At 43.6% G+C, this 72089-nt stretch overlaps 2 protein-coding genes across 3 annotated transcripts; both read left to right on the forward strand.

Moving 5' to 3' along the window:
• Positions 1–1656: 1656 nt before the first annotated feature.
• Positions 1657–50035, forward strand: abcc3 (ATP-binding cassette, sub-family C (CFTR/MRP), member 3). The gene is made up of 31 exons (XM_080470511.1): positions 1657–2059; positions 16902–17078; positions 17858–17983; positions 21135–21272; positions 24578–24703; positions 24941–25002; positions 26635–26772; positions 29586–29840; positions 33032–33209; positions 33301–33462; positions 34705–34797; positions 35705–35908; positions 35986–36132; positions 36607–36694; positions 36943–37009; positions 37103–37229; positions 37689–37865; positions 37936–38103; positions 38717–38900; positions 38991–39108; positions 39302–39458; positions 39755–39962; positions 41010–41320; positions 46334–46533; positions 47408–47534; positions 47711–47812; positions 48262–48408; positions 48492–48650; positions 49352–49518; positions 49598–49792; positions 49873–50035. Exons 1-31 carry the CDS (start codon positions 2024–2026, stop codon positions 49982–49984), a joined length of 4656 nt encoding a protein of 1551 aa, XP_080326637.1. The 5' UTR covers positions 1657–2023; the 3' UTR covers positions 49985–50035.
• Positions 50036–55237: 5202 nt separating this feature from the next.
• On the forward strand, positions 55238–58844 carry wfikkn2b (WAP, follistatin/kazal, immunoglobulin, kunitz and netrin domain containing 2b). 2 transcript variants are annotated; one of them, XR_013936222.1, is made up of 3 exons: positions 55434–55794; positions 56749–58356; positions 58447–58844. XR_013936222.1 is itself a non-coding variant. In XM_080486061.1 (2 exons), the coding sequence occupies exons 1-2, from the start codon at positions 55609–55611 to the stop codon at positions 58285–58287; spliced, it is 1725 nt and encodes a 574-aa protein (XP_080342187.1). In that variant the 5' UTR covers positions 55238–55608; the 3' UTR covers positions 58288–58844. The 2 variants fall into 2 exon arrangements, 1 of the variants encoding a protein (XP_080342187.1); XM_080486061.1 differs by having other exon boundaries at positions 55238–55794; positions 56749–58844.
• The last annotated feature ends 13245 nt before the right edge of the window (positions 58845–72089 follow it).

Genomic DNA, 72089 nt, shown 5'->3' on the forward strand with positions numbered 1-72089 from the left:
GCAAAGACATTCCAGTTACCGTTTCCTGTGGGGAACATCTGGCCCGTTCGTGTGATTGGATGGAGACCGTCAGAGTCACACTCCAATTGTGAGGCTGTTTTCTTCAGCAATGTATGTGCTGCTTTATGGAGCAAACTAAAAGCCCCAGACATGCTAAAAAAGAAGAAAAAACAACAACAAAAGAAGCACCACTGCAGAACTGCAGTTAAGGCATCTAAAAGCAAAAGTAAGCACTGCAGGGTTTATAAGAGCAATGAGTCTGTAGACACACTGGATAAATGTGACTGAACATGATATATTTAATGAAAACTTTACATATAGTATAGAAACGGTGTTCAAGTGTTGTTCTTCTAAAAGCTCTTCGAAAGCAACTCTGTTCGCTGCAGGCTATTTGTAGTAGCTACGCCTCTATTTTTTCTTTTTCTTTACTTTACTCTTTCACAATGAGCATTATGAGCTGACACACGAGTGCACAGATGTGGTGTGATATGGCAATAAATGTGAGTATTGTTAAAAAAAAAAAAAAAAGACCCTTTAGCGTGTAGCAGCATTATGGAGGTTTTAATAAAAATGAATAAAGTAGGTTTTAGGAGCCACCTATGATTATTTGAAGTAAAAACATAACCAGATCTGCAGGTAGAGCGATTCTACTGGCGGGTATCAAATTGCATTCAGAAAGACACTGCAGTAATTTGCCATGCGCTGGAGAAGGCGTGACGTCACGGTATAAAGTGATAATGAAGATGAATGGATGGATGGACCTATAGTCGTTTTTTTCCACTGAGGAATACAACCATTTCAATCCAGGCTCAACAACATTCTCATATTTGCATGGCCAAACATTAAGCCAAGAATTGATTCATTTATCAGGTCATTTAACAAAATTTCCCGCGTTCTCACCACCTGCAGGAAGGTTCTTAATCGGTGCAATGTGATGTGGGTGACAGTGCTCAGACTGACACCCCCGCGACCCGGAAACAGATAAACTGGAGAAAATGGATGGATGGATGGATTTAACAAAATCCAGGGTTTGAATACCCCTCTCCCCACCCCCCACTCGAACCAGGGTTTGAATCCCTCCCCACAATCTGTCTGTCCAATCCTTCTCTCTGCCGAGGGATGTCTAGAGCCTCGAGTTCCCAGAAATGACTGTTGCACTAAAATAATAAATAAAGTTGAATTGAAAATCCTCTTCGGAGTGGCTGCGGCTTTGTTGGTAAAATGGTCTTCTCTTGGTCACATTGGTGCTGGTTTGATTCCCCCTGTCCACATGTTGAAGTGTTCTTGAGCAAGACACTGAACCCCAAATTGCTCCTAATGGCTGGATTAGGTGCTTTGCATGGCACACGCCTCCATTGTGGGTGTATTTGTGCGTTATAACGGGTGAATGTAATAAAATGTGAGAAACACTTTGGGCGGTAAGTGAAATCTAGTCACCATTAAAAAAAAACATTTTAGCTGTGTCACTCACTTGTGTAAATTCTGTTTTTCCCCCTAAACTCTGCAAACGTGACTCAGCAAAAACAAAGCCCGACGCGGAGCTGCTGAGTCATTGTGTGTGTGCGTGTGTGTGTGCGTGTGCGTGTGCGTGTGCGTGTGTGTGTAAAGGAGGGGCCTGCTGAGCTTCATCAGCCTCCTTCCGAAACAATTCGCTCCGACTTGCGGATGACTTTTCCGCGTCGTGTCTCCCGGGGCGGAAGAAGCGGCGCGCGGCGGTTCTCCTCCTGACTCACGCCTCGTCTGCCTACGCCGCCAGGAGGAGCCGGGGGTTGGCCAGGCCGGTGGGAGGAGCGGGGGTCCCGGTCGACACCGTACCTGTCCGTGTGCGGCATGTGACACTGTTACGGGAAGGACAGAGAACGGGCTCGACCTGTTGGAGAGAGAGAGAGAGAAGAGAGAGAGAGAGAGAGAAGAGAGAGAAGGAGGGAGGGAGTGAAGAGAGAGACAGAGAGAAGGAGGGAGGGAGTGAAGAGAGAGAAGGGAGTTTGAAAAAGAGCTCTCTCTCCCGGCGTGGTCGACCGAGATGGAGCGGCTGTGCGGACCGGAGCTCCCGTTCTGGGTGAGTTTACGTTCCCCGGAGGTGTCCGCGAGCTCGGCTCGGTCAGAGCGCGGGCTCGAACCCGCGCGCCTGTCGCGGCGGTTCGTGCGCGGTTCCGACGCGGGCCGGCAGAAGCGCCGCTATCGGTCGGAGTTAACTATAAATACCCGCGGAGCTAAGAGCATTTACGGCGCTAAACAGCTCCCAATTAAATGACTTGTTGAATGACGGACTCCGGGCTGCTTTTCGGCCCCGCGAGAAAACCGCTTGTTCGGCTTGACGTTCGCTAAACGTCGCTGTTGGTTTATAAAATCTTGCGCAAACTCCTCCAAACTTCCCTGGAGTGTGAACACAGCAGCTCCACATCTCCCCTAGCAGCCCAGGAGAATAATCCACAAAACAACATGTAAAAACCCAGCATGGTTTTTTAAATCACGCTATATTGCGATTTTATTCATTTCGTTTAATCGTGATATCTACATGCTCAGTATACATATTAACTGCAATTAAATGACTTTGGATTTATGCTCAGCACATTTCAATTGATATAATTTTAAATACATAGTAATAGAGTTTTTAATCACGATTAATGCTCAAGTGGTTTCAATACTAATAATTCCTTATTAATTAAACATTAAAGCACAGTTTACAAACATGATCACAGATTGCAAGTTTGCCCAATATCCAGTATCATGGATCCCAGCAGACATGGTAGTATAATAGTAACAACAACAGCTATGGCGGACTACATGCTTCAGGTCCTGCTGCAGAAGCTACTGATACTATACTCGACAATGAATACAAGTGTATCCGCAAAACTTTCTTCACTGTTGGGGGGTCAGTTCACACGACACCAGTGTTATGGATCCACTGTATCCGCAAAGTTTTTATCCCGGCTCCCAGGGTGGAAAGATTCTTTCTTTCCTGCAGAGACTGCTGGAGGCTATGGAGCGCTGTTACTGAGCATGCGCACATCTCTCCCCCTCCCTCCCTTTCCTTCTGCTCATCCACTTGTAAACAAACATGGCGGACCCATAGTGGGGGAGTTGGTGATGACATCATTATTTTCCTTAAATGCAAAGTCAAGTTTTAAAATTTCCCCACTCTGGAACCCGAGCCCGTTTGACCAAGCTTCTCCAATGTCTTTGGTACTGGTTTTAAATCTAATGTAATATCCTTCAAGGTCTTATATCAGAAATTGAGGTACGTGAGAAAGTTCACAGATTGACTATCACATTGTTCATTCCAGTGTTCCAGTTTTGACTGTTTTCACTGGCAAGCCTTTTCCCTGAACATCAAGGCTACTAGAACAAAATTTATTCGTGAAGGAACCTGTGGTTTTTGTAGATTGTGCACAGATAACGCGTTGTTGCGTACTGAGGCAGGTTGCGGCGGTTGTCGCTTCCAATTCACAGGCAAGCGTCACTGCGTTATCAGTCTTACTGAGATACCCAAATTCAAGAAATCCATCTCGCATGGTGTAGCAAATAATCACCTCCTGAGAAAATCACACAGTTTGTATGAGTCTTTAGAAAGGGGCCTTACATTTATAGTGTTAGTTTTGTTTTTTTCCATAGATTTAATTGCCGAGCTTTGAATGAGGTTAGTTTCTGGGAAGAAATAGTTGCAGCGTTCCCGTTGGTTATGGCGTTGGGGATCGGGAAGCCACATGAAGTCAAAAGAGAAAGCTGTTCTTGTGCCAGCTCTTTTATTCGCTGTAATTTCATAACCATAGGCAATCTCAGTGTTTTAATGAGTCATTAAATGGTCAGAACATCCTTAAGTGCCATTAAAACCGTAAAACACTTCTTATAGTTACAGGTCTCACCTCATGAAGCTCATCATTTCAAGATTGTAATTCAAACCTCATGTTGTTGGTTTTTTTCACAATATTTGCTTGATAACCCTCAAACACCTTCAGTGTAGAGATTGCACAAGCTATATAACAACTGGATTGGTTGTTTTTACACAATTCTTGCAACCACATGTGTATATAATATGCCAACATCTGTATTTTCATTCACTTGCATCTCTTCCATTAAATAATCCACAGCTGTAAGTGTACTTGCTGTAATCTCTTGGTGCCCACCTATTGACTTCTGCCCTGGAGGCTGCTGATACTACTTGTCCATAATCCTGCCCAGGAGGTGCGAAGGTAGAGTAGGCAGTGACGGGATGCACGGCAGTAATACCCACTGGGGTTATTATCGTGGAAACTGTCTATTTCTTGCACTGCCTGCTTTCCCTCTGAGATCACGCTTACTGCTGTGGATCCTGTGACTTCCTGTCAGAGGTAGCCGGGGTCATGTTCTCCCCTCTTGACATACTAAGGCCGGCCTAATCCGCCACCAAGCACATGTCAAACAGAAGATCAGTCCATGCTTTAATTTGTGCCCTGCACTAACATTCATTAATACTACTTCAGTTTGATTTCTGTGTCAGAAGTGTCGTGTTGTTGAGCGGCCATTGTTTTAAATCATTGCTGCTCAGGGTTGGAGTGGGTGAAATGAAGTATAAATGTTGTGACCACTGTTGCTGTTGTCTTTATGATCAACATATTTTCTTTTTAAATCCAAAGATTTTAACTGGTGCAGATTTTACTACTACGTTATCAACATTGTACTTTACTTACTCATTAAGTTTAGCTGAATTAGTCAATTAGTGGGAGGAAGGAACTCTATAAACTCAATCTTCTTGAAAGGAACGAATGATGTTGCCAAGAAGCAACAAAACGGCTCAGATAAATTCCCAACATACAGATAGTTCTTGTGATCCCAATATAGACTGGTCAAACTTTATACCTACTATAGATACAGGCTAAAGCTATTGGTACTTACGATTTTTCAGGTATAGGCCAGTGTTCTCGCCAGCGCTTTTCAGCGTAACGGGCCGTGACGCTGTCACTTGTGAAGTTGAGGCTGTATTTAGGGCAGTAAAGGTAAATATGATCATGTGTTTATCAGTTTTAAAGCGTGCCAATAACAACAAACGCACGTGCTGTGTCACTGGAAGTGTGATCTATGATTGTGTTATTACTGAAGTTATATAATTGTTTCAAGGTCCTGCGAATTGACATCAACTCTGTGTAGTAGGTTAAATATCTTCCATGTTTTAGTTTCATACAGGTTGCAAAATAAACCTTCTTAGTAGCCTAAAACCTGAGAAATTTCAGGGGGCGTCCCCCCCCCCCCCCCCCCCCCGAGCTCTCCACAAAGGAGCTGCCGCTGATTCCCGTCGGGAGCCTGGGCAGCCCCTGAACCCCCGGTCTAACTTACTGTGGTCCCACCTCTACGCTGTCAGAATGCTGGTACTGCACATGCCCACGACTATTGCAGTAGATCATTCTGCGGTGCTCTTCACTTCTGAATTTAACAGAGCTTTTCTAATAAAGTGCACATTTACTACATCATCACCTGGACCACATGTGGAGACTTTTTTTCTTTTTTTTTGCCTCGATTATTCTTTAAAGGGGACATATCATGCTAAATCCACTTTTTTAGCCCTTAAATGCATTTTGGTGTATATTTAGAGTGTTTAGAAGTACAGAAAAGTTCAAAGTAGTCTCTTCAGGTGCTCCGTTGATATCTTTATATTCTGTTTTGGTCATATTTTGCGATCGGTTTCGATTTTTCTGTTCTCTATTACGTTTTTTGAACAATGACGTCACAGTATTCTCAGCGGAACTGCCAAATTAGGACATCGACGTTTCGAGCAATCCGCCATTTTTGTTTCTCGCTGCGATTTTGTAGTCCAACCGAAGTTACGAGAGGATAAGTCGAAATGTTCGGTTGTTGGATGTAGTAACCCACAAGCTTCGTTACACCGTCTCCCAGCATCAGAACCTTTTCCAAGTGCCTGGTTGAGTTTTATTTTTCACAGAAATGTACCCACATCTGTGGGTAAGGTCATTTTTGTGTGCGCGAAGCACTTTAAGGACGACTGCTTCAGCAACCTCCGCCAGTATAAAGAAGGATTTGCCGAAAGACTTGGTCTGATTGAGCGGTCAGTTCCTTCTATCTATGGAGACGACGAACAGAGCACTTCGGTAAGCTGTATATAACGCTAAAAAGTGTGATGATAAGACGTCCCTGTCATTGTTTTGTTAGCATTAGCAGTTGCACCGTCTTCATATGTTAGCGCTGTGTGCTCGTTTTAGATTAGAATGTAACTTCTGTGTTAAATAGTCGTTGTAATACAGGCAGTATTGTAGTAGTGGGCATGGATGGAGAAGTTAGTGTAAATATAGTAACACACCATTGCGTTACATCCATATGAAGACGTTGTTCTGAAGGTGCATCATCGTCATTTTCATCTCGCTCCGCCGGGTCCGACTCTGGCTCCAACATGTATGGCTGGATGGACAAATCTTCCGTTGTTGACATTTTGTAAATAATGTGTGAATATAAAGTTTCTGCGCCGCTAGATAATTGTATCTGTTCTATCAAACTACAAAGATGGCCGAACAGGGTGACGTTGAACCGAGTGTGACCTCTGCAACCTGGAGAGGAGGAGGGGTATGAAGTGTCTCATTTGCATTTGAAGAGACCGCCCCAAAACGAGTTGCTCTCAGAAGCGCATCAGAAAAGGGGTTGAAAAGGGGCCTGTGGAGCTCTAATAATGAGGAATTCAGACCCAAGCATTGCAGTTTCGCGTTGTATAGACCACAACTGTATGATTTATATGTAAAAAGGAAGGATTTAAAAGCATGATATGTCTCCTTTAATAGTGGCTAAAAGCAGAAGCACTAATAGATGGTGAATAAGCACAGGATGAGTGAAAACGGCGGCATAATTGTGCTTCATTTCAAGTTGTGTTTGGTTATATTTCGTGAATCTCCTTTTGCCTGTGAGTTCACCAATAATGGCCTCCATTCATCGCGAAGAAATTTCAAGTGGTTAAATACCATTACTGCTACCTTGTGTTTGTCGGCACACTGTGCTCTTCAATGTGATTTCAGAACAAACTGCAAGCCCTGTCACACTGGGGGTCACACTCTATGACAAATTACAAATATTTGGACATTTTAAGTAGGACTGCAAAATGTATTGTTCCAAAAATCAAATATTGCAAAAGACTAACTGAACTGCAATAAATTATGCTTCTAAAGCTTTTTTAAGTCTTGCACAAATAAAACACCTAAAACTAAACACAGCTTGTGCAAATAACAGGCAAGAGAAAGAAGACTTATTTGGGGGAGCACAAAGACATTTACATCATCTGGGTACATGTTTGTATTTGTCACAAATCATATAATTATTGCAATATTATACAAGTTTATCACATATCACCTGATATTGTGCATCACTGTTATTTAGGAAAATGTGTGTGTGGAGTAAACATTGTCGGCAGGAGTCTCACCTAGAAATATTATTTTCACGTATGATAGCAGTGACATTCTTTGTAATACACACCTAACAAAGTGGAACATTTAGGTAGAATAGCTGTAAAGGCTTGGGAGGATTTGTAAAAAAAAAAAAAAAAAAAAGGCTGCAGACGACTAGGAGTTTAAGATGCTTTCTAGTTTTTTATAAATACAAAACATTGTCATTTTCACAAATATCGTCCAAAGAATCTCTTCCACACAAGTCATAGCACAGCAATCTCAAATGAAATAGACACACTGGTGTAGCGACAGCCGGGGATTTCTCAAAATTTCTCCAGACACAACAAAGAACCAAGGAATAAATGATGACAAAGGACATTTTAATGCTTTAGGAGTTTGATAGTACACAGCATTTCTTATTCCTGGAGTCATGCTTTGATATTTTTTTGTACAGCAGAGGAAACATCAGAAAAAAAATCTATAAAATATGATTTCGAGGACATAAAACTTCTAAAAATGTGTGGTTAGCTTTTCATTACCATTTCTGGTAAAAGTGTATTCCTAGAAAGAAACTGTCTAAACAGAGAGCATTCCATATTTCTTTATTTTCTTTTTTTATACAACAGGGATGTATTCACCTTTATCTGCTTTACTGCTTTTAATTATTTTGGATTCCAACAGTTGCTGACAACAAAATGTTGGACTGTAAAATGCTGTAAAAATCAAATATCAATACATTTTTGCTCCATGGTTTCAAAGCAAGAATCAGCATTGTGAGTTTTGCTCTGGATGGCTGAGAGTTGGCAAGTTTGATTAACTTTAAAATACTACAAGTGGAAAGATCTCAGCAATCTTGTGTGGCACGTGCATCAGCATGCCGTCCGGCAGCTTGTTCATCAGCCGATTACAGTCGAAGGGCTGACGGGGGCGATGAAGCAGCCGGGCGGGAGAAGCAGGAAGTTGGCCTCAAATGTTTTGGAAGCCACAGTGTGAGAGACGGCACGTTGCTCAGAAATAGTGTGTGTTGAAGGCGTTGTTGCTTAAGCAAGCACGGAGAGGGCTGGAGGTTGAAATGAAACAAAAAAAAAAAGAGGAAGTCGAGGGAACAAGGTGGGAACTGTTTGCGGTATTTGGTGTTTGCTAACTCTTGAATGTGCATATATGAGGGCGGGGTCTTTAGAAACTGAATGATTGATACGTATCACAGGGAAATAGTAGTACTGATTTAAGTGTGCTTATGAGTCCATGCAGTGTTTGTCTATTTGTCTTGATCCACGGTATCTATAAGAGAAATAATCCTTCATTCATTTTATCTTTACATATTGATTAAACTTTTATAGACCAACTTTGCTCTGTTCTTAAAATAATTAATATGCCTGAGAATCTGGTTGCCTTCTTTTTGTGGTTATGAGCAAAAAATAATTCTTATTTACCAATTTCCCGAAAAGACAAGATGTTACTGGCAGCATCTTCATGTACCTTTTTGCCTCAAATTGTTAGAATTAGCTAAAATGACTAATTCAACCCTGTAATCGCTGCTTTAATTCGTGAACGCAGTTTTAGTTTTAGTACATTGACGGGTTAAGAAAATGGAGCATATCTCTTGCAGTACATTTCAGGGCCCGTTTACATGACAATGAATACGAGTGTATCCACAAAACTTTCTTGGGGAGTCCATTTACATGATTGTAGGACAACTCGTCCACAAAACTGCAACCCGTGGACGAGTTGTCCGTGCACCCATTTACATGACACCGGTGTGCGGATCCACTGCATCCGTGAAGTTTTTATGACGGTGGAACGTTTCTTTCACTGTCACGATTCTGTTCTGCAGAGACTGCCGGAGGTGACTTACTGCTGTTACTATGCATGCCCGTGATAAACAGTTCCTTCTGTTCATGCTCATGTAAACAAACATGGCAGCCCCCTTAGTGGTATGACTGGTGGTCCGTTTTCTAGTTTTCTAGTCCATATCTGTAGTTTACTAGTTGAGACTCTGCCCTGATAGCATCCGATTCGTCATCAGCCCATACAAATGTCGGGTTCTCTCCATTTTGTGCACGTTTATGGCATATTGTTCTCTGCACATGTCTGTGTGGTTTCATTACATAAACAAACAACAGCGCCCTCCCGTAGTCCGGCATACACACTAGATCATTGTCAGTGTGTCCGTTGCTGCAGTGACAATGCAACACTGTTTTAACGGATTCTGTGTTGTCAATTGAAACGTGCCTTAGTCTGAACTGATCCTTGGTTCCTAGATGCTGACAATGATTGACTGATAACTGCAGTTTTTGTGTCTTCTTTTCAGAAAAATTTCAAATGGCAATGCCAACTTGCGAATTTACTGCGATCGTAATGCACTTGTGCAATATTGGATGTTTCAGACAAGTAGTTTCTCCTGTTTACACTCTGGAAGTCATTTTAAAAAAGTCAGATTTTCAACTCCCCCTGCTCCTGTGCACAGCAGTTAAAAAGCAAATACAGGACTTAGTGCCACTGTGTTTTGTTACCAATAACGACAGTAACTACTGCGTCTCTGGCCTCACACTTGAATCTGCATTGATCCTGAACGACTGCAGCAATACATTCTACCCTGCTCTTGATGTCTGTCAGACAGCTGTATATGCTCAAATCACTCAAAACCTAAAGCCGTTCGGTGTAACGTTTAAGCTTTGTTTTGTTTTCTGCTTTTATGTGCAAGTTAAAGTAGAAAATATCTGTACTAATGACAATGACTTTATCTTTCAGTATGATAGGACACATTACCTATACAGCCAAGGGCTTCTTTAAATTTTTTTAAATCCATTTTCTGATGGCTTACTTGCATCACATAGCTATATTTAACAGCTATTCACAGTATCTGAATCTGTCTTCTGAGAGTGGAGCAACAATAATTCCCAACCTCAAGTGTTACTGGGTACTTTCCAAACCCCCTGCCTATTCACACAATCCAAGCACATTTGTGACGGTTCATTCTTTCTCAAGAAATAAAAGGAAACGTAAAGAGGGACTCTCGTTCCTGAAGCCAAAGAGTGCTGCTCACCCAGCAAATAAAATCAGGAATTGAGAGTTGTAAATGACTTGTTTTAACCTTCCAGCAACAAGGCTGCCTAAGGTCTTGTGCTTCTCAAAATATACAACTACACATGAATCCATGATGTCACAACAATTGACTTTCTTTTCAGGCCTTGGAAATTCCTTCTCTGGCGTTATCTGACTTCCAGCGGGCTGGTCTGTGACTTCTTTCTTCCACTGTCACGTTTGGTAATGAATGGGATTTCATTTTCAAGTGAAAATAGCACATCGCCCCTGAGTCATAACCCCTTTGTCCTCTCCTGACTGGAACGCCAGTCCCTTAATCTGCATCAAAGGAATTTGTTAGTGTTCAATACAGTCGAAGCACAGATCCATGAATCACGCGGCTGATGTTTCCCATGTTATCTGAGTGTTGGCGAACGTAGCCGACAGCGATTCCTGTCTCCCTGCAGTCTTTTTACGGCCATCAGCCTCCCATTCATACCAGCACACAGCTTTGCACTGTAACAGGGAACAGATGGAGGGCCTGCTGGAATGTCTTTCCTCAAACTTTTAAATATGTTAAAGAGTGTGCGGCTGTCACCCCCGCACCACCTGCACCACTCCCCAGTGGTAACTGCTTCATTAGCGTGTTCAGCATTTTACATTTTCCCACATAAACTGGGAGGAAAGATCCAATGCAAACACTGAGGCAGTAATTGTCCTTGATGGTCCATTGTGTGGCGTTCAGGGTTGTAATCTGTGGTAAGAAATCACCTTAAAGTGTTAAACTAGACCCACAAAATTATATTTACAGTAATTCAATGCGCTTTGAGACCTTGGCAAAACAAATTAAATGCTTACACTGAAGGTTGCGTTCAAGATTTTCTGTCATTTACCACAATTTGTGAACGATCCCAGCGAAAGCGGAAGGCCATCTTCCCATTTTGACAGATTAGATCACTGAGGGTGTCTCATTTTCAGTTTAAATAAATCACACTGATCACCTTCAACATTACCTCTGAGGTATCTTAAGAAGAGACGCTTGGTGGATTTAGTTATCAGACCTGTCTGGCAAATGCCTGATGTGATAGAGGTTTTGGGGTTTTGAGTTGGTAAGTCCCAAAACGTCCCCAAAAAAGAATGTTTTCAGCTAACATTCCTCAGTCTAGGGCCTGCATTCCTCTGAAGACATAATCCACTATAGGCTCGAAACAGCTAGTTTTCTTTACCATGCAATGCTGTCAGAAGTTATGGTAAATGCCTTGTTAACCCCTAATGTTTACCAGGTGCCTCTGCACTGCACCCAAATCGAATTGTGCACCATGATGCTCCGCTCTACGAACAATACAATAAAGTCCTTTTAACCAAAGCCACATTAAGCTGCACAAAGACAATTGAGCCAGAAAGGAACGTCCCACTAAAAAGACATAATGGAACCAATCCTTTAAAAACAGTAACGTCATATGGATGAAGGATTGTATGTTCATACCTCGCGGCATCATGTCAGACGTTGTACGCATGTTGAAAGTACCATCCATCCATTGTCTTCCGCTTATGCGTTTCTGGGTCGCGGGGGTGACAGTCTGAGCAAGTTTCAAGTTTTTTTTAATATTGATATTTTTCATAGCAGATATACGGGATGTTTCCCCTTTCAGGTTTATTCAACTTAGATTCATATAAATTTAAACCAAGATTTTTACCTGATGCCAGCTCTCCGGCCAAATCTTCACTCCTAATGCCATCTCAGGTGGTTGTTCTCTATAATCCCCAGGTACATTATAGGCCTTTGTCGCTCTTTGATGACATTCTTGATTCTGTGCAGATGCTTTGGCTGGTTTCCTAGATCCACAGCAGTGATTCACATTGACATAGAAATGGTGAATGCACTTAAAAATATCTATTCAGTCTCAAACTCTTCCTGCTGGGATCCTGAAATGGCGTGGATTTTTGTGGTAGTACTACACCTTCCAGTCAATCACTTTTTATTTTACTTGGATGTGTGAGGAAAGACATCCTGTCCTAAACATGTGTCACAACTCATTTATTGATGTCAAAGGGTCAGAGTCATCCTGAAAGCTCTGATCACAGAAGCACATGTTATTGCTTGTGCTTTATCTACAAACGGTGCTGTAATCTAGCCGAAACAATGCTTTTGATTTAGTCACACTGTAATTTGATGGATGATTACAGGAAAGCTGGAGCCTATTGTCTGCAGCTGTTTACTGTGAAGCTTGGCTACAGCAAACAGATTCAATAATTTACTTTTCCAGTAATCAGAGGACGGCTTCACAGTCTGAGCTGTTGTACCACTGTCCAAGAAAAATGAGCTTATAAAGAGAAATATGTTTCCCATAGAGGCCCTCAATATTGGCAAGAACAAAAAATGTCAAATATTGTTTGGGCTGACATAAATGCTCTTGTGACATACTAATGACATGTGGGTTTGTCAATTTTCTTGGGTTGTTTGACTTTCTGTGAAACATGAACTGTGTTTGTTTTCCGCTGTTTCCCCTGTGCTTTAGGATTTTTACTAAAGCCATGCTAAACAGACTGCTTGGCTTGTATTGGGTTATATTATTGGGTGTAATACGTCAGTAGTTGTCATTGGGAGACGCAAAAAACTGAGGGGTGACTATTGTTGGGATATTTCTGGATTATCATAGCACAGGTTTCCTGACCCTTGGTTTTATGGAGTCTGCTTCCCTGGTCCGACATTTGTGAATCCAGGTTCTGTTAGCCTTTAAGGGTTTTCTATGCTCACAAACAAACATGGTTGTTTAACTTACAGCAGGTTTTCTCGAGTACATCTTGGGGAAAAGTCAATGAATCCATCCACAAACTGGTGTAATTTTTTGTTTATTACGGTAGGATTTTATTAGATCCTCCGTGGCTTTGAAGATATCCCATGATAATAAAGAGCTGCCCCTCAACAATCCCATCAAGTGTGAAAAAAAACTTAAAGTTATATATTTTTTCAGTGGTATTTGCTCACCTCAGACTGTCCATGCTTTCCCTTGGCTAAGTGAAGTAATCTTGCAGCTCTACTGTTGCCTCGCCCTATTCATCCCCGCTTTTGTCCGAGTTTCGGGTTTCAAGTCACTAAGTGTACGGATAACTCCACTGAAAGTGAGTGAAACAGATGAGAAACCAAGACACCCTGCAGTGTGGTTAAAGGAGGGCTTTCTTTTTTACGATAAGCATCAGCCAAAACCGGTCTCACTGTGAAATTATATAGTTAAGATATAGTTAACTTATCTTCACTGCAACCTCTGCGGGGTTTGCTCTTGGCGATTAAACGTTGGATTTATTGATTTGTTGGTTTTAATCTACAATAAACTCCAACAACTCTAATGTTTCTTAGATTTTTAAAGTTATTGCAGGTAGGGATGCACCGATCCATGTTTTTTCGCTTCCGATCCGATCCTGATACCCGAATTAGGATATCTGCCGTTATTGATATTATTCCGATACCAGAGCAGAGCTGTTGGGTTAAATATTATTCTTATCATTATTGTTGATTTTATATGAGGCTGTAATAAACTCCTCTCTACAGACAAGTATGAAATGTACGAATGTATGCCTGTATGCTCCCAAAAGGCAACTTGAGGTTAGTATAAGGTCAGAAAAGGAAGCAGTACAAACATTTTTGGTTCAATTTGGACAATGTGGGGGTCTGCGTGACTTCTCGCACGCAGGCATGGGTGACGATTTTGTCGTCACAGTGACCAAAGCAGACTATGTGCACATGCGGATGCGGAAAGTATAGATTGGTAGTAGACAGGGTGACTCACAGATTCAAGTGTGGTGCAGGAGAGGCACAGTGGCGTTAAGTGTTGATTCGGATGCAGTTAGTTCCTGGCAAAGAAGATATTTATTTTGCTGAATAATGATGCTGAAGGACCCAGACTTGAAGGTATCATAGGGTTTGGATTGTATTGGATAAAAACGTCAACTGTATTGTGAATGTTTATTCATCAACTTCCCATTTCCTTTCCTTTGTTTTTATTGACTGAAGAGTGTTTTCAAGAGAAACGTGGGAGACTTTCCCCCTCACAAGGCCCAAAGCCAGTTAAGAAATGAAAGTGACTTCATTGTTTATCTGACCAGTTTTGGTAGTGGTGAAACATTCACTTCTTCACGTTGATCTTGTGTATGACTACTAAAAAGGAGATTATTTATGTCCTGTAACAACAAACCAGGTCCAGACTTGACTTCTCTTTAAAATCTGATTAAAAATACTTGTGACATAATGGTATATAGATTCAGTACATAGTTGTAGGTTCTTTCGTGCTTACAGTAACTACAGGACAGGTTAAAAAATGTCCATGATCTTCCTGCATAAACCTTTAGATCATCAATCTTCCAATGAACCACAAGTTCCCGAAAAGAAATATCAAGGTTGATCCTTTGATAAACACTCGTAAATAATATTTCAGAAAGGGAGTGTGTTTATTCAGATGCATTCTTTTATGGCAGCTGGAGCTCTTTGAGTTCAAGCTTTTAAATGATCTTTTGCTACATGGAAACCATTTCCATTTCGTCCATTTCAACCACTTCTGACTCTCAGTTCAGCTAACAAGTCTTGGTCATGTGTTCCTACGCTTTCCCTTTTGGGAAGGTTTGATGTTTTGGGAAATACCATCATGAATGCTATGATTGGCATGTTAAAAGAATTTTCATTGTTAGAACCTGACTGATAAAACCCTGGTTTTATTGATTTGTTGGCCTAAAGTATTGTGAAGTATTTTAAGTGTTCGCGAGTGCAAATAAGCACTGGGTTAATGAAATGATCAGAGTTCAGTGTGTAGCTGAAGAAGTATAGAGAGCATCCAGGTGTGAGCACAGACTAAAGTGGACTGAAAGCCGCAGTAAATGTTCAAGTTTAGCTGCAGTTATTGGCAAACAGAAGCAGCAGCACTTCAATTGTTTTCCTTTTTAAATGAGGTCATAAAGCTATAGGAGGTAGCGCTCAAGCTAGCACTATCATCTAAAATCTGAAAAAAATTGATTTAAGAAAGAGAAAACAAAGTGTATTGAAACATATTGTGACAATTCATTATATGATGTATTGAGAACCCCGGCCTCAGTGTTCCACTTAAAGTGAATACAACAAATGCTTAATGTCAAACAACTATTTTTGGAACTAGTGTTGGTGAGCTGTTGCGTCAAAACTTGGATCATCCGTGTGTTTATCTGGTCTTCTGTCGAGTCATTCTTCGAGCTCGAGAGAGAGAGTTTGGACTCGAGAGGAACAAACAAATCTCAGGCAAACTTTGGTACATTGTTACTGTCAAGAGAAGTAATGAAGGCCTGAGTCAGAAACTTCAACCATTTTCCAGCTGCCTTTCACACACAGAGAATAACTGGCTACCCATCAGCTCCTGCAGCCCTTCCTCTTTCACGTTCTCTGGCTGGCAGCTGTGTTTATCTTAGTTTGTGTCGATGGGTGGGCCTTCAACCCCTGTTTGTCCAGGAGAGGCTGATAACCGGAGCGGTGCGACTCTCAATGATTCATGTTTATTCTGCCGCTGTCCTCCGGATATCCTTTAGATGGGTTGGTCATTGTTCTTTGGTAGCAAAGAAATAATATATTCACCACATAGAGACAAAGATGGTTTTTATGCAAGCACACAGGTACATTTCATACAAGATCACAGTATTTTCTAGAGCAGGGATGTCCAACCTCGGTCCTCAAGATCTCCTGCATGTTTTAGCTCTCTCCCAGTTGCAGCACACCTGATTGAAACGAGGGGCTCGTTATTGGGCTTTTTCACAAGCTTGGTGATGACATCATTAGATTCAGATATACGCACCCTGATTTTAGTAAGTAGTTCTTCTGCACATGCGTGAGTAGATGGACAATAACAACAATGGCGGCCTCCAGGGTGTCATCACTCCCAGTACATATTCTCTGTGGACTTGGTAGTTTTATATTTCAGAGTCAAACGTAACGGCAATCCAAATTTGACAATTCAAATTTCCTCACCCCAGAGCAGACAAAAGCCCTGCATGATCTCTGGTTCTCTACTGAAGGACCCTCTGTTGAGAACCACTGATCTAGAAAGGAGAATCCAATTCAGAAATGTTATTCTCAAATTCTATCATCCCAAATTGCAGTTTTTGAAACTTGGGATTGGCAGTTTTTCCCCCATTTAAGATCCAGATTGTGAGGATAAAGCAACTTCTCATTTGTCACACCTTAGTTACTTACTGAAAATGATGTAAAATACACATTTTGAGAAGAAAGTCTGTTGACGCATACTCATATATTTTTACATAAGCATCATCATTCGGCCACTATGTGAGTCCAATACTTAGGCCACTGTAACTTCCCTCTTTGCTTGTGAGGCTAGTAATCTTTGACTGTGTTGGTGTTATTTTTTGTCCATTCAGAGCCTGGCAGACTTCTCAGTCCAAATTATGTTTCGGCAACGTGTCAGGAGGAGTCCACATCAGCGTAATTTTGAATTGCTGAGAGACTGACGTCCCGCTCTTTGTTTTCTTGTGTTTTCCCTGCAGATAGCCAATGAGACGCTCCACTCCGATCAGCCCGACCTCCCACTGTGTTTCCAGCTGACCGTCCTGTCATGGCTGCCGTGCATCTACCTGTGGGTGGTCAGCGCTGTTTACATCTTCTATCTCAAGAGGAACAACAAAGGCTACATCATGATGTCCAACATGAACAGGTTCAAAACGGTAATGCCTCTCCTTATCTGTGTTCATGAGAGAGTTCGGCTACACAGAGGTAGTTCGTGGCTACGCATAGCCTTTGTGGATGGAGTATAAATTAGGCTTTAAGTGTTCTGCACGAGATGCATTCCACCTCCTCTTGATCCCACCGTCAGTAAGCACCCAGCAAAGGGTCAGTGAGTATTTTCTGCAATCCTCAAGGACAGCCACATGTTGTCACATCAGTTTACAGCTGTGTTTTCAGGCCAAGGTGGTGCATATCAGTAACCAAACACCTTATATTACGTTTCTGAGGCACCTGCTGAGTTCAGGAACTCTTTCCCATCCAATCTGTGCATATTCGCTTCATTATCAGAAGCTGATATTAAAGACTGAAACTCTCCTGAAATGCACTTAAAATGACAAACCAATGTAAGTCCCATGAACCTGTTCACCCATGTCCATCTCCCCAAGGATTTTACCCTCACACAAAAAATGAGCTGCTTGAATAAAGACCGTTAGTGTTACACTAAGATCATTCGTGGGGTATTCATTGGAATTCTTGTAAATTAAGTGTTTGTTTGTTTTTTCACCCTTGGGTGCTGTTAAATACTATTGGTTGTCTTATTTTGGTTTTCTGTAACAGTATGAATAAACACCAAGACATGCCATTTATAGTCAGTTTGTAAGTGACTTAGTATTTCACAATATATATTATACATTTATTAAAAACCTCTAAAAGGGGTTAGAATTCTCTGAAAAACTTGATTGGTTGGTTGATCTCTGTGTTTTTGCCGCCTCCTCAGGCGTTCGGCCTTCTCCTGTGGATCGTCTGCTGGTCCGACCTCTTCTACACGTTCCATGAGCTGCGACATGGCCACACCCAGCCGCCCATCTTCTTCATCACCCCACTAGTGCTCGGAATGACCATGGTGAGAGAACTGTGGTGATGTAATAACTCTTCCTCCACCTCCTCTTCTTCCGCTTCCTCCTCTGATCCAAAGCATCTATTATAGAAATGCCCTTGTGTTTACATATACACATCCGGGCTAATGTTCTCTGTGAGTGCATGTAAAATCTTTTCCTGACGTTTGGGGTTTCCGTTTACATGACAATCGTGCAACTTTTTGAAAACGCTGACTCCATCTCCATGGACACAGGGGAAGACACAACTTTTAATAAACGCTGATAATGAACAGGTGTTATATTTTAACAGCCGACACATTCAGCAGTTTATTCATTCACTTTTCAGAGGCTCTTAGCTTTGACATAATTATGTGATGGGTCTCTACAAACCATCATTTATCAACTATTCTATTAACTCATCAGATTCTTACAACACTGCATCTGCAAGTACGTGTTCTGTTGGCCCTGTTTATACTGAAAAATGCCATTGTTTTTAGTTACAAATGGCAACGTTTTTAGAAAATGATGTAGTTTGCATGTCAGGCCACTAGTTGGTACTGTGTTTTTGTCATAGAACCATGCATATACGTAGGACGGAAACATTCAAACTCTTTTAAGCTCTTTCTTTTTGAGACATGTCCACTCAGTGTCATTATGCAAGAAATCACAGTGTATGCTGACGATAGTGTAGTAATTGTTAGTGAATGAATGTCATCTTTCAATGTTATTGGACATTTCCTTGCACAAAGTTGCATCTTGCCTGTCAAAACTGAATGAAACTTTACTGTTTCCACCTAAAGATTTGTCAACACGGCTCAGATCTACCTGGTGGGCGGTGCTCTGGGGCTCCAGGACTCCATCCGATTGGCCAAATATGTTGACATGTCTTGTATGATGCACAGTTATGTGGGCATTATTGTAGCAAAACTATGTCAGTGCGTATGGAAAGTTGTCTTGTCTGTATTTCAATCCGTCTGTCCAAAGTCGTCAACGTGTAAAAGAATTTGTCAATGTGAACCTGAATCTGCAAATGTCGTCTTGTAATTTGTCTGTCGGTAATTAGGTTTATAAATGTGTAAAGAATCTGCTCGTCTGTATTAGAAATTGTACACGTAATAGGATTTGTCAGTGCGTACAAATAGTTGTCAATACGTTGGCATTACAGCTTCGAATCCTGTCATTGCAGAATTGTAGATTTTTTACACATTTAAAAAGCTAATTACAGACAGACAAATTACGAGATGACCTTTGCAGATTCAGGTTCACAATGACAAATACCTTTACACATTGACAACTCTGACTTTGGACAGACGGATTGAAATACAGACAGACAACTCTCTATGTGCACTGACAAATAGTTTCACTACAATAATGCCCCTATCACTGTGCTTTGAAACACGATTCATCGCAGTTCGGCCAGTGTTTTTTTGCGATATGTGCATTTCACCTGTTCATATGAATCTTCATAGTACCCAAAGGTAATTACTGAGCGGTGTCACTGTGTCTAAAACATTCTTGACTTTTAGTAAAGGTTTATATCAAGCACAGCTGGTTTGTTCAACAACAAGCCAAGTCATAAGTATTTGTGGGTCTGTTTGACTAACAAATCTGTTCCTGAGGTTGATTTTGTAAGGAAAACCTCAGACTGTGTAAATACCGATACCGACAGGAAAGGAATATTTGTGCTCTCCCTCCACAGCAATGAGATGTTTCATGGCTTCTTGTTATTATTGGCTGCGATCACTGTTTGGAGAAAGGACTTTTTTTTTTTTTCAATTTACACCAGTCAGTAGAAATTAAATCCAGAAGGAGCTTGGATACACTGGTTCGGTTTGCACGTTCTTTGAACTTTACTTCCTCTCAGAGTCGAAGCATTGCAGACTTCAATAGAGGCTTTTTTTGTTTTTCAATAAGGAAAGAGGAAATGGAGCATGCTTCACTACCACCTCAGTCTAAATAGGTCTGCAGACTGGAAACAGCAGTGGAGTTAAACAAGGTCAGCGTCGTCTCAAAAAATTTCAGAGGTCTCCAAATAGATTGGAAACATTTTGAAGTTAGTGTTTTGAAAGCTTGATAAACTGAGATACTTTTTGAAATACAGTTTTTGAAGAGTCCTTTCGCCCAAAACTCAAAAATATCCAGTTAACCCCAGTGAGCGTCAGATACTGGCGCAGATTTTGTTTGAGCCGAACAGTCAGTAGAGTGTGCATGAACACATAAGGGATGTAAAATATATCACAAATGAATCTTGATCATGTCATCAACATTCAAAGATCATTTGCAATTAGTTTAAAAAAAAAACCCCGGCGTGATTAAGAAGTAGTAAGAAGCTCTAAGTATTTACTGTATGGTTGCACAGCGCTGAAGCCAGAAGCTTAAAAAACAAGGAGAAACGACCCAAAATATAAAAGTCAACAAAGTTCTCTGCTTCTGAGACGTCGCAGACGCACACGTGATTTAAAAAAAAAAGAAGAAAGAATAACAGGCCCCAGTGACTGCAAGAGAGAGAGGACGTTTATCTGAAAGAGGAGCTCTCAACAAAAACATCTTAAGGTTTTATCACAAATCAGATCATTATCGCAATATTTAAAATTGTTGAATGCTTCCTCAATATTGTTCATATAAAAAAGCCGACGACAACAAACCGTGACAACCTAGAGGCTACATATAAATAACCACAATGTTCTCACCACCAACTAAAAACAACTGTAAACATGTCAATCAAACCAAATATTCAGGTTGTTCTGGACACTCCTTAGCACTTTCATATTCATCATATTTTTTTTTCATCATGGATACTCTAAATCTAAAGGTTATTATGGCAATGTTTCACTGGTCCAGCCCCTTCAAGAGGAAAATGTGCTGTTTGTCGCCCCTGAATTACTTTTTGTTTCACACCCCTGCAGTAATAAAACCGCAATCAAGCCTTGTATAATCATGTAGTGTCATGATATTGGCGAGCCTCCAAGTGTCTGCTATCGGGTTTGTAGGGCAGTAAAAAATAAATCCAGAGAAGTCCTCGCTGCCGTGCGTCTAACTGGGGATTTGAGGGAGGAAAGAGTCGACACAGCGGCTCGATCCAGTCGGTTACCTTACATGACCTCGCTTCATTCCACTCTGGTTAATCTAACTCAGTCTCTCCTCTGTAATACCCCCCACCCCCCCCACCCTGCTCAGCTGCTGGCCACGTTTCTGATCCAGTTCGAGAGGTTACGCGGGGTGCAGTCCTCAGGGGTCCTCTTCATCTTCTGGTTCCTGTCTGTGCTGTGTGCCATCGTGCCTTTCCGCTCCAAGATCCTCCAGGCCTCCAGCCAGGTGAGATTGCGCCTCTGCCTCCATTCACCTCCCTTCAATCATCTCTCTTTCCCACCACTCTCACTATTCAGGTTTTTCTGTCTTTATATGCATGTACAGACACCTGATGAGCTAGCTCGGCCGACCCCTCCCCCCCTTGATGTTTTAGGAGCTCAGAGTGAGAGGATGACTTGGAGGGGTCAGCTCAGGACACGGCTAAGCAGAGAACAGAGAGGCAATAGTTGCACCGTTGTTCCTGTTTGCTTATCTCAACAAACCCCGCAGCCTGCAGGCAGGGAGAAAATCACATGCTGGCATGGGGGAAATGAAACGTACGCTCCCCCGACGACACGCGCAGTTATCGGTAAACACCGCTGACCCCTGGGTGCTTACGTATGTGAAGAATTCTAGCTATAATCTGTGGGAATTACCCCCAAATAAGTCCTCCTTTCTTTCTGGAGCGGAGATTAGTGACCTATTAAACCCCTTTCTACTACAAAGGCAGAGAAATGTTGTTTTCAAACAAAAGAATTACTAAACGTTCATCATCTCAACGTAAAGACGGAAACGCTGACGTATGAAGGATTTCACACAGAATTTGCGGCATCGAGTGCGGACAATATTGATATTTACTACAGTACACGTAGGGCAGAGCGTAGCGTCTATCTCCGTACTGCGTAATGTCGGCCGAGGGAGCGAGCTCGCTGTGTGTCAGTACTGGTATCAGTATTCGTACATCCCTCGACAAAATGCTATGTCAGCCTGTCTTCATCAACTGGAAGAAGATTTGACTGTAGCTTAATACAAACAAAGTAAATACACATGCATTGTGTGGAGAACGGTGTGAGCCGGCCCAACCTGCAGGTGTGTCAGAGTGTACAGGGCTATAGGGCGTGTTTGACTTTTCTTCCACATTAGTTGCTTTTGTGCCGTTTCGTCACCTCCGTGACACTTGATTGATGGAGCTGAGCTTTTTTCCTTTTTGTTCTCGACTCGCCTACTTGGTGCTGGAATCCATTAAAGTGAACGGCTCCAAGAAATCTGACGAATCTGAATTGAATGTCTGCTGCCCGGGTTGTCATCATCACCCCCCCCCCCCCCCACACACACACAGAAACGATTAAAAAAAAACAAAAAAAAACTGTTTACACTGTCAGAAGTGACTCACGTCTGCTCTGATCTTCACCTGATTACAGGAAATAAAGATGAGCCATTCCTCCTCATGTGGGCGGCTGGAGCTTAAATAGAAATGAATGAATGGAAGTTGATAGTTAGCAGATGGAACCACAGCATTAAAACTGTTTGGGGTAATCTGATAATCGAGGTGTTTCACTACCAAGGAAACTGCAAAAACACCAACATTACTACTAGGGATGCACCGATCCACATTTTTTCACTTCCAATCCGATCCCGATACCAGAATTTTGATATCTGCCGATACCGATACTATTCCGATACCAGAGCTCTGCTTGCTTTATTGTTATTATCATTATTGGTGATTTTATTTGAGGCTGTAATAAACTCCTCTCTACAGGCAAGTATGAAATGTACGAATGTATGCATGTATGCTCCCAAAAGGCAACTTGAGGTTAGTATACAGTCAGAAAAAGAAATCCATTGCACATTTTGCAGCCAGCGAGCAGAGCAGCCGCCAGGGAAACACTTGTAGAGTCATTTCAGCAGACAGTAAAGCTCAGACACGGCTCTGTGGATCGGAAATCTCTGCAGGTTGGATCGGAAATTTACGATCCATGAATTACGGAGCCCGATACCAATACGGGATCAGATCAGCCCCATCCCTAATTACTACAGTAAACTATTTCTATGAAGAAAAAAAACACAAAAAAAGATTTCCTACTTATTTTTGACAAATAATGGGAAAATTAAATGGTTAATGTTGAGCCACAACATCTGCCTCAGCAGTAATGATCACGTTCTACTGGGCAGTTCTCTTAATATCGTGCAGCCCCAGTATGAAAACGTACCATGTACAAAGATTTAGAAAAATACTGTCTTATGTGTTTACAACAGTGCATTTCAGGAGGACTGGCTGTTTCTAGAATGTTGGAAGACGTTGAAGAAGTCGATACAGTAAAGATTGTTTTGGAGTGTTGTTTGACTCGAGCTTTATAGAAGCTTTAGTTTCTGAACCAGCAATGTTGAGTAAATCTCCCAAGAATCAAAGTGAATTAGATTTTCAGAGGAGATTAAAGTAATTAGCCTGCTAATGTATTGAAAGCTCAGAGTGGAATCCTAACTCAACTGAATGGATCAGCCGATCGACCGGGAAATGAGTCTAAATGACTTTTTATGTGCGTTTCAAACGTTGTTATGCTTTCTTTCTGAGGGCGGCTGTGGCTCAGTCGGTAGAGCAGGTTCCCTCTCAATCAGGAGGTTGTAGTTCCATGTTAACGTGTACTTGAGCAAGACACTGGACCCCAAACTTCTCCCAATGTACGGACTGAGCGCCTTGCATGGCAGTCGTCTACATTGGTGAACTTTCCTCGCCTTGTGAAGCGCTTTGGGTATTACAAAATTCAATCAGTGTAAAGATGCACTATAACTGGACTCCATTTATCTTTTACCGTTCACGTTGGTGTGGTTGTTAATCAGTACATCCAGGAGAGGGCAGTGGACATTGTCGGTTTTTTTGTGGGACGACGTTTGAGTCCAAGCATCAATGAAACCGGTAAAAAACTGCTAAAATAAGTATTTGTACCCCTAACAGTATTCCGTCTGGATGGATTATTTGTTGCTTTATGTTTTGAATTTTGCTAGTTGAGACATCTGAACCCGTAGATGTTGTAGATATTGATAAGATAGATATACTTTATTGAGCCCATGTGGGAAACTATGCTGTAGCAGGAATAGTGCAATAAACATACATATTAGTATTTAATATTCTATGTTGTAACAGTTACTGGATAATATTCATAAGGGGAGAAATAACATAAGAATATATTAGAGATAATGTCTATGTCGAAACTACTGCACTGATTTTGGCAAAATGTTCACCACAGATGGATATTAGGCGATGGAAGATTCCAATAAATTTTGGAGGTGATCCGGAACCGGATTCTGTATCAGGAATTAATTTTTAAGGATTTAAGGATGACTTCAAAACTACATGAACCTTGTGGCAGGCGTCAGAAATCTGTGATTGCTCTCATTTTTATTGTCTTCTTTGTTTTCTCTGGTCATATCTGAGCTATACTTCTCAACACTGCCCCCAAAGGTCACCGGTGGTATTACTCTGTTAGCTACTGTAATCTCTCTGCACCAAATGACACAGTAATGGAGGCTCCGTCGTCCGTTTTCCTTTTCAGAATGAAGTCACAGACAAGCTGCGGTTGACCACCTTCTACTTGTACTTCGCCCTGGTGGTCTGCGAGCTGATCCTCTGCTGCTTCAGCGAGAAACCGCCTCTTTTCTCCAGCGTGGTCACCGACCCGGTAAGTCCCTCCTCACCTCACCTCACCTCACCTCACTGCTCCACTCGCTCTTCACGCTGTATTTCAGCTCCTCTGAGCGGCCGTTGCTCTCGGGCGGCTTCCCACTTGTGAAACCAGGTCACACACACTTCTTCACACACACTGGATTTCTTTGTCAGCAGTTCCTCTCAGGAGTTCGTCATCCATGTCCTCGTTTAACCTCCTTGACCCGTTTTACCTGCACGTTTTTCTTCTCAGAATCCCTGCCCCGAAGGAACGGCGGGTTTTCTCTCCACTATGACATTCTGGTGGTTCACCAGGTACGTTCACGCTCCTCCGCCTCTCCGTCAGTGATCACCAAATACAAACTAAAAACCTATTGTGATTAAATACATCCCAAGTTTATTAGTGCTGCATCAAAATTCTTCTCAGAATGACTTAAGAACTTATTTAAACTTTATTCAGTCATAACAACAAAAACCCAAATACACTCTGCAGTCTTGTATCTCTTATTTATGTTCATTTTAACAACTTCACCTGGATTTTGTGGCAAATAAATCACTATGAACACGGCTGAACACAAGGCTTCAGGGCATGTAGTGCACATGCCATGCCTTTAGTGGCGCTGTGACTCACCAAACACAACAGACCACATAGACATTTAGAAGTAGACTCCTGCACAAAAACACATAAACCATTATATATAACTCTAGTTTTATAGGTCTGTCGCCCCACTCCACTCTAGCTTCTGCAGCTCGACCGGAGCTTGTAGTCCATGATTGTTGTGGTTATTAGGTGACAAACGTCAGTTTACGGCAGGTTTACAGCAGCTGACGTGAAAAAGGTTTTTTTTGTTTGTTTTTTTTTGTTTGTTTTTTTAGAACGGTGGGGTTATCGGCTGGATTTGCCGATTCCCAATCACTCACAAATCACCAATATCGGCCCCGATGCGATATCTACCGATCTGATCGGGACATCCCTAATTGAGAGTATCTGTAACTGAGCCAGATAGAGTTTGATTCAATGTTTTTTGTCTGGTTTTTCTCTTGTAATACAGCCAATTGTGTTCTAATATGGCAGAAATCAAGGGTTTCTTTCATTATGGATGCTTCTTTCAAAACAAAAAAGCAAGGTGTTTCGTGCCCTGCATGGGGTAAAATGGTGAGAAATATGTGATCCATACAAAATCTGTTTCATGTTGTGGATTAGGACATATCGGGACAACGTTTCAAGTGAAAAGACTTCGATTTAGAATTTTCATTTCAGAAAAGTTTCACATTTACACGGCCACAGCAGAAACACTGAAAACAATGTAGTATTCATGTTAAGCCACTATATTTTTCCATGTGGGTTCATGTTAGCATGCTCTTGACTTTATTGTCATTCTGGCAAATTACATCAGAGATACGCTGCAGAACAAAAGAGCAGACTCCTCGTCCCCGATGGAAGAGGAGTGAGTCTTTCTTGGCAGACTCAGTCCAAACATTTAAAAAAGCTCTTGTGTAATGGTGCGTGTTTTATCTTGTTTAGCTCGATGATATTGAAACAGAATCCAGGGCAGTGCCTTTGTGTGTGTGTCACAGTAATTACTTACAGTGGGTGAAACTGTGTTGAAGGTGATTGACAGTTTTCTTATGATCTCATTTTATTATTTTTCAGCCCTGCAACACAGGAAATTGATTTTTTTTTTTTTTATGTCCTGATAATAGCAGTGCATCTATTTGTGCCAGCAAAACAGATTTGCAGATGATGATGATGATGATGATGAGTGAATCCAGGAAACTCAATTAGTTGTTTTTGTGGAGAACAAATCCAACTAGGACGACTCGGGCTGAAAGGGTTCTGAGTTTTATAATGACATTTTGATTGTGCGGAGCAGTTGCAATTGCTGGGGTTGGGTTTCTTCATCCAGCGGATGGATTTAAACTCGTCTTCCTTTCCGGTTCTCCCAGGATGGCCATTAAAGGCTACAAACAGCCCCTGGAGGCCAAAGACCTGTGGTCGCTGAACCAGCGCGACAGCTCCAAGGTGATGGTGCCCAAACTCTTGAGAGAGTGGGAGAAGGAGCAGGCCAAAGCCAAGGCCAAGAGGTAGGTTTGTTCAAGTGTTGAAGATGAAGTGCCGCCCCCGTGAAGAGCCCGCATGAAATCGAGCCGTGTTTACATACCGAGGCTAAAGCTGGGTTAAAGGTCAGGTTAAAGCTGGGAACCGGAGAATTGAAGTCAGTTATCACTTCTAGTCTGAAGCCACGTTTTTAAAACCCAGACAAGGTTCCCCCGCTGACGGAGTACAAAGCAGGACTGGACCATATCTTCTCCCTCAAGTTGAAGTTCTGTGATATACGATAGTATTTAGTATTGTGATAACGAATAAAACACTAAATTACATCATTTCCTCTGTGCCTTAAGATTTGTTCTTATTCAGTTCATTCAAAAATTCTTTTCTTTAAAACTGTTGAACACGCGCGGTGCGATCACGTTTCTGTCGCGTATTGAGATAGTGTCAAGTATTACGATAATATAAAGTATTGCGATAATGTCACTGATTGAGATAGTGTTGAGTACTGAGAGTGTTGCGTCTTCTGAGAGTGTTCAGTATTGCGATAGTGTTGAATATTGCAGTAGTTCAATATTCTATAATACTCAAGAGTATTGGGGTAAGTGCCCAGTTGTGCAGTAATGTTCAGCACTGTGATAATGTTGAGTATCACAATTCTAAACATTACTTTGGCTGTATTGTAATGTGACTTGTGATAAATACAGACAGTTATGGAACAGGTCTGTACTTCCAAATAAGTTTTATTCAGTTGTGACTGTATACGTTTCCAAAATAAAGCATTTAAATATGTTAATGTTACACATACCACACATGTATATATTCCAATGTATATTTATTTGCGATATACCTTGCAGCCTTACTTTCGTTTCAAACTGAAACCTTCTTTTATTCTTTATTTCATTTCAGCGAGCTGATGATTTGCATGCGTGGCGTTTCTAGAAAACAAGCGCAGGTTTTGTTGGTAGTTTGAAATTAGAAGAGATGGTTAACTTATTGTTTTCAATGACAAGTGATCTGCATGTTATGGAATTGAGGGGAAATCTGTAAACTGTTGTGCAGGGGTGTCAAAAACAACCGAGAAGAAGCTCCAATCTGCAACTCTTCGGTGAAAGTTTCTGCAAGTGACTGCTCGTCTAAACAGACCCAGAATTTACCAGCAAAGCTTGTTAACTTTGCACGAGGCGTTTAGGGACATTTGTAACTAAACAGAAATTCACCAACTTTGCTCTCAGGAAACATCCGTGTGTCCGCTTAATTCCAGAAAAGTCGGATGAAATAGTCCCGAGTGGGGTTCCTCGACTGTGCTCGTAAAATGGCAAAGCTGGGGTCAAATTACAGCTACTATGTAGTGTTGGATTTCCTGGAAGCAGGCCCATCAGAAGTATTCTTTTAAAAGCAGACGTCCTGCACCGGAGTCACGGCGCTCCGGAGCTCTGGAGCTCTGGAGCCACGTTTAATCCGCAAACTGCTGCAGAGCGTCGATGCTAAACAGGTTAGCAGCGTGTAAACACCTGATGGATGAGAAACATTCCCTCTGATTCAGTCACGGTCGTGACCAGCTTTTCTTCCTGCCTCTGCCCTTCCTTCCACGTCGGTCCGGAGAAGGGAGAGGATGTTGTCTTAAAGGGCCGGGATTTTTGTGCGTCTGGAAGTGAAACTAAAGTCATGCCTTCTGTAAATCAGCAGGATTGAAACTCTGAGTTTATGGAGAGACTGTCTCCATAAACGTTGCAATGATTTGTTGAGTGCTATTTTCCAAAAAGAGGAACCCCTCCACCCCCCCCACCCCACCCTGCTGCTGAACTCTGACCTCCATCCAAGCTGCTTCCTCTTCCTCGCGCCGTGGTTTTTCCTGTCAGAGTTTCGCTGTGTAAAGCGATCCGAGAAAACCCCCGCTAGTTCTTTTCAGCCGCGGTGTACAAACCCGTCGGACTGTCTCGTGGAGACACTGCCGAGCTCACTGCGGGAACCCGACTCCCGCCGTCGCTTAAGCCGCCTTTTCAATAGAGTTTTTGCAGATCAACATTCCTTGAATGAAACGGAGCACTCTTTACATCACGCTTCACAGCCTGCGGTCCCCGTAGGAGAAATATCAACTTCTGCTTAAGGCTCAGATTACGTGACGTTTCAAATGAAAACTCATCGCTTTTTTTGTTTCCGTTTTAGAAAGACGTCGCTCTTAGATGTTGTGAAAACAAGGTCCGTTCACACAGAAAAGCTGAAAATGATGTGGTTTTCCTGCAAGACCACTAGTGGGTGCTGTTTTCATGTAATAAAACCACCTATGTGTGCAAGTAAAAATCACAGCTCACTTTATTGCACACTTTTATTAGAGAAGCACTGTTACATTAAAGGGTTAACAGCACACGTGAATGAATTCTTCTCGCGGTTCACGACGGCCGTACATCATTTCTGGTACGTCGCTGTTACAGTTTGCTCCGTATTCGCACGGAATCAAACTGTTTGGATTACAAATTTAAATAAAATCCTAAACATTTCAGTCATTAATTGGGCCACGACATGCCATCTCGTATCAGGAAAGTAACACTCAACCAACAAGTTTCATTGTTTCACCACAGATCCTTTAGAAACCCGATGATCCCGAGCAACCGACTGCTGGTCGCCTCGTATTGACAAGAAAAATACACGTGGCTTCAAACAAAAAATTACAATGGGAGACAGAAAACAACATGGATTCCATTCATAAGTCAACAAATACAGCTTTCGACTACTTATTTAAACCCAGTCAAGATTAAATCGGTGTCTGTGACCACTGAACTATAAGAGCTTGGACACAATGAGATGGAAGATTATCCTTCTACTCTGAACACTGTTTTTCCCACAGCGAACAGAACCGGTCCAGCCAGGCGGTGTTCTCCAAGCCGCCGCCGCCCACCACCAACCACATCGCCAGTGGAGGCGGCGGAGGCCAGAGCAGTCCCGAGGAAGTGGAAGTGTTGCTGGCCGATCAGAGGGCCGCCCCCCGCCAGCCGTCCTTCCTGCGCGCCCTTCTCAAAACCTTTGCGCCGTACTTTCTGATCGGCTCGGCCTTCAAGCTCCTGCAGGATGTCATCACCTTCATCAACCCGCAGCTCCTCAGGTAACAACTAAAACTGTGTTATATGTTCCTCCTTTTTCATTTGCATGTTAAGCCCTGGAGCTGTCCTTGCTGTCCTTGTTCAGAATGCAAACTCAGTATGTAAATAAGACGACGTACGTGATGCCCCGAGGTGGAATTTTTGTAATAGCAGCTATTCAGTGAAAGCTTTATCTCTATACAAATCACATAGGCCATATTGTGGTTTTCCTGTTTGCATTTGATAAAAGATTCCTCAACACTCGGGATGCACGATACGGGAAGAATTTTAACAGATACTGCTTCTCATGGCCGATACCGATAACGGACAAGCTCCTATTTTTTTATTTAATATGATAAGATAATTTGCAGTTTGTGCTATCCAGGGGAATACAAGTATTTAAAAATTGTACAAATAACACAGTGTATTTTCTCAAACAACAATTTAAAATGTCCTGTCTCAAAACTAAAACCTTATGCCTGAGGTCAGTTACTGTAAATGAAATTGATCTCAGTCCATCAAATGTACTGACATATCAAATCACAACTAAAGCAAAGGGTTTCACAGAACAATGACCAGTTCATCTGCAAATAACACAAGTTGTCTTCTAGCAGTTTTTGCAAAACAAAGACATTAGAAATAAATTCATTGAATTGCCACACAATCTTTCTGTTGCTTCCCTTTTTGTTGTCCTGAGCTCTTCAACAGTATTTATTTCAGTGGACTAACTCAGATGAACTCATTGTAATATAAATTTTTGGTATGCAAATTAACTGTGAACACTAAGAAACAACTTTATCACTATTTGGTATAAATGATTATTATATACGAGGACCTTTAAACCTTGTCAAATCCCTTTACATGTAACAATAACACACAGAAACTGTAGTAAAGTCAATTTTGTTCATAATAATAATAATAATAATAATAATACATTTCAACTTGAAACTGTTTCAAAACAGAACCACACTAAGCTGGCAGAATAAAAAGCTCTAAATCCAAATACCCCACTGCAGGCCGGTTAACTTGACGTGTGGTGTAAAAAGATTACTCATCCATCAGCCACAGATTTGGAGTAAAGAAGCAGGATGCAGGTGAAAAGGTGTCCTGTCCAGCCGTATCCAGCCTCGCCAGAGGAACTCTGAGCATCCAGGGTGGCTCAGAGCGCCATCTGGTGGATGCGTCTTGTTTTCCGGTCGAAAACAATCCGACAACGAGTCAAAACAGGCCAGACGAAGCCGCAAGGGCGAGCTGTTTTAACTCTCTGCAGCGCGACGTCTACTCACTGCTCGCTTGTCTAACTTCTGTCTAAACGCTTTGAAACTTTGAGCTAAAGTTCTGGAAATGTGTCTCCTCTAGATGACTTTTCTAATAATCCGTAGACACGAGTTATTACACTCACTTTAGTGCACAACTTCTCAAAACTCTTGACTAGGCCATCAATCTCTGTGTCCTTCTCTCCTACACACACACTCACCTGCAAGCCCACTTATTATCCAATTAACATGAAGTGGAGGCTGGAACACACGGCAGGATTCTTCAAGCCTTCACAGGTTTGGAGACCACACACTTGACTGAGTGATCACCGTGCCGTGCAGGTCCGCTTATATTGTCCAATAATTGAATAGCTTATAATCTAATGAAGTCGGGCATTAACAAGTGACGGACTTCCTGGCTTTGGCTGCAGCAACCGTGTTGTTTTCAGCCCAGTTCACATGACATCACACGCTGCAGGGTGGGATGTTCATTACCTACGCTCTCTCCTTCTGAGACCTTCCGAGCGGATCGAACCCGACACAAGATCACTCTTGGCACCCTCCACACCACAGGAAAATCAGACACGATGTTGTTTGCCGACATCCGACAATCGGGCCTTTGCTCCCGACGCTCGGGAGGAAGAGACCGGGAGCCAAAACCCGGCCCGATTAACCTGTAGTGTGTGCCAGGCTTTAGAGAGCTCTCAAATGTTTAACATTTATGATACAAACATAAGTGAACGGAAATGCGTTTTTCAACATTCTCATGGGCTTTTAGACACAATTTTAACAAACCAAAAACATGGATTTTATTCACTTTTTAATTCACTTTTAACCTATTTCTCATGAACAAATATTTATTGATGTTTTTCACTGGGCTACGTATAGATCGCAGGAGGGTGATCTTGATCTATGATCTGTTACCACAGTCTTGTACCAGTTTTAGGGCTTCAATAGTGAGAATTACTGGAGCTGAGCTTTTGTTCACTTTGGTCTCAATTAGTTTTCATTGACAGTCCATTAGTACGCGCTTAGAAAAGCAGGTAACTCGAAATCTACAGCGTATGCTGCAAGAATGACTTCTGCGCCCGGTTGTGTCTGTAAATCCTAAAGACGGGAGGTGGCAAGTTGAGAGCTGCTTTCAGTGGCCGACCGTTTCCCTGCCGATGGAAGCACCGTCGGTGATGCTTCTCCGGCTCAGCACCACCTCGTTCAGCTGCGAAGTGTGTGCCGTACAGCCTCAGCTTACAAGCCCGCATTCCTCCATAGCCGTGGATCGCATTATCCCCAAGCACAACGTGAACTTTGTCTTTTCTTAAACTCGAGCATGGTTTCAACAGCGTGACGTGTCACCGTCGCCATGTGCGATCCAGAGGACTCCCGTTGCGTGAGCGGCACGGCTGAGCCGTTAAGCCTAGCATACTGACCGGACTCACATCAGATGTCCATATATCTGTGGTGAAAATTAGGTTTAGTCCGTTCTTGTCTCTTGTCAATCATGTGATGAATGTGTCTGGTGACCAAAGGGACACATCTGAGAAGGAGGTTTACCGCGGCTCCAAATGTAGAGTTAGCTTGCGAAAACTCTACGACTGAATTCAGTTGAATTCAACTAGTCTGTTGTTCATGGCTTTTCGCTGTCATTCCTGCTGAATCGGGATAACCGCGCTCCGTGTTGTTCTGGCCTTGGTGACGGTCGCTGCTGCGGCGGCTTCATATTCTTTTAATACAACTTCGCAGCAATTTATTGGATTACACAAATTTATCTCCATATCGGTTGATAATTTATGGTGCATCGCTACTTACCTCAGGAGGGGTTGATGGTTTCCTCACAACAGGATTATATCGGCACAGATCAAACTAATGTAAAATAATTCAGAAGAAATAAATACGGTTGCTTTGAGGTAATAACAAGACAAGAATCCATCATGAACAAGTGTTTGTCTTCACTTCAACAGGATGCTGATCTCCTTCACCAAGCAGCAGGGCGTTCCTGATTGGTGGGGCTACTCTCTGGCCTTCCTCATGTTCTTCACCGCCCTGCTGCAGACCATCATCCTCCACCATCACTTCCAGTATTGTTTCGTTACCGGCATGAACATTCGCACCGCCATCATCGGCGCCATCTACAGGAAGGTACGCAGGAAGGAGAAGCGGCTCGCTTCGCCCTCATTTTGAACTGACGGCAGTGAAAGACTCTACCGCATGGGTTTTGTTTCCTCCACAGGCCCTGGTGATCACCAACGCCGCCAAGCGCTCGTCCACAGTGGGAGAAGTGGTCAACCTGATGTCCGTGGACGCGCAGAGGTTCATGGACCTCACCACCTTCCTCAACATGCTGTGGTCGGCTCCTCTTCAGATCGTACTGGCGCTGTATTTTCTCTGGCAGGTACGAGCGCGAGCGACGCACAGATTTTCCAGACCTTTTGGCGAAGACGTGATAAAGTCATAGGAGGTGAAGGTTGGGGCAAGGCTTCTTGGGTAGGGCCGCTTATTCATTACTCACTTGGTTTGTGCTGCGAGACGGGGCTTGTTCCCGTTTCTAAGGAAGATTCTGCTTTCTCAAGCGGTTTGGAGGCAAAAGAGTCGTCTGCAATAAGGTTGAGTGTAAACGTACAGCCTGATATTCAAGACACAATCTAAAGCTTGAGAACATCCAGGGCGCAGCAATGTGGGAAACTCTACATGCCAGAAACAACTGATGCCATTAAACAACATTTTCAAACCGCACAGCAAGAACACATTTACCTTATGTGGAGCATATGTGCTGTATCTTTTATATTTACAAGATAATTGATAGTAGCCGGTGAGTGTTCTAAGCAGAAAGCTGATACTTGTACAGTAAGAAAAGACGACGGACTCGTCGGACCTGCTGCTGAGGTCAGATTCACAGAGATGCTCTGAGGAGAGAAGCTCCATTCATATTTTTTTTGAGTTCTTGTTATTCAGAGGTTACGATGCTTTCTTTTAATTGGCCTGCCCCGTCTCGGACCAAACTGAACCTTAAGCGTCTCCTGAACTAAAGTGAGGTCGAGAGCATCACAGTAAATAACTGATTTGAAGACGTGTCCTTGATTTGGAGGCAGATGAGGCATTTTTTCTTTAGCTGTTTCTGGCTGTTTAGGATGGTTTTATGCTCATTTTAATGTGATGTTTTGTTCTGTGAGGCAACCAAAAAGTAAAACGTTCACCCTTTTTGTCTCCTTAAAACCCTAAAACTCAGCGCTCGTCTCGTAACCTGACACCAACCCTAATGAGGATCTTTACATATCTGTTCCACGCTGATGAAATCTCCACTTGATTGAGGCTTTTTCTCAAATCCTCTTGTTCGTTCCTTCTCTTCCTTGCCGGTTCACAACAAGCCAGTTAACCTTGAAAATCTTTTTTCATCTTAATTCAGCCAGCTTCTCAGGATTTTTACTGGTAATTTGACACCAGCCTCAATGGTATGTCTTGGCAAAGACTATCATCTAAAGATGCTGATGTGTCAATGCTTTAATCCCTCCACACAGAAGCATTTAGTCTCATCTTGTAGTACAGGATGTATTCGGGGACTTACCGCTTGAGGCCAACATTCGGATTGTAATTTGACACCAGCCTCACCGGCTCACTGTCTGGTTGTGTTGTGCAGAACCTTGGTCCGTCCGTGCTGGCTGGGGTGGCCATCATGGTCATGTTGATCCCACTCAACGCCGTCATTGCCATGAAGACTCGAGCTTTTCAGGTATGAAAGGTCAAACGAAAAATGTATTTAGATGTTTGAAGATTTATATTTACTCATTTCATTCAAAGACTATTTTTATGACGTCCTTGAGTGAATGCTGTGTCTCTCAAAGTTTGGCAAGAAAAATAAAAAATTGATAAATAAACATATTTCTTATATCAAATACACACAAAGAGGCGGGGAGAGAGAGAAACGGCACACTTGTGCACACACATATACAGGAGAGCGAGGGGAAGAGAGTGATGAGAAATTAAATGCAAATAATTCTTTCAGCTTCAGCAGTTTGGTGGCAACTGGTCAGTCAACATGGCAGCCTGCTGTTTTGCTGCAGAATTACTTCTGTGGCCGTTAAATTCGGCTTCACAAGGTGTGCTGAGGACTTTCACCGGCGCTCGCTCCAACAGCTGTCAGGCAATTTTTAAAGTGAAACTTTCTGCCTTAATATTATTCCACTTGGCATTCTGCTGCTCTGTAGCCAGGGCGCTGCACCCATGCACGGCTGCACCTGCGGGTGCACCGGTAAGAGATTTAAAAAAAAAAAAATACAAACAACGGAAGTAAACAAAGCTGCGTTAATTACATTTTATTTTTTTAACGGTTAAAAAGTTTTGAACCAATTAATTAAATGAACGTGTTAATTTTGACAGCAATTATATATATAAGTGTGATGTTTTTGTGCCTAACAGACTAAATTGACCTTAATCGTGTTGATGAAATTAAAATTGTACCAAACAGCCAAAATGATTGAGAGATTAAGAGCAAAAAAAAACGTAATAAATATAAATAATGACACGAGGGTGAAGAATATTGTTCCAGGCAGGAATGTAGCACGAGCCAAGAGAAGACTCCTCTCTGGTGCCGTTGTTGCTGATTGATTGTTTGGCTTCTTTCTGAAACCTCCACCCAGGTGGAGCAGATGCAGCACAAAGACGCTCGCATCAAGCTGATGAACGAGATCCTGAACGGTATCAAGGTGCTGAAGCTGTACGCCTGGGAGGAATCCTTCAAGGAGAAGGTCCTGGCCATCCGGCAGAAGGAGCTCAACGTGCTGCGGAAGACGGCGTACCTGGGAGCGCTGTCCACCATGGCCTGGACCAGCGCGCCGTTCCTGGTACCACTCTTGACAGGAAGCACTCGTGGGTTCTGCTGTTGTTCTGCATGTCTGAGCCGTTCCTCGCGGTCCTCCAGGTCGCCTTGACGTCTTTCGCCGTGTACGTGACCGTGGACGAGAACAACGTCCTGGACGCGGAGAAGGCCTTTGTGTCGCTGTCGCTCTTCAACATCCTGAGGTTTCCTCTCAACATGCTGCCTCAGGTCATCAGCAGCATAGTGCAGGTGGGACTCTTCCTTGCTTCTCTTCCTCCTCTGCTTTACCTCCAGTGCCCTTCCTCCTTTGCCCTTCCTCCTTTGCTCATCTTCCTCAGCTCTTCCTCATCTGCTCTTCCTCCAGAGCTCTTCCTCCCCTGCTTTACCTTCAGAGCTCTTTCTCTGCTTTACCTCCAGTGCCCTTTTTCCTTTGCTCTTCTTCCTCAGCTCTTCCTCCAGGGCTCTTTCTTCTCTGTTCTTCCTCAGTTCTTCCTCAGCTTTCTCCTGTTCTTCCTCAGCTCTTCTTCCTCAGCCTTTTCTCCTCAAACCTTACACCTCTGCTCTTCTTCCTCAGCTCTTCCTCAGCACTTCTTCCTACCCACCTTCTCCTATGCACTTCCTCCTCTGCCCTTCATCCTCCTCAGCTTTTCCTCGAGAGCTCTTCTTCTTCGTCTTCTTCCTCTGCACTTCCTTGACTTCCTCAGGGTTCTCTCCTCTCCACAGGCCAGCGTCTCACTGAAGCGAATCCAGAGTTTCCTAAGTCACGATGAGCTCGATCCAGATTCAGTCGACCGTAAGAACCCAGCCACAGGTACGGTTATTCATTGTCCACCTTCTCAGCTCTATTGCTCATCCCACCAATTCAGGTCCCAGATAAATGTGGCAGCTTAAAATCTTTCCAAACAGAAGTTTTCTAACTTTTTGTGCTTAGTTTAGGTTGCTAGTATATCTGTAGTGCACATGTGTAAACTTATTACTAATATTTTAATCTTTTAGCCATTAACCAATATCTTTCTTCCTGTAACCAGGTTAAAATGTTTTTCACATGTTGCTCAACAGATTTGTCAGTGACCGTGGTCAACGGGAAATTCACCTGGGCCAAAGCAGACCCTCCAGTTTTACACAGGTACGTCCCTGAACGCCTCATGAGCGAGTGTGTGAGCGCTGCATCTGACGTGTGCTTCTTTAAAACCCCGGAGTTTCTCCTGTGTGTCCGCAGTATCAACGTGATGGTGCCGCAGGGCTCCCTGCTGGCCGTGGTCGGACACGTCGGCTGCGGGAAGTCCTCGCTCATCTCGGCCCTGCTGGGCGAAATGGAGAAACTGGAGGGAGACGTTTCGATTCGGGTAGGAGTTGACGACACCTCCTTTAAAAGAGTCAACCACTGAGTGAGAATCAGGCGGCATTATTTAATAATCCCAGCTCTCATTTGGGGATCGTTGAGGCTTTTGTGTTAAACTTACAAATTGCAACTTTAAAGTTCTCGTTTGATCTCTCATAAACCTGCTTTACTCAATTACCCCAAACGTTGCTGGTGCCTCTGCTGCCCCCAACTGGCCAAAATAAAGAAAACACTCAAAGAACATTTCACAAGTGACCTATCTGTGTGTGTATTTTATTGACTGTTACTCACACAAGTTTCTTCAGCTCAAACATAAAGTCCACAAATTGATGAAGGGATTTCCAGAGAGCCTTTTATTGCAAATACAAAACAAACAAATACCCAGAGAGAAACTGAGGAAATATGACCAGTGCTGCAGAGCTTAAGGGTTCCTGATTGGACTTTGGGTCTTGTTTCTCCTCAGGGTTCCGTGGCTTACGTTCCTCAGCAGGCCTGGATCCAGAATGCCACCCTGCGTGACAACATCCTGTTCGGAAAGCCGTATGACGAGCAGAAATACTGCTGCGTCCTCGACGCCTGCGCTCTGACCCCTGACCTCCAGGTGCTCCCCGGTGGAGACATGACGGAGATCGGAGAGAAGGTATGGACCGCAGGAGAACCCCCGTCCACCTTTTTCTTATTATCTTAACCGACACGTTGGCTTCCTGCAGGGCATCAACCTGTCGGGGGGGCAGAGGCAGAGGGTGAGTCTGGCTCGGGCTCTGTACAGCGACGCCGACGTGTACCTGCTGGACGACCCGCTGTCCGCCGTGGACGCACACGTCGCCAAACACATCTTTGACAATCTGATCGGTCCGGAGGGCGTCCTGCAGGGCAAGGTGAGGGAACAATATAGCCAAGTCTGTCATCCACAGAGGGTTTTGGTTTAGTGTTTGGTCCAGGTAAATTATTCTCACAGTATAAATGAGTCGAAGCATTCAGTCTCATCACCTTCACTTCAACTTTCAATGTAAATCACCGGCAGCATCGTATTTTCTGTTATTACCATATTTTCCAGATTATAAATCGCATCTGCTGAAAGAGGGAATAAAACCATTGTGCTTTTAACCCGCACTTTTCAGTTATATTCCTCACAGTTTCTGTAAATGTTGAGAAATAAAAAGCCAAATAAAAATTACTTTAAAAAGTGTGAGTCATAGTCTAGAATATACGGTATTTCCCACCACTTTTGGTACTACTGCTAGGAGTTACTGCTGTGGTTATAAACACAAGTTTGAAAACTGTAAAATACTTTTGAAATTCAACTTAAGTTACCAAAACATTGTTTGTAACACTTCTTATCCTTTAATAGTTACCAGCTCACAGTTGCCATCTTGAAGCAAAGTGCACCACTGTTCTTGTTGATGTAGTTTCAGTTCATCTCTCATTTTCAAGACACGGCTCTCTTTGAGTCCTTTGCGATTAAATGTGTTTGCATTTCATCGTCTCCAGACTCGCATCCTGGTGACGCACGGCATCAGCTTCCTGCCCCAGGTGGACAACATCTTAGTGATGGTGGACGGCCGGGTGTCGGAGATGGGCTCACACCAGGAGCTGCTCCAGCAGAATGGGGCCTTCGCAGAGTTCCTAAGGAACTACACCATGGAGGACCTGGTGGAGGAGGACGAGGCCACCGGTTAGAGCTCAGTGTCTCCGTGTCTCCGTGTCTCCGTGTCTCCTCACGTCTGCACGCGATCACTGCATGATGACGTTTGTCTGCTTTCAGAGGAGCTGATTGACGACAATGACGACGACAACCTGTTCCCCGACGACGCCCTGAGCAACCACGCAGACATGGTGGACAACGAGCCGGTCATCAACGAGGCCAGGAGGAGCTTCTTGAGGTACCGAGCATGTTAACGGCTACAATGCTAACAGCTACATGTTAAAATGCTAACTTCTGGAACCTGTTCGTGACTCTCAACCAAATGAGGCGAATCACAGAAAGCGCTGGATAGCGTGGGAGTGCAGAAGATGTCAGACTCCAGTGAGTCGCCCTCTGGCATGTTCTGATGTGTAGTTTGGGTTCCTCCACAGGCAGATCAGCATCATCTCCAGCGAGGGCGAGAACCCCCGACCGCGATCGGTGAGGCGACATGTCTGCAGCCAACGTAAAGTCTCCGAGTCGCAGGAGAAGAAGAAACCGCAGGAGGTGGAGAAGCTGATTCAGACTGAGACGGCAGAGACGGGCCGGGTTAGTCTTTATTAAAAAGTATTCATTACAGACCAGGAACATTTCAAGCCACCACAAATTAGCCACGGCACTTTGTGACCTGAAACCTCATGCGCTGGGGGCAGAGCGAGAAAACTGTGCAGAGGATCTGGAACTGCAGCAGCTGGACAAAGATCAACAGTGGATTTAAGTCTTCACATGGAAAAATAAATGCAGTCTCATCGCACATTTTTTGTGATGGCTGTGACTTATAGTCCAGACAATATGGTACTTGTGCACTTGTGGCTGATCAGCCGTGTCCTCTCTCTGGCCGCCAGGTGAAAACCAAAGTGTACCTGGAGTACGCCAAGGCGGTGGGGCCGGTGCTGTCCGTGTTCATCTGCTTCCTGTACGGCTGTCAGAGCGCCGCCTCCATCGGGGCGAACATCTGGCTCAGCCAGTGGACCAACGACGCCGCCACCAACCAGACCAAGGAGCACGTCAACATGAGGGTGGGGGTGTACGCGGCGCTGGGCATCGCACAAGGTGAGAAACAGTGAGGAAGACAACTCGCTGATAGGCAACGGAACCAAGCCTGATAATGCTACTGCTCGCTGCTTCTGTTGACAGGAAGGAGGCACAAAACTTTAGAAACTACAAATCAAATCTATTCATTTGTCTCAATTGGTTTTAATTTTAGATTTTTTTTCTCAAAGCATGTTTCATGGTTTTTATAAGCTTCCGTTCCTGATCTGCAGCAGTTACATTCTTGTGTTTTTTTTGTCTGATGAAGAACAAATTTACCAAAACATAAATACAAACAAGCACAAGTTCTGTTATTTATATCATTTTAAATGTCCTTTTCCTTTTATAAGTATTATACTTTTCTTTACTATCACCATAACTGCAATAAGACAAGTGATATAATACCTTTGTTCTTCTACATCGGCATCATTATTCTCATCACATTCCAATAATTTCATAAATATTGTCTTTATTTCATAATATTTGGTGGATTTACATCATTTTGTCTGGATGCACCGACGCCACTTCTTTAAAGCGTTTGTTTCGTTCACAGTCACTTGATTCAATTATTAATAATTTCACTTTTCTTCTTCACGTGAGGATATTTTGATAAAAGTATACCAATGACTTTATGATGCATCCTGCAGCGTTCTGTAAAAAGAAAAAGCTGCTGTTAAAAGTGAAGCACGGCTGTGGGAAAGACACTAGTTTTGATCCGATTCATAGATTCTGGACTGTGAAATGTTGATTGGTTGAAACGGAGATCGGTGGAGAACTCCTGATCCGGCTGCTCACGACGGGCCGACACAGAGAAATGTGCCAGTCATATAAACCCGGGTGTTTTTGCTTTACAGCAGTTGGACTGGTTTCTTTCCATCAGGTGTCGGACTGCAGCTCTTCTCACTCTTCTATCCATTCTTGTTCTTTTCTTTTCTTCTCTGATCGACCGCACGAGTTCTGCCGATCTTCAACTTCCTCTCTCAGGACAGACGCCGCCTCCGTCTTTCCAAAATAAAGGCCTCCTCTTCTCCCTCTCCCCCGGTGTAACCCCCCCCTCCTCTCCTCCAGGTGTCCTCGTCATGATCTCCTCCTTCACATTAGCCATGGGGAACATCGGCGCAGCCCGCAAGCTGCACGCCAACCTGCTGGACAACAAGCTGCACACCCCGCAGTCTTTCTTTGACACCACCCCCATAGGGCGCCTCATAAACCGCTTCTCCAAGGACATCTACGTGATCGACGAGGCCCTGCCGTCCACCGTGCTCATGTTCCTGGGCACCTTCTTCGTGTCCCTCTCCACCACCATCGTAATCATTTCCACCACGCCCATTTTCGCCGTGGTCATTGTGCCGCTGGCGTTCCTGTATGTCTTCGTGCAGGTACTACGCCCACACCCGGGCAGGAGAACGCTTGCTGCCTTCCCGCCCTGTCCTTCCTGGAATGGCATGCTGCATGCACACACCAGCGCAGATGGACTCCTTTATTGTTCTGGGCTTCATGTTTCTCCACAGCGCTTTGCTGCTGCTGCTGCTGCTTCCTTCTCTGTGATGTTCTCCTTTAGTTTCAGTGTGGATTAATTCTCCCCTCTCTCTGCAGACTGCCTGCTTACACACACACACACACACACACACAGTTCAGCCATCCATATCCTCCCTCTGGTGGAGGACAAGTGTCATTACATCTCTCGACCAGGTGCCTCATGTCTGTCTGTGTCTGGGATGTTTGCGTTGCCGGTTCTGTCACCGTCTCCGTGTGGTATGAAATCGGAGACCGCTGAGATGTAACAGCGCCATCTGAGTTCTTTTGCTTTCCTCGCGCCCCAAAAGCCGGCGGGTTTGTTTCCCTTCTAGCAGTTAGTCTCAAACGGCGACTCAGTGTAACAGAGGCTCTCTGGGACTCCTACTATGTTTTTTCGGGTTTTATTTTTTGCTTTCCTAGTCTGAATTGGAGTCATCAATTTCATGATCTCTCCAGGACGGATGCAAATCTTTGCCACCAACCCGACATCTGACCTCGCTAGAGACGTTTCCACTTTTTGCAGGACGTTGCTGTTTTCCCCTCCTACTTTCAGCGAACACGTTTCCCTGTTTGTTCGGAATGAGCACGACCTGAGCAGTATTACCCAAAACCCGAAAGAAAGTGCCCAGCTGCTTCCCTTAATATGCCATCACACATAGAACCCATAAATATTTTCAGTTTAGTGTGAGTTCAGTACATTTTCACAAAAAAGTAGGCGCCGAGCAGCTCCTTATTTAACAGAGGTGTTGTTGTGTTGTCCTCCCCCCCCCCCCCCCTCTCTCACAGGTGTGCTGTTGTTGGTTAACTGCCTGCTGTGCCGGGCCTTCAGCATGCTGCGGGCGGCCAAGCTCACACACCACAACATGCTCCAGGGGGTCCTGCGAGCTCCGCAGGCCTTCTTCGAGAGCACCCCCACTGGGCGCTTACTAAACCGCTTCAGCAAGGACGTGGATGCTATAGACTCCCACATCCCAGACAATATTGACATATGGATGCGCACTTTCTGGTACACACTGACTGTGCTGCTCATATGCTCTGCCCTCACCCCAATGTTCCTCATAGTCATAGCTCCGTTAATGGTGTTCTATTGCTGGGTTCAGGTAAATAGGCACCGAGTCTGCTAACTCATTAATACGACATGCATGGAGTGTGTGTGAGCGTGTGTGTGTGTGTGTGTGTGTGAGCGTGTGTGTGTGTGTGTGTATGCTGGTAGACTCTTGCATGTTTCCAGTTCTGTAGATACAGTAGTTTGTTTCCGTCTGTGGGCTACTTTAGTTAGCAGCGCTTTGAGAGTGTAAGATTCACCATGAAACGAAACAGCCGGAAGGTTTCTGTTGCTTTGAGCTACGACCTGGTGCTCACAAATGTTGGGCAATTGGGTGAAATGCAAACAAAAATCAAATCAAGAACATTTTTGGAATGCAATTTAATACAATAATTATGGTAAAAGATGATCAGTAAAATAATAGTAAATACCTGTTATCTATGCATAACCTTCATGAATAGTTTGAGTCTTTCTTTATGTTCCTAAATATCAAAATCATATCTTTCCTCAGCCAAATCTATTGATTTCTTCTAAACCCTGAAATGAAGTGACGAATTCATATTACCGTACTTCCCAGAGTAGATTCCGTTTCTGTCAAAAAAATCCACCTTTATGAAGGAAAAATAAAACGAAACATTTATAAATGTATTCTCCATGTCCAGATTTCACTGCAGTGTTGAGGACCCTGGTCCAGCAGAACAGAAGGTTCCAGAACCCTCTGTGAATTAGTTCCTCAGCTTTTAGCCCACAATTCTTTGTTTTCTTGATCGCGGTACCTGTTTCACTGCTATTTCATGGTCCCAGATGGCAAAAAAAAATGGTACATTTCAATCTATAGCTTACTTCTCAACATGTCGCATAACCAGCAAAAAAAGTGAGACTTGTCGTCTAGAAAGTACGGTAATATGAACTACCAGATTTGCTTTCTTTGTTGGAGGAACACAATTTAAAATTCCAGCTTCTGGATGATCTGCATGCAGTCCAGTCTTGTTACATTTGGCTCGTCTTTTAAATAAGCACTTCAGACGTTTAAACAGCTGAAGTCCAGCAATACTGGACATGAACAATCCTGTAATTACAGCTTTTTGTTGTTCTAAATATATGTTTTATTGAACCATAGTGCATTTCCATTGTCCCAACATTTTGTGATATGAGATTGTGATGAAATCAGGGCTGAAATCAGGGCTGAAATCAGGGCTGAAATCAGGGCTGCTCTGAAAGCAGAAAGCAGCTCTCCAACCCAGATCAACTAAGACTCGTCATCATTGGCTAACTTCAACATTCAGACAGCAGAGTTAATGAACTCAAAACGTTTTCTGAGAGGATTTCCGTGGCAGGAGCAGCTCCGTCTCATCTCTCGGTGGTTTCTCCCCCGGGCCAGAGACGGTGTGTGAAGTGTGTGTAGTGTTCATTTCTTGAGTGGTTTTGTTTTTTTGTTTGTTTAACCAATAGGGGAAAAAAAGGCATTCTCCACTCAGGAAAGTTTTGTATCATCGTGAAAAGGAGGGAACTCAATACCTTTTTTTACTTGGACTTTGCTTTGTGTTGAGTCTTTAAGTACAGCTTGATGATTTAAAGTCTGGATTTATTAGATTCAGTGATGTCAGCTTAGCTTGTTGACTTCTGGCAGAGTAAGTTCACCTTTCGTTCGGACTGCTGGAGGATCCATAGGGAAAAGCCACAAACAGGAAGAACATGCAAACTCAAGTCTCAACCAAAGCAATGTGTTCACATGTGATAAAAATCACTTTTTTTTTTGTAAAACCTGATATCATGATGTATAACAGACGATGTTCAAAGCAGAAACCTTGTGTAGCTTTTACTTTATAAAAGAAAAAGCCTATAACTCGTCAATAACTCGGCCAGTAAGCAAAGAAAATCTGGAAATTTAGCAAGTTAGAGAGAAAGAACATCTTAAAAATTATTTATTTAGGAGATTTCTTGAAAGATGAAGATGCCTTCAGCTTTGTCATTGGTGGATTCAAACACCTACATGGTTATATTCCGAGTTCAACGCATGTACACCATCGAAGACAAAAATGAGTGATTCTCTGACGGGCCTGAAGTTCAGGCTCATGTAGACGAGTCAGTTTTAATGTCTTAGTTCACTAACGTTCTTTTGGTGGTTCCTCAATTTACTTTGTATTATATTAATCTACATTTAGAATGATTGTGACATGACTTAATAAACTCAGAATGGAACAAAGTCCGTCCAGCATGTTAAAACATCTGTTTACGGTGAAGAAAAAACACACAGAACGTTCGACAATCAAAACAGTTTTGGGGGAAATTTAACTGAACCACAGTGAAAAAAATAATTCTCAGTCATTTCCACAAACTAATTTAATCATGTCACACATTTCCATCTATTCATATTAAGTAGATTGAATCCTATTTATTCATATTATCTGAACAAGATGTATTAGAATGAACCACTTAACAACAAGGAACTTGCTATTCTGACTCATAGGAGTGTGCGAGCCTTGTGACGGTCGACTGGTACAGAAAACACACCGATGGAATGTTTAGCAGCCTGAACACGAAGTTGTAGTTTCCTCATCACCGAAGAAGAATTTGCCTCCTTCTCGCGTCGATGCCTTTGGATCAAGTCCATCCGCAATTAACCGGGACTCGCCAGATGTTATGTCGGTTTAGGCGTCACGACACAGACGTCACTACAATCTGGGAAAGCTCTCATTTGGTGACTTGCGATCAACAGTTTCTCAACGGAGTCAAAGAGACCAAATAAACACAACAAGCTCGGAGGAGTTATGATTGGAGCCTCTCTGGCATTAGAGAGAGTGGAACCTGTGTGAGTTCCCTCGGACTGCAGATTTCTGTGCGGTGCTTCTACAAAACAAGCTGTACAAATCAAGGTTTCGTTCGTCACCCTAATTCCGAAGGAGACGCCTCGAAAAACCCAACAAAGCATCTTAAATCCCTCGTTGGAAAACCTGCATCGCAAGCAGACGACGTCGGGTTCGAAAGGATCCACCGCCGGCCCACAGCGCGCGATGAAAGTCAGGATGTTTGCTGAGGAAGTTGACGGAAGCCGCGTACTAAATCACGTCGGCGTCTTGCTTCAGTCCCGCCGGGATTACGCGGTTCGGCGTTCGCCGTTTGGCAAGGCGCGCGAGCTTTCAATCAAACCTGCTGACGTGGGAGCTGAAGGAATAAACAGCTCATTAATCTCCGGGTCGGCAGAAGGTTTCACATGAGTCAGCGACGCGAGGTGCCAGCTCTCCGCAGGCCTTTTGGAGATGGTGAACACTGGCAGTATATCTTTCAGAGCGCTCCCTAAAAATACTCCCGTTCGCCTGACTTGAAAACCAACTGGAGGCTGTGACGGCGGCTGTCGAAGGGAGGGTTCGTGTGCTCACTCCGTAACACTCGCCGGATCTCTGATTAACACACACTACTTCTGCGGCTTTCTGTTGGCCTTTGTTCTGCATGGCTTGTCCCTTGAACCCGGTGGGACTCTTGGTACGGAGCCCCGGGTCCCGAGAGGAACAGAACTGTTGCTTTAAGCTTCTAATATAATGTGTAGAGTTGATGTAGTGAAAACCAAACACCTGCAGTACATTTATTTCACAGTTTTACATTTTCTGCATGGATTGAACGCAACACAACCTCAACTGAATCTTAAACTCTAAAAATGATCCCTGCAGGTGTTTGGTCCTGTTTCTACGCGTGTGTGTGTGCGTGCGTGCGTGCGTGCGTGTGCGTGCGTGTGCATCATCACTGTTTTGACATTATCTGAGCACACGGAGAAGCTTTGAGGGTTTTCTAACCTTATGTTTTGTTTCTCTCCTCCTTCTGACCGCCTTAGAGATTTTACGTTGCCACGTCGCGGCAGCTCAAGCGCCTGGAGTCGATCAGCCGCTCTCCCATATACTCCCATTTCTCTGAGACCATCACGGGCTGTAGCGTAATCCGAGCCTATGGCAGACACTCTGCCTTTGTTCTGATGAGTGATTTCAGAGTGGACGAGAACCAAAAGAGTTATTACCCTGGTATAGTGTCCAACAGGTACGTGTCTCCGTGGTCCGGCTCGATGAAAACGCTTCTTATGTCGCTCTGTGCACGGCCGCTTTAAAGGGTCTGTTATTTTATGTTGACCTGTGAGCTACCTGGGATCTTTTCTCCTGATAATCTACCAGTCTGAATGAGACCTGGCGGCTGAGTGCAGAGCGTGGGAAAAGAAAATGAGGGCATCCCAACTCTGGATCACGGGTGTTTGCGGCATTTCATTGATGATAATTGATAATTCATTCACAAAAACATGAACTAAATCCTTATTATTAGTAGTAGTAGTAATAGTTACACCCAACCTGTGGAAATGGTTGAATGGAGGGATGGATGGATGGATGGATAGATGGATGGTTTGTTTGACGGCTGGTTGGTTTGATGGATGGAAGGAACAGAGGGACGGAATTATAAAGGTCTTTTTACACATTTGGATTTGGGTCGATGGAAACTGGATCTTCTGACAAATCATAATTTATAGATAGATAAAGATATGGAGAGATAGGAATGTCAAAGTTCAGTTTGGTTTGATAGACGACTTGAATGCGGTAAGGATAAGCAAACCAAAATATAACAGTTGACTGAGAGAACAGTGCCGTGCTCCTTTAATTTCATTGTTTTCCAGTTAACTCAAAGGCCACGTCCTCATATTGGGTGGAGCGTCTGTACTCGCATTGATATGATGTAATATTCTCTTGACAAATCATATTTGTGTAAATTATGAACAGCTCAAAGTAGTGACGTTAATAAAAATGACTAATGAAACAAATCAACCATACAACATGGAGGCACCGTTCATTTTAAAAAGGTATTTCATGAGTTTTCATTGTCCCACAGTTTTTTTACTTCCTGTAACGATGAGCCTGATTCCTCACAGGTGGCTCGGCGTGCGCATCGAGTTCATCGGGAACTGCATCGTGCTATTTGCGGCTCTGTTTGCCGTCACTGGGAAGGAGAGTCTGAACCCGGGCCTCGTGGGTCTGTCCGTGTCCTACGCTCTGCAGGTGTCCACACAACTCAACCTGCTGTCTTATCAAACAACGTTGCTCTGCTACGATAAACGCTGCGTACACGATCCATAACCGTTAGAAACAGTACAACTAATAAAAGCAGTATTCTTTCACCACAGTCATTTGCTACTACAGCAACTGACTCTAGCCTTTGTGTAACGTTTTGCTAGGTGACCATGTCTCTCAACTGGATGGTGCGGATGACTTCAGACCTGGAGAGCAACATCGTGGCCGTGGAGAGAGTGAAGGAATATTCCGAGACCACCACAGAGGTACGTTCCACCCACCCACACTCACACTGCATGTGTTTGCTTTTTGACGGACTGTTCGTTTGGTTTTGCACTCAAAGTCTCGGAATCTATCCACAAAAAGGGAAAAAAACCTCCAAAACACCACAGGAGCTATAAACCGTAACTAGATCCAGAAAGGTTAGATCACCCGGTGCCAACAAGAGCCCCTCTGTCGGGGCATCTGTACTGTACACGGTGTTCTCTCTCGCAGCGTGCCCCCCTCGTACAGTAGCTGGTAGAGCGGTTAGTGGAAGCCTTTGTTTGCAGCATCCAGCGCGTCCCTCAGGGGTGATAAATGTGCTGGCAGCTCTGAGTCCGGCTCCATGACTTCTTGGAGTGATAGACAAATCAGGCTCAGCTCGAAGCCAAGCGGGCTAATGAGTTGTTCAGAAACCTCCCCTGGTCAGAAGAGCTGTGTTTGTGTTTGACAGGCCCCCTGGGTGGTGGAGGACAAGAAGCCCCCTCCAGAATGGCCCATGGCCGGGAACGTGGAGTTCAACGACTACTCGGTCCGGTACCGAGAGGGACTGGACCTGGTCCTGAAGAGACTCACGCTGAGTGTGAAGGGGGGAGAGAAGGTTGGAGTCGCCGTGCAGCGAGTCGATTTCCCCGTTAGAGAAGACCAACCGTCCGCTGACTCTTCTGCGGTGTGTTTCTGCAGATCGGTATCGTGGGCCGCACGGGGGCCGGTAAGTCCTCCATGACGCTGTCCCTCTTCAGGCTGCTGGAGGCGGCGGCAGGAGAGATTACCATCGACCAGGTGAAGATAGCAGAGATCGGCCTGCACGACCTGAGGTCCAAACTCACCATCATTCCACAGGTACGCTCACGATTTCCACCTTATTATATCATCATGTGATGTTGCGATGTCGGCTTGCTCAGTATGCACGTTAGAAAAATTACTGAACTCTGATAAATTGCTTCCAAGCACTCTGCGTTCATTCTCTAGATAATCCAAATGGCTTTTCAACGTGTGAGAAAAGTGATTAATTCACAAAAATCATCTGACCAACTAAAAAATGGTATTCGGTTATTAACCATCATTTTTCTCACCTGGTAGCCGCAGGGAGGAAGTCAAAAACATGAAAACACCAAGATTCTCCGCTATGTAATGGACGTCACAGTCATTTAGAGATAAGAGAAAATTGATCAAACAGCAGATTCATTCATCATTTCAACATTTTGGACTTTGCTCAGTTCGGTAATAAGACATTTGTGGATCTTGTGAAATTGTAATGATTATTGAGCACAACAGGTAAATACAACTCCAAATCATTTGTATAACATTGGGGAGGCAATTCCAAAGCTCTTACCCCAATGAGAGGGAACAACAGCGGTCCCAATACGGAGCTCTGAGGAACTCCATGTTTAACACTAGTGTATAATGCACATTACAGTATTTCTTTCTTGCTGTCATACAACAAGAACGTACAACTGCAAGTCATCGGCATAACAAGGAGAGGTGAAAGGTTGTTGTTGAGACTTAACTCATTTTGCTTGTCATGGTTCTCGTGCTCCCAGGAGCCTGTGCTGTTCTCCGGCTCACTGAGGATGAACCTGGACCCTTTTGATCGGTACAGTGACGAGGAGGTCTGGAAGGCTCTGGAACATTCTCACCTGCACAGGTTTGTCAGCAACCAGCCGTCGAAGCTGGAGCTGGAGTGTGCAGAGGGAGGAGAAAACCTCAGGTACGTCCCACAGAGAAAAGACAGGAAGTGAAGTCTGTGTGAACGTGGCCTCACTGGGTTTGTGCCGCCGCCTCTCCAGCGTGGGTCAGAGGCAGCTGGTGTGTCTGGCACGGGCCTTACTGAGGAAGACCAGGATCCTCATCCTGGACGAAGCCACGGCCGCCATCGACCTGGAGACAGACGACCTCATCCAGTCCACCATCAGGATGCAGTTCGAGGACTGCACCGTCTTCACCATCGCACACAGGCTCAACACAATCATGGATTACACAAGGTGTGCATACACACTCGACAGAAAGTCAGAGACTGCATTAAACATGAAATACAAATTGAATCTCCGGTCTCTCCCTGCAGAGTGCTGGTGTTGGACAAGGGACAGATTGCTGAGTTTGACACGCCCACAAACCTCTTATCACAGAGAGGAATCTTCTACGGCATGGCTAAAGACGCCGGGCTGGCGCAGTAGGACCGCCGCCACGCCGCCGGACCGGCTCGGTCCGACACTTCAAACACTCCTCACTCGGTATTTGTGTGTTCAGGACTCTCGCTGCTTGTTTCCAACGAGGCCTGGACTCCTCTGCAGACTCGGGTCAATTAGCAGTTGTAGCGCCTTCGTCGCAAATGACATGAGGACTTTGAAGACACGGTGAGAAGTTTCCGACTCCGACTGTGCGGCGAGGTTCCCGCTGCCCGTCCGTGCAGTCTCTTATAGGAAAAACAAGCCATAAAATGTGCAAACGCTACTTGTTCCAAGTCTGCTCGTTAGTGCCTTCTGCCAGTGGGATAGAGAAAACCAGTGAATGTATCTTTTACCAATCGACCGTCTGCTGCAAAAAACAAACAAAAGGAGGAACTTTTTTTTTTTTTTTTATTTTTTTCTACAAAGACAAATACTGTGCCACTGTACCTTCCTCGTAAGAAAAAAAAAACCCCACATCTTTGTGATAAACCCACTTATTTTTGTATTGTACATTTATTTAAGCTACTTTTTTTGAAGAACTGTCTAACTTAGGGAAGTTTGCACAGTCAAATATGTGATTCTTCTGTGAACCAAATCTATAAAAACTTGAATTGTGTACCACCAAAACATGAGATATAAATGCCTTTATTAAAAAAGAAAGAACAATGAGTATCTTGTTGATGACGTTTTCCGGTGATGTGTTCCTGACCAATGGTGTATGCAATGTAACATTCAGCCACCCAATGGTGTCGCTACACCACCTTGTCGGGTGGAGTCAAGCAATGAATTTCTGGGAGGTGTAACGTTGTCATTCACACCCCCTAACCCAGCCATGCAAGTTCAGTAGTTATGCAAGATTAGACTGACCAATGGAGTGACTTAATTACTGTCAGGAGTCGGACAGAATTTGACACACCAATGTTCTCTCAGTCGACTCCAGAATGTGACCCAGCAATTTGGTCTCTTTTTCAGTTCCATCACACAGAATCAGCCCAAATAATGTTATTTCCCTCATATTGACATTGGCCACCCAGTGGTATTCCTTCATTAGTTGAGCAGACCAAATTTGGTCACCCCACCAATGTTGTCAGACGTTCACATAATTGGCCCCACCAATGGTAATTTGTCATTTGTCCGTCACCCTGGATTAGGCCCACCAATGGTATCTCTCCATCACTTTGTCACACTGAATTCAGTCCACCATTGGTGCCTTCCTCAGCCTGTCACAGAATTTGGCCCACCAATGGTAGTTCTTCATTTGTCCATCAAACCAAATTTGCCCTATTTGTCATTTCTGTCAAACCAGTAGTTTCTCTATCTGTCACTCAGCTCTCAACCCACCAATAGCGACTCTTCATTAAGTTTGATAATTAATTGATCCTCTTGAGGAATTTTTTATTTATTTTTTGCTCTGATATACCACATTTGATCCACCAATGGTGTCTCTTCTTGAGTCCTTCACACAGAACTTGACCCACCAGTCGTTTCTCTTCACTTGTCACTCAGCTTCCAGCCCAATAATAATGATTATTTATTAGATGTGGTACTTAATTGATCTCCTTGATATTTTCTCTTCAGTGTAACACACCAGATTTCCCCCCCAATTGTATTTCTTCATGTCAGTCTGGTGCCTCTTCGTCAGTCAGCCATTTGTTTTACAGCCTTCCTCTTGATCTTGTAATGGAGTATCAATCAATTTGTTACTTAAACAGTGTTGAACTATAGTTAATCAATACTGTATTTCATGTCGCTATCAATAAGTGTTGTTTTACTTCACACCAGAGTTACATGATGGTGCTAATGCTGGTAAATCAACCAGTGTGTAAATTCTTCAGTCGGCCACGAGAGGGCACTCTCAGTCTGAGTATGCATACTCTGACAGTCAGTAACTTTACACACTGGCACATAAATTTAACCTACGAATAGAGATTCTTTAGTATTATTAGAGTCACATAAAGGGTGAAAACCAAATCAGGGGATTTCACAGTATGCCGTTTCCCGGATCTTCTGCGATGTGTGTTGAGGAACCATTGATCCAACAGAAGCGCTCGGACCTCGGCGCCCCAGGCTTCTCTTCAGGACGGCGTCTCTCTCCTCACACAAATGGACGCGCTGCGCTTTGTGTATGCCATGGCTTTCTGTGAATTACCAACACTGTCTCTAGCTGACGGACGACTGAAACTGAGACACGCTGCTGAGGCATGTGGACCCTGGTGAGAAAGTTCTCGAAAAAGTTAAAGAAATTGCTCAACATTTTGGGACCTGAGAAGACGTGAATGAAAACATTGCTCGGTGTCTTGTTCTTAGCTTAGCGCGAAGCTATCAGAAACCAGTTAGCTTAGCAACTATTAGACCTGGAAGTGGTCCGAGGGTTACGCGGTCTCTTGAAGGTCGATTCAACGGTGCTCGGAAAGCAAACCTCACATTTTAGCGTTTCGACGCTTCAGCAGCTTGAATGTGCTTCATGCAGGAAGTCACATTCAGAACGTGGTTGACGGCGGTCGTGGAAGGCGCTCCACCGGCTTCTCGTCCAAGGACACTTCAACAGGTAGAAGAACGACCATCGAATCACCAACCTTTGATTGGAAGACAATCCCAGAGAACAGGGAGAGGAGTGAGTGAATGTTTACTACTTTTATCCAGGTTTGTTCGCGCTGCAGGAAACGTCAAACTGACGATTTGACTAGCGGCTTTTTTCAGGACATCCGATGTTCTCATTTGTAACGTTGACAAGTATTACATAAACTTAGCTTCTGTAGCTTTATTTAATCAGGTTATTTGAGCGGGAAGTAAATTAACGTTGTTGTAAATGTTCCAGAATTAGCCAAGAGGCTATTTCTTTTCTTTTTTTATTAGTTTTATCTGTTTCAGCCCTTTTATCTTTTATTTTAGTCTCTTTTGGCCATTTCAGCAATTTTAGCAATGTTAGCATTTTTAGCTCCTTTGCTGTATTTAGCCAAACTTGCGTGGTTTTAGCCATTTTATCCGTTTAGCTCTTTCTTCCTGTGTTGAATAAAATTAAATTTCTATCAAGGTGTCTTTATTTTGGGATTTAATCAGGTTTAACTTTTGTGAAGTTTTTGGATGTGAAAGTGATGCAGATTTTACAGCACCGTGTTCTGAAGATATAAATACATTTATATGTGAGGGTCAAGAGTTTTTGTCTTTGTTGCAGCGGGTTTCCCTTTGAATGACAAAATGAGATTCCAGCTCCAGACAACAAGGCTCTATTTACTACACACACACACACACACACACACACACACACACACACACACACACACACACACACACACACACACACACACACACACACACACACACACACACACACACACACACACACACACACACACACACACACACACACACACACAGCAGAACAAACTATTTACCACACACACTGAGACGCAGCGTGAGTTCATGTGTTGTGCTGAGAGGGGCACCAACATGGCGCTGTCCTAAAGTGAACCCACACACACACACACACACACACACTGAAGTATAGAATTCCTTTTCAAGGATTTAAACAATAAGTTGTCAGAACTCAAAGTCCGTTTAAATTAAAATCTAAAATTTAATTGAGTAGCTTTTGATTCCAGAGCTAAAAGTTTGGAATATGCTCAGCCTCTCGGGAAGGAAGGTGCCTCAACACTGAGTATGTTGTTTCCTAAAGATCCAGTTCTGTGGTGATGCCTGAAGGGGAACTAGTTTGAGAGTATAAAATGCTCTTCCAAATAGTTTGACCTGTCCTCGTTGCCCTGAACTGCCAGGCCAGTGAGAATCGGGAGGCGGAACAAAGAGGTTTCACGTGGTTTCCTTGATTTTGGAAGGAATTATTCCTCATCTCTCACCTCACAACACATGTAAATAAGTATAATTATGACAAAATCTGTTGAATTGTGTGTTTTATTCAAATTAATTTCAACCGTTATCTTCTCGGGTTGATTTAACCCCCACAGAATTATTTTGTTTTTTTATTTGAGTTTTCTTTTAATAATATAAAACCAAAACTAACATAGTTTGAAACCGTTATCCAGGCGAGCCTTTAACATTTTAGTTTGTTGTTTTCCATTTCTCTAACCAAACTGTCAACTTTTTCTTTGTCCCAGTAAAAAAAAAGAAAAAAAGATTTAGGAGAATATGTGTAAAAATGAATGGTAATGTGTTGAGAACAAGTTTATTAAAAGATCAAACAAAAGGATTCTGATGATTTTATATCTTGTACTTTAAAGGCAGATTGATCTGTGTGTCATGAATGTTGCGTAAATATTCCTTTTAGGTGCAGTTTGCAACATGTTTCCAAAATTTCACTTTACAATTGCATCATTTTACTTAATAGTCAACTTCATGCAGATGTTGGATAATATTCAGTGTTGCTGAAGGAAATCTGTTTGTCTTTTTTAATCTGGTTTCTTTGACGTCTTGTTATGATAAATTCAGTTCACTTCACCTTCAGTTCTTCTCATTTGCAGTTATAGTTACACAGAACCTTCAAGAACCTTTGTAGACTTATTCTTGTCCTGATCTTTCTGTATCTCCTCCATGGAGGCCACACCATCACTCCCCGGACTCCTTAAAGTAGTTATTCTTATATAAACATTCATTATCAATAAACCAGTCGATTCATAATAAACACTGGCTATATGTTCGGGGGTTGTTTTCCTCAGCTGCAGCCAATCAGAGGCCTTCCTGCTGCCATTACATAACCAGCATTATATCACACCTGCCCAGAACATTTGCACACTGTTGTATATGTACCAGGGCTTTACATTTAAGACAATCTCATAATTAGGAGTGTGTGATGACCGTGTTATTCGTTCAAGCCCAATAGAAAACATCTTAACTTTTATCTCCAAAAATGCACTTTTACAGTCAACAGAAACATTCAAAATAGAAACTAAATTATTTGTAATTATAATAATGCACAACATTGTGAAATCTTCTTGGTTTAAAGATTTGTCTTGTTTACATTTTTTAAAATAGCCAGAAGTTTCTATACAATCTCCCCATGAAGTCTATTTCTGTGCGTAAAACTCCACTTGAACTATAAAAACTGCACATTCACCAGGATTCATTCTGACTGAGTGAACTTGGACATGTGGTTTTCATCAGTCAGAATCATTAAGGGATATTTTTTTCAGTTCCTTTTTGAAGTCTCCAGCTCCTTTGGGGAGGTTTTCTCTCGGCGCGTCTTTACGCGCGGTGCGCCACGGCGCCGCTGGAGCGCGTAAAGGGTTAAACGGGGTTACCAGCGATCCTTCTAACAGGCAGGTGCCCCCGTCAGCTCCCCCCAAAAAATATCTTTGCTCTGACTTCTTTTTTTCCCCTCCTTCCATCAGAGGAGCGGCTTGAGGGGAACTTGTCATGTTTTTGCGAGTTATTGGCAAGTGTCGGTAACGGCGATGGCTGCGGATCGCGGGTATAAATAGCGCATCGCCGCCGCTGCAGGACTGGATTGATCAGGCTGACGCTCATCGAGGTTCACGCACACACTCACGCACGTGCGCAACGGGGGTGAACTGGCTTGTTTCTACTCAAACAGTACAGCAGAGTCTTACTTTCTTTCCGGCGGTGCGCGCCCTCCTGCAGCCTCTCGGGCACTTGTCGTTTCTCTGCGCGCTCTGGAGATGTGGTGGATGCTTTTCCCTCGCTGGATCTGGTTCCTGGCGCTCGCGGCCGTGTGGATGGAGCTGCGGGTCGGAGTTCTGCCCCACATCATCTACTCTCACGCGGGAGTTTGCCCCAATGACGTGAACCCCAACCTGTGGGTGGACGCCATGAGCACCTGCATCCGAGAGTGTGAATCTGACCAGGTAAAGACAGAGGGCCCATCTTTAAACAAATAACTTTTCAAATCAGTGTAATTATCTTCATGTTTTCAGGAAATGTGTTTTACGTGCAGCTGTTTAAGTAATAAATTACTTTAAAAAGTACGAGTGGTACTAATAAATACTAGTTAATTCAAGTACATGTTTATTTGTGCCATAAAACTCAGGTTTACTCAACATAATCTTTTTAACTTTAATCCTTTATTGAATCAATATGTTGTTATTATAGAACAAATTACTTCAAAGTTTTTTCAGTGGGAAAATATTAACATTTTGATAAAATCACACATATTTCATGTCTCCTATTATAAATAAGTCTCTATTTTGAAGTTTCTCCCTTTTTTCATGTGTGACCCTCTACTGAGTACTGCTGTCCTACAATATGATGTATTATTTGCCAAAAAGTGTTTTTGTTTTCCAATGCATTTGTGCAAATACAAGTTACAATATCAGTATTTTCTCACACCAATTTCTATAATCAATTGTTGATGGGTTAAAAGAAGATGCTGTGTTTTCATAATCCGAACAAATTCTAGAATTCCTACTCAAGCTTGATCTACAATATTATCCAGCACAACGTTATCTTAATTTGAAGAGCAAGTTAGTAAATGTGGTCATTTCCTCAATAAAAGGTTAAAAACAAAGTGGCTCCTGAGTACACCCACAATGACAGGTATTAAAGTTTTTGAGTTGCTTTTTTTCTCTCCAGTAAATAAATAAGTCAATAAATGGCTTATTTATGTTTGCTTGTTGAAAAAATGTGCTTGAAATGTAAATATTGTAAAGAGATCAGTTCAAAGAAAAGCCTGCCATCAGTAAAGCAATATAATCAAGTTCTTTGTACTCCTTTGTTTTAAAAAAAACTTTAATATTCTAATGCTACAGTAGTTATTGGTTCATTCTCCTCCTCTGTAACTTCTCCCTCTGCTCCTCTTCCAGGAGTGTGAGACCTTCGAGAAGTGCTGCCAGAATGTTTGCGGGAATCGGAGCTGTGTGGCGGCTCGCTCTGCCGACGGCAAGAAGGGCACCAAAGAGGCGACGTGCGCCAGCTTCCTGTGCACCCAGCAGGGGTCCGAATGCGACATCTGGGACGGCCAGCCGGTGTGCAAGTGCCGGGACCGCTGCGAGAGGGAGCCGCACTTCACCTGCGCCTCAGACGGCATGACCTACTACAACAAGTGCTACATGGACGCCGAGGCGTGCTCCAAGGGCATCACCCTCTCCGTGGTCACCTGCCGTTTCCACCTCACCTGGCCCAACACCAGCCCCTCGCAGCCTCAGGCCACCACCTTCCGCTCCACCACCGCCCCCCTCCAGTCCACAGTCCCGCCGCCCACCGAGCCCCAGCCGCCCGTGCTGGTCGGCGGCCCCACCTCCCAGACGGTGAACGTGGGCGACACGGCCAGCTTCCTGTGTGACGTCATGGGCCGACCCCGGCCCGAGGTCACCTGGGAGAAGCAGCTTCCTGACGGGGTGGAGAGGGCCATCATGAGGCCCAATCAGGTGCGGGGGAACATGGTGGTCACCAACATCGGTCTGCTGGTCATCTACAACGCCCAGCCGCTTGATTCAGGGGTCTACACCTGCAGGGCACGGAACCCGTCTGGCTCGGTGCAGGCCAGCCACCCGCTCACTGTCCTCCCCACTGAAGTACTGAAAGCCCCGGAGCCCAAGAACCTGACCCGCTGTCCACCTGAAGAGTGCCAGAAACCCCTCGACAGTCCAGAGGACTGCGGGAGCGAGGTGGAGAGAGTCAGTTGGTATTATGAACCCAAAACCAACAACTGCTTCTCCTTCACGCACTGCCTCAGCTACAACACAAGCCAGCAGCCCGGGAAAGCGTTTGACACGTATGAGGACTGCATGCAGTGCTGCGGTCCCGAGCTGGCGGGCCCCTGCGGGCTTCCCAGCTTGCAGGGGCCCTGTAAGGCATACGAACCGCGGTGGGCCTACAGCAGCACCCTGCGGCAGTGCCAGTCCTTCATCTACGGAGGCTGCGAAGGCAACGACAACAACTTTGAGTCCAAAGAAGCCTGCGAGGAGATGTGCCCATACCCCAAGAACCATCACTGCAAGGCCTGCAAGCCCAGAGGAAAGATGGTGACCAGCTTCTGCCGGAGCGACTTCGTCGTGCTTGGCCGCATGACGGAGCTGACGGAGGAGAAGGATTCGGGCCACGCGCTCGTGACTGTGGAGGAGATCCTCAAGGACGAGAAGATGGGCCTCCGCTTCTTCGGCAAGGAACCCCTGGAGGTCACGTTCCTCAACATGGACTGGAACTGCCCCTGCCCGAACATCACCGGCGCGGCCGCCGAGGGCCAGGTCATCATCATGGGCAACGTCAACGATGGCATGGCCGTCCTGCAGCCCGAGAGCTACGTGGGCGCCTCCAGCCCGCGTCGGGTTCGGAAATTGAAAGAGGTCGTCTCGAAGAACACATGTGACATTCTCAAAGCGATCACCAACAGTCCTCAGTAGCGACGGGGTCGTCGTCTGAACAGGAAGCCGAGTCGACTGCAAGTACAAGAGAGCGGCGTGTTCTGAACTGTAAGGCTTGGATTTCTTGAGAGTTTTTCACGTTGCGTTTGATGCATTTGTTGTGGTTTTAAAATGTTCACCTGATTTGTTTCCCGAAAGACTTCCAGAACAATCCCCCCAGATCCTCGTCCGCCTCTGTGCCCTCCAGCAGACTCTGGCACTGAAGCACTAAAACCGACCCAACAGAGTTTGACACTCATGTACACGACTTTCTCTCATCAGCTGTATCCCCCCCCCCCAAGCCTCATGTACTTGCTTCACCTTTTCCTCAGCGAGGTCTATTCGATTCACCAACATGATTGAGTTGTACTATATTTGCTTGAACGCTACGTTAAACGCACAACCAGTCATTTCTTTCTACTTATTTCACACTTCTTGGCTATTTATTGTCATGTAAGCTTTTGTTTTTGTTTTCATACCTCACATTTGTAGAACCTGAAGTGATATTTTGTATAATGTGTGAAGAAAAATAAACTTTTACCAGCTTTGTTTTGTTTACATCTGCGGTGCACTGAGTTTTTACTTTATAAAGCTGATGGGGGGGAGGTGGCTTTTATTGTACCTGTGAGGCTCATCTGACAGAACGTGATTAAAGACACATCACAAAACAAACAGTACCAATCCAATGTGCAAAAAGACTCCATGGCATTGTAAAGAAAAGAACAACCCAATCTTGCTTTGCCTCCACGATCAGGCGTAATTGGGTAAGAATCCCAGGCAGTAAACCTCAGATCCACTCCCATGCAAGAGTTATGTGTTTCATGCCGTGCCAGCAGGCGTCTGACTTGGGTTACTAGGAACAGGCGTTGGTGGGCTTCGACGAGGGTGTTCCACTCCCCAGATGAGATTCTGTTTCTCCCATCCAGGAGGCGGGAGATCAGCCCGTGTCTCTCTCTTTACTGGCAAAGAAGAAAAAAAAAACAAAAAAAACAACAACAAACCACCAGGGAGCTCCGACCTGCACTTCAGCAGCTGTCGAGGCTCCGGAGCAGAGAGACATTAGATCTGCAGCACCTTGGATCACATCGCAAAGTGATATAAACAAAGTCTGCAAGCCCAACAACACTTGTTTGGCTTGGCAGCCACTTTACGGCTTTTATATGCACGGTGAGAGCACGGTTTGCTCATCTCGCTCCCATCAGATCATAAACAGACCCTCAGGACGCTCGCTCATTCACATGCGGGAATGAGCACCGAGAGCTGGACTGCACCAGCCTGTGAGGATTCAGTCCAACAAGGATGAGCACATAAATACCGAAAAGGGCTCAGGGTCGTTCAGGAGCAGAAGATTTGTCCTTCCACTTGAACAAAGAAATCTAAAGGATCGTGATCAAGACGAGTTTCTGCGTTAAAACGTAAACACGGTTGTTTGTTCACCCTCTCACTGTGAGACCTTCACTGTCTGATCGTAGAGAATAAATCCATGATGTTTAAGCAAGTAGACTCAATAACGACGTCCCGATTCCACCACTTTCCACCAAATCAGACGTAACTGGAGCAGCAAAAGACATTTAAACTTTCAAATGAGGTGAACACAGCTTATAAAGTTTCATGTATAGTTTTGATACATGTACTTCATTCATGAAATTTTAATTACTATTCAGAATAGTGAACATTTCATTACGTTTGACCTGTTTCTGTACCCAATTTTAGCAGTTTAACTCCTCTTTTTCAGCATTTTTTTGAAGGCAATTTTGATATTTTAGCTGTTTTAACCGTTTTGTTTTGGGGTTTTTTTCCGCAGTTATGGATGTTTTTTCCATTCTAAATTGTTTCTTTTTAGAAATCATTGTTAGTTCAGTTTTTTAGAAGTCATTTTATCCCCCCCCCCCACACACACACTTTACTTGTACTCTTTTTAAAAAAAAATCCCTTTTATCCAAGAGCTAAGAGTCTTTTTGAAAATGTATCTTGCGCGTAAACAGAATAAAATAGTTCAATATTTATTCACGTATGATTTTGTGAAAGGTTGACCGAGCCGCTACAGAGGAGCTAAAGAGACACATGTGGCTCCAGAGCTGCAGGTTGCAGACGCCTGGTTTAGAGCTTCTGGTTTCAACACCATACTGAAGCTAAGACACCAAGACCGGCGGTAAAGGTGAGTGTGGAGTAGCGGAGTTGCGTTTATATTTACTATTGCGACAATAAGAACTAGTGTGACCCTGAGTAGGAGACCCAGGGTTCATCCTGAGGCGTTGGGAAAGGATGTTTCTATACTTTATTAGGCTTTTAAATAAAGATAAAGATTCAACATTACATCTCAATAATAGAAAACAAACAACAGCCCCTACTAGTGGCCCAACATGAAAACTACATCGTTTTCAAAATGCTGCCATATAATCGCAAAACTTTCCTTTTTCACTTGAACTGTTGCCATATAATCAGGGCCTAAAACTGTAGAATGTTTATTAAACTAATTTGTTCCCGCTAATGCTACTTGTGTTGATAGCGGTCTTGAACTGGACCTGAAACATGTGCCCGCCAGCGTGGAGACTTCTGGTCTGAGTCTTGGTGATGCGAAGCATCGGGGGTGGTCATAATGTTTTCCTCATCAGCATGTTTGTGCTCGCCGCTGTCCCTCTGATGTCGGCTGGACTCGGACCAAAAACATTTGCAGGTACGACCAGCGGTTCAGCTGAGGGAACCGGTTCAACTGTTAAACCATCTGAAAACAAAACAACCACAAACACCCTCAAATATTTTTCTCCACTCCATCCAACCGGTGTCTATTAAAAAAAAAAGAAAAGACACATTTAACCACTTCAATACATGTTCTGAGGGCCTACAAAAGCACTCACAATTAAATTTCAGCATATTCAAAACATGTGTGGTCCTTATTTTTCGTGCGCTCGCGGACTTTGATGCTTTTCTAATTTGCGTGAACGGGCGCGAGAGTTATGCTTTGATATGTTGTGCTCGCATGTTGTTTCCTGCCCTCCCTCCTCCACCTTCTCGAAAATCGACGGGGTCATTGCGTTCACGAGCTCGGTTCGCACGAGTCGTCGGTGTGGTCCGTGCGAAGCGCTCACAAGGGGTGGGGGGGTGGGTGGGGGTGGGTGGGGGGGCCGAGCTGCTTGGACTCCCTCTCTTTGTGTATATGTGCTCATGTTTGTGTATCCAGAGGAGATCGGACGGTCGCACCTGTGGAACAGATCAGCGAGCCGGGTGGTTCTGGACCTCTGATTCATGACCTGCATCTGTTATGGTCATATCACCGGGAACGTCTATTGAAGAGATACAGTAGCCACTCACACGCATTGAGTGGAGGTGAACGGGCTCCCCGTGGCAGTAGATCATCCCCGTGGCAGCCGCGGCTGAAAGGCCCAAGCCAGTAGGTGGTATCTGCTCCGAAGACAAGCCGTCACTTCCCTGAATCGCTCGCCGCGGTGGCCTTGAGCCACCATGAGTACGCTGTGTTTTCTTGTCTTTCGGGGACATCAACACTGACTTTGACATCAATTCAACACTAACACCGCTTCCTCTGAACTCACTTGAACTCTCACTTGCCAAACAATAACCTCAGTCCTTCACCAATTAAATTGGACGATTTTCATTCCAACAGTTGCCATAATGAATATGATCAAACTAACTAACCAACCGAGAAACTCATCTGCTGCCTCTGGCACTGGAGGCATCCAACAGGTCAAAGAAACAATCAAATCAAAAAAACAGTGGAGAAATTTCAGAGGGAAATCGTCTGGTTCGGACGTGACCTGCGATGACTTCTGACTTAAACCCAACACAAAGAGGGGAAACCTTCCACTCCAACCAGAGCTCCTGTAAGCCTGAAGGACCCTGAATGCACCACAGTGGGAGTCCATCAGAACATACCAGCAGACTGTTTGAGGTTATGTGACTGAAGTCTGAGTGAACAACAGCCTCCTCTGGTGTTGACTGGAGTCTGTCTGCAGACAGTTCAGCCACACTGGGAAACCCAAAGAGTTTTCACTGGTTACTGGAGCTTAAATCATCATATTCTCTTGGGAAACAATGAATACCGTCTCCAGACATCTCTCTGTATTTATTTCTGCACGTCCTCGGGGTTTCAGTGATGTATGTCAAGTTTTAGGCTGAACCATTGGACCCCAAAATGTCAAGGAGAATAATCTATTAAAAACATTTTTCTGTAATTTCATTGGTTTTTTCCAATGTACTTCAGTTCCATTTGACATACAGGAGGTCAAGAAATGTCAATAGAAGCAAAAATCTGTGATTATTCTTCTAATCTTTAAACTTGTATTTATTTTTGGTAAGTTACTTCTGAGAATCGGAGCCCCATTAATGTCATTATATTTGGTTTTCCTTGCCATCGCTTTTTGGTGACTCTTAATATAGATTTCATATTACCGTATTTCCTGAACCATAAGTCACACTATTTTCATATTCATGCGGCCTCCTGACTTGATGAACACATTATTATTTTCTGTGGATTAGTATTTTCAGATAAAAGAATAAATTTGCTTTGAATTAGTGTTATTTCATATTAATGTTATTTCATTTGTTAGAAGAACTTATATTTACCCGTTTCAAAGTAGTTGTGTTGCTTTAAAGGGGACATTTTTTTGTGGAATTTGGTTGTGAATAATATAATCCCACTTTTCTTCAACGATTTGTTGTTCCTGGTGTGGTTTCTTTAATAGGATTCGAACTACAATGATTAAGTACCATATCGCTCAATGAAAAATCTGACTTCAATATCCTTAGTATATACTTTTGTATGTTGTGGCATTTATAACATCATAGGTGGGTTTTTTTTTTTTTTTAAATTGCGTTGTGATCATCTTTACTTTGGTGCCTTCAAGTTGGGCATCAGTTCTGTGTCTTGTGGCCAGTTTGTCTGCGTCTCTGGGATGTTTTGCTCTCGGTTTGCATTTTGAGTCCATTCCTCCAGTCGTGACAGAATTTTTAGATGTCTGATGAGTTTTCTACATATCTTACCAGTCTCAAGATGAAATTTAAAAGACTAAACTGATTCCAATTTTTCTTTTATATATTTTACTGAATGCTTATTAATCATCAATATTTGGTATAAACAAGAAATGGTTCTAATATTTGTCCCCTTAGAAGAGATTATTAGAATTTGAATCACATCATTTATTTCCACAGAGGGATTGACTCTGATCTCTTTTGTAAAATAAGTCTGTTAATCGTATTTATCTGAATAACCCATGGATAAAACAGGATGTATACACATGTCCAGACTCCATATGGTAAAACATGGTGGAGGGACTATCATGCTGCTGGGTTGCTTTGCTGCCTATAGCACTGGGTGAAGTGTAAAGTGTATCATGGGTCAGATTTTACATAAGTTTGCCTCCATGCTGAGAAATACTTCCCAATAAATGACTCAGCAGGTACAGATCCCTCAACAATCCCCTCAGAAGTCACCTTCCAGAGTTCATGCCCATTCATCTCCACTAGAGGGCGGCACAAGCTCATGAAAGTCACCAGCTCCAAGCATCCATCCTGCAGCACAGTGTCACAGGACGTTGGCTTTACACCATCAGTTCACTTTCCTATCTGTTGTGCGAATTCCCCACAGACACGTTTGGACAACTTTGGAAGCCAATGGATCGTCGTTAAAGTCTTATTACCCCCGCAATGCAGGAACACGTTCGGTGGAAGTGTCTCTGCCTCCCGCTTGAGTTTTATCATCCTCTGGTGGGAAAAGTGCTGTTATCTAAGGCCCAGATAATTGACCATGTAATGAAGACACTAAAAGGGAGCTAGTCAAATAGACTGCAGGCTGCCAGATTAGGTTTTTTACAACCTTGCACTGCAAACCGGTTACCGAGCCCGAGGTCACGTCCCTTCTGTTCCTGCTGCCGCTGCACTTATGTAATGAATGATGGGAACATATAAAAGTCATGCACAGTCGTGTTTCAATCCTTTTAACGAACATCACATTCACTTTCATTCACTTGTCAAAGACTATACCTGAGACAAGGTCCACGTCCTTCAGTGTAACAAGAGCTCTCCTGTTTTGGTCCGTGGAGGACATGAACAGTTTACAAGGAAGACTTGGTCTCAATAAAAGTAATGTAAATACACACACGTGAGCACAAACATGGCTAACTCGGCACTTGTTGATGCTTGTGGCAAGACGGTCACTGTGCTGTGCTTTACCTTCGTCCATTTTCACAACATGAGTTTATAGGGAAGCAGTTTGTTTCCAGGACACTTTATGGATGTTCTAAAGTCCAGCCGAACAATGTCATGCTGTGATGCTGCTTTTCTTCCTCTGGAACTCGATGTATAAATATCTAGCTTATCTATGGTGAAACATGGTGGCGGCGCCACAATGCTGCGGGGCTTATTTACGTTCTGTGGTACTAGATCTGGATGTATGCGTGTCCAGTCTCTATGGTAAAGCATGGCGGAGGAACCATCATATTACAGAGTTGCTTTGCTGTCTATGGTACTGGAACACACACACACACACACACACACACACACACACACACACACACACACACACACACACACACACACACACACACACACACACACACACACACACACACACACACACACACACACACACACACACACACACACACACACACACACACACACACACACACACTGACAGGTGGAAAATAGGTAGAGATTTCATCACCTCGTGACCTGAAAGTGAATGAAGGATCAACTTTCTCCGAGTGACACCTTCAGAAACAGTTTATTGTTGTTGATTGGCTGTTTCTGAATATTTCATTGACCTAATTAGTTGCTTTTTTCCACCCACACAGCGAGATCTCTGATTCAGATTGAGTGGCGTAGAAATCATCCCAATAGCAAACAGCAGCCGAGACCGAGCGGATTTCACATTAAACTTTAAACTCAGAGTGAATTGTAACGTCTGCTCGATAACCAGAGGGTGTAAGCAGATCTGTGTGAGGAAGAGCGCCCGTTAGACTCAGACACGTCAGTGTAACAAGGGATGATTTTTATTCAGGTTTAAATGGTACAAGTCATGTTTAAAGAAGGTGAAGTATTAACAGACACTATGGCGTAGTTTTCCTTCTTTATTCTTCCAACATATCTCAGAAATTACATTATTTACCAAGATAGAATGTGTCTGGCCCTTGTTAGCTTAGCGTAGCATAAGAAAAATAAGATTTCTAAAATAAAGCGGAAAAAAGATCACGAGTTATACAATTATGATATAAAGTAGGGTTACGATACAGATATGACCGATACCGTACCGATACTGATACAGATACAATCCAGATATGATACAATACATATACGATATAATACCGATACCATACCAATATGATACAAATACAATATCAATACAGTACAGATATGAGGCCAATATGATACAGATATGATATCAATACAAAAATGATATTGGTTTGCGTTATGGTAAACTTACTTTATATCATAAAGACATTTTGTCTGATGAAGAACAGTGAAAATTTCGCAATCTGTGTTCCAAATGATTACCTACCTTTTCCTCTCTTTCAGTATCTGGAGCGCAGACATTCACGTGAATCAACCTCAAAACAATTCAGCTGCTGCTCACGCATGTGCTCGCCCACTCGGGTTTTAACATGCAGCTTCGTCATGAACAGAACAGCAGTGAAGGGGAGTAAGTCAACAGGCTGGAAGCCCCCCCCCCCCCGTCTGTTCTAATCACTCACAGTGGCTTCCACCCTGACCCGAATCCATCGTCTCTCCTTTCTTATGCAATCCCTTCATCACAGAGAGAGACGGAGAGAGAGAGAGAGAGAGAGAGAGAGAGAGAGGCTGCTGGTCTAAATCTCCACTGCCCCGCTTCTGCTGCATGCATTATGCAATCTGCTTTAGAAGTGTAATCACACACACACACTGTGCCTTTGTGGTGTGTGTGTGTGTGTGTGTGTGTGTGTGTCTGTGTGTGTGTGTGTGTGTGATCAATATGAGGTCTATCGGGGACGTCTGCACGCCGAGCCTCTTTGCACGCTTCTCGTTAGCGGCGTAGCAGCCATGTAAACATGGACGCCGCACGGAAAGAGGCCTATTTTAGCGTCAGATTAGCGGCGCGGCACAGAGTAAACTCCAGCTGACCAAAACGAAGCCGCGTGTTCTTGTGCCGGCACAGTGGATCTACCGCCATCGAAATCCGTGTGACATAATTCATGATGTAAGGCAGCGTTTGTTGATTGCGTAAAGAAAGGTTTGTTCGGGGATTGACGGTGATTGGATGAATCTGGTTCCTGTTCAAAGCTTCAGCAGTCGTTTGAGTGCAGTGGCTCCCGGTTTTTATATATTCAAACTCAGTTTAATACAGTGCTGTCATGTATGCGAATGAACATCATTTTCAAAACGTTGCCGTGGAAACGCGAAACCTTTATGAAACGAAAACGATGCGTTTTCACTTGAATCGCTGTCGTGTAAACTGAGGCCATAAATACAATTACAGATGGTTGCAGAGACCAACTGCAGCTTCTAGGATCAGAATAAGGTTTTATTTGGCGTTTTCAAAAAGTTGCACCACTGTCGTTTGCGCGGACACCGAAAACACAACAAAAGTTTTTTCCGTTTTTTACTTGTCTTGCATTAAAGTATCAAACTTTGTGTTCCCGTCTGTTTCCTTTATTCATTTATAGATCCGATTTAATAAGATGATTAACGCCACCAACAACAGTGATCTTCATTCCTGCACAGGCATCATTGCACATTGTGAACTTTACAAAAGGATTCACATTTCGGAGTGAACAGGGTCTTCAAGCTGTAACACGGCACAACTATTTAGGTCTAAAAATGAAATAAAAGCTTTTCAGTGTGAACTGATGTGTACGCCGAGTCGCCCCCCCCCCCCCCCCCCCCCCCCCCCGTCCTAATGAGGAGAACGAAATTTGAGACGTTTCGGTTTTGTCAAAACACAATTAGGAGGAGTGTCTCCAGCCTCCAGACTGTGAAATCTCTCTTCTCTGTGTCCACAGAGGACTTCATTAATTTCTCCTCTCCGTCTCCGTCCGAATGATGCGCTGCCGTTAAAGCGGAGCAAAGCTCTGAAACCCAGATCCTCAAACCCGTCCAGCGACGCTCCTCTCGTTCGGCTCACTCGCCACTTTTCTCCTCATTTCTCACACCGGCCGTGTTGGAGCTCATTCTCTGTGAACCTTCATATCGTATATCAACTTTATATCACACTTAATAAACTGTCCATTGATTTTACTTTGTGTGTCGGTGGAGTTCATGCGTCATGTAACAGACACATAACACCTCTTAATGCTTCATCCACTGATTTCAATGGAGCCTGACTGAAACCTGCTTTGAACCTGTTTGGAGCCTCTTAAGAGACGTTTTTTTTTCTTTCGATTAGATTAAATTAGATGAGACTTTAATAATCCCACATGGGGAACTTCGGTCATCACTTTGCACGATGAGCTAAATATAGTTAGGTACTGGCAGACAAGAGAATAGATTAGGTATATATAAGTAGATAATTAGATAATTATGTATGTATATATAAGTACAGGAGACTCAAATGGAAGAAAAATAGTAGCAGTAATATTTACAATACTTAGTGTTTTGAACCTGTTTGGAGAATTTATTCAGCCTGTTTTGATCCTGCCTGTTTACAAACTGTTTGCTGATTTTTTTAAAGTCTGATCAGAACCTGTTAGGAAACAGTTTTAAGCCTGATTGAAACCTGTTCAGAACCTGTTTGGAGCCTCTATTCTGCCTGTTCTGAACCTGTTTTCAGCTTGTTTTAAGCCTAATTGGAGCCTAAGAGACCGTTTTAGTTGATTTTGAACCCGTTTGAAGCGTCTTCGCGGTCTCTTAAGAGCCTGTTTTGAAGGAGCCGGTTTGTAGCCTGGTTTTGAACCTCAGTTATCGGTAATGACCGCTCAGTGCTTATGGTCAGTTTGCCGTTTGATTTCACCTCTTCTCTTTAGCATGGCAAGAAATTTGAAGTGGGTGGGGGTTTGTTGTTTTGTTTTGTTCAATTAGAGCGGATATGTTTTTTCTGGTGAGGCCACAACTGGTCACTTCCATCAAAGCTTGTGCCACGGTCAGCGTAGCTATTGAATATGGTTGTACAAAACATTATACAGACAGTATACAGACCCTTCATTTAAGTATCATGAAGAACCTGTTTCCATCCATGTGGGGTGTGCATGTTCTCAATCACGTGTGCTTGAGATTAATCTATCACTGTAATGTGTAAATGGAGTATGTGCTCCTCGTTTTCTCTCTATCAGCCCTGTGACCCTGAATTGGATAAAGCAATATGGAAGATGGATGCGTTGAACTCGCAGTAGCGTCGAACGGGAATGTGCAAGTGAGCCGACAGCGTTGATAAGAATAACTGGATGGAAGCAACCAGCAGAAAGGTTGTCATGTATTTTCATCAGTCCCAGAGACAAAAGGCCGTAGACAACGTCTGCAGATGTGTGGTTGGGGTTTGCAACAGGTGACTAATTCGGTGTGCCTGCCTCTTTAAGAAGCAACAAAGGTTACTGTTCTAGGCGTCGATTTAGTGTCAATTCTTATCTTTATCTTCTGCTGGATTTGGAGGACGTACACAAAGGGCACATCAAAACGTGGAAACACTTGTAGATAGTCCGCTATGACTTTTAGTAACGATTCGGCAAACTGTTTCTGCAAAAATTGCCAAAAACTCACCAGTCAGAGTTGAGGGCAATTTGGTGAAAATGGGAGCATTTACAGAAAAAGCCCATCAAAACATGTGGAACATTTGGGGGGTAGTGTGCTGTGACTTTTGTTGATGATTCAGCAAACCATATTCACGAAAAACTCCAAAAAAAAAAACGTTAAAAATTGGCCAGTCGAAGGGATGGGATTTCAATGAAAAACACAAAATGAAGCATGAAGGATGAAGCAAAGAAGGAAGTGGTAGAATCTAGAAGGTTGGTGGATGACCCTAGAATAGGTATTCAAACACATCAGAACTAACCTTCTTTTGTTTAATTACACACAAACAGAAGGTGTCTTTTTGTTTCGTTTTTTTAAAATAATAAACCTTCATGATTCAAAATCCAAGAAGACAATCAACATTTTTTGAAAAAGTTGCAGTATTTTGAACAAGAGTCCAGTCACCACAGCAGTGACCACATAGTGCTCAAAAAAAAAAGAAAAGAAAAAAGCCAAGAGGATCTCGAGGATTAGCACTTCAAATGCTCGACGCACGTGTCTGTACATCGCTCAGGAGTGCAAATGTGTATCAGTGGGTTGTTTTATGGTTTGGGTTCCGTTTTGTCTTAATACCCCATGGCGCCACACCTGTTGGCCTGACGCAGGAGGTGACATTAGACCTCAGATGACCGAGCCCCTTGGATTCCAGAGGTTTGGGGATGAAACAGGGAAAGAGGAGCTACTGGGAGGAGAAATGTGTTGTGGGTAAACTGATAATGACCACAAAATGACTTGGAGGAAGTAGGACGAACCAAGGACATTGGCTGGGTGTCGGTGTGAAGCCAGGCCACTGGGGTAGATTAGGTTTGGCCCAAAAGGAAGTTGTGATAGGACAGGAGGTGTCCCCAAAGTAAATCTCTGTAGCCGTCTCTCCGAGTTGGACACGTCCCAGGAAAACTATACCAGGGTACATTGTGTTCAGGCTCACGTTTCTGTTGGACACACACACACACACACACACACACACACACACACACACACACACACACACACACACACACACACACACACACACACACACACACACACACACACACACACACACACACACACACACACACACACACACACACACACACACACACACACACACACACACTGTTGAGCCACGCTGATGCACACAGACACAGGAGAAATATTGACCTCATGTAATCTGTAACTGAAGAGTGACCAAACTAAGTGAGGAATTCCGACGCTAAACCAACAGCAACACAACAAATCCACTAAAAAGGTAAATGCCTCAGTGTCTCAGTGCTGTGGGAGAGATCGTCTGAACATGATCAGAAGACTAAAATATTTTAAGACAATTTCCAGAAAATTGGACATGTAATCTGTTGAATAAGATTTTTTTATTTATTTTTTTGCAGCAATATTGATCAAAACAACTGGAAAGTCACCAAAGATTCGATCTTTACACAGATTGCCTATAGACCAGAACGTATCTTCTTGCTGTGACTCAACTATACAAACCATGGTGTCCTCAAGTTTAAGACCTCCAAGAATCCTCCGAGATTTCTTCTAAGCTTTTATTGTTTAGTTTTGTTGGATGAAAACATTCGGGACCATCGGTTCAATTTACCTACGCACAGACCCAACAAGAACTCTTTTGTTCCAACTTCCATTAGTCGGCTCATTAATTGTAAAGGAGTTTGTCAGCGCATGTATTGTATGGATGTCTTTTTGTTTGTTTTGTTTTTTTACTGCTGGCTGAATTACACATCGCCTGTGTGGGATAATAAATCGACCTTGAGAGGATGAGCCATCGACCCCGGCTGAAAGAAGAATTAAGTGGGTCTTTGCAACAAACAAAAAGACAAACAAACTGCAAACTATTCGAGTGGTGAGAGCAGAACTAAAGGGACTCAGTGCTGCCACCTAAAGCACTGTTTTGGTGGGGTTAGGGTTAGGGTCAGAGGTCCAGGGGCCCCTGGCTTTGTCTGTGACTTTGATTTGTGAAGTTATGAGAGCTTTAACGTGGCCCCCGCTTTATTACCTGGTCCGGAGGCCCTGCTCAGCCGCTAGAAAGTCAGGTTTTAATACCTTTAATATTACAGTTTCTATTATCGAGAGAAAGTGAAGGCAGTATGAGGGTAGGGGCCAAAGTTCACTTTTTTACCCCGAAGCCCCCCCCCCACACTTCCACAAACAGGGTTTGTTCCGGCCCTCCTGAGCAGCTTTATCAGCGAGGTTATGTAAAACAACAAGCATCCACAGAGACTCATCTGAAGAGAGTCTGCTCTGTTATGTATGCCCTGAACTGATGCCACAACAGTTTTTCCTCCACTCGTCTCCAACCGGCCCGCCGCTCCCCCCTCCCGCCCCCCCCCCCCCTCCCCGGAGAGCTGCTGTGATGCAGCACATCCACTTGACTGGGAAAAGCCTCGGCACCGACGGCTATGAACCCGCCGAGGAGCCGAGTCGTGAATCCACAGACGGCTCAGCATGAATACAAATGGAGACGGTGTTGAAATGAGATGAGTCACTGCCTTTTCATGTTCCTCATCTCGCCGTCTCAAGGTTTGAAGTTTGTCTCCGGGGAAGCTGCCGATATATATCTGGTCTCTCTCTCTCTCTCTCTCTCTCTCTCTTTTATTTTCTCCCTCCCTCTTACCTTAACCTCGAGCTAAATTCTTGTTCCTCTGCCTGTAAATGCAAATCTCCCGAGTATTCGTTCCAGCTGCTCCCCAGCTGATGCGGACGACTGTGTAAACATACAGGCTCCTGGTACATTATGTTCTCGTACGAGTCTGTGCACGTTAGGACTTTATCATTCCTGATCACTATCTGTGACAGATGAGCCACTCGGTCCTTAATGAATGTGCTCAGAAGAAGAAGAAAAATAGAGAAAACACATCTTTACATCTGCTCCTCACCAAGGACAGCTGTATGCAAGCTGTGCCCAGCCGGGGTTGTGAAGAATGCTTTATAAAGGAACACTTTAATGTAATACTACTGCTAATATCACTGTTAAACACGGCTACAATGACTGATGCTGACCAATGAACGATGAAGTTTGCATGTCAGGCCACTAGAAGGTGCTGTCCTTTTGTAATATAAACATCCACATAAGCACTGAGAGAACAGTAAGATAG

The sequence above is a fragment of the Lipophrys pholis genome, assembly GCF_963383615.2.
Source record: "Lipophrys pholis genome assembly, chromosome: 1".
Lineage (NCBI taxonomy): Eukaryota > Metazoa > Chordata > Actinopteri > Blenniiformes > Blenniidae > Lipophrys > Lipophrys pholis.

Excerpts from the sequence above, each read along its gene's own strand:
- wfikkn2b (XM_080486061.1), top strand. The coding sequence starts at position 55,609 with ATGTGGTGGATGCTTTTCCCTCGCTGGATCTGGTTCCTGGCGCTCGCG. Across the intron at positions 55,795-56,748 it reads GAGAGTGTGAATCTGACCAG|GAGTGTGAGACCTTCGAGAA; the intron begins GTAAAGACAGAG and ends CTCCTCTTCCAG.
- abcc3 (XM_080470511.1), top strand. The coding sequence starts at position 2,024 with ATGGAGCGGCTGTGCGGACCGGAGCTCCCGTTCTGG. Across the intron at positions 36,695-36,942 it reads CCGTAAGAACCCAGCCACAG|ATTTGTCAGTGACCGTGGTC; the intron begins GTACGGTTATTC and ends GTTGCTCAACAG. Across the intron at positions 39,109-39,301 it reads GCCAGGAGGAGCTTCTTGAG|GCAGATCAGCATCATCTCCA; the intron begins GTACCGAGCATG and ends GTTCCTCCACAG.